The 68,780-nt window shown below is 39.1% G+C and overlaps 3 protein-coding genes across 3 annotated transcripts; 2 read left to right on the top strand and 1 right to left on the bottom strand.

Annotated features, from left to right (window-relative positions):
• Positions 1 to 1,144: 1,144 nt before the first annotated feature.
• On the top strand, positions 1,145 to 5,484 carry LOC108667278 (the record flags this gene model as incomplete). Its single annotated transcript, XM_018154285.2, is given in 6 exon segments — positions 1,145 to 1,318; positions 2,105 to 2,275; positions 2,798 to 3,131; positions 3,565 to 3,807; positions 4,722 to 4,910; positions 5,206 to 5,484. Coding segments are annotated over 6 exon segments (1,254 nt in total), but the record flags the coding sequence as incomplete, so codon positions are not given.
• A 2,400-nt stretch (positions 5,485 to 7,884) lies between these two features.
• On the bottom strand, positions 7,885 to 11,887 carry LOC108667279 (target of EGR1 protein 1). The gene is made up of 6 exons (XM_018154286.2): positions 11,590 to 11,887; positions 10,906 to 11,041; positions 10,491 to 10,648; positions 9,740 to 10,098; positions 9,256 to 9,421; positions 7,885 to 8,986 (listed from the first exon to the last, which is right to left on the bottom strand). Exons 1-6 carry the CDS (start codon positions 11,695 to 11,697, stop codon positions 8,045 to 8,047), a joined length of 1,869 nt encoding a protein of 622 aa, XP_018009775.1. The 5' UTR covers positions 11,698 to 11,887; the 3' UTR covers positions 7,885 to 8,044.
• Positions 11,888 to 17,604: 5,717 nt separating this feature from the next.
• LOC108667277 lies at positions 17,605 to 63,784 on the top strand. The gene is made up of 32 exons (XM_018154284.2): positions 17,605 to 17,635; positions 23,650 to 23,956; positions 24,206 to 24,413; positions 24,708 to 24,821; positions 25,437 to 25,630; positions 25,876 to 26,040; positions 26,386 to 26,643; positions 26,883 to 27,060; positions 27,557 to 27,769; positions 27,999 to 28,096; positions 28,504 to 28,641; positions 29,037 to 29,156; positions 29,534 to 29,574; positions 29,853 to 29,967; positions 30,314 to 30,598; positions 31,896 to 32,036; positions 32,573 to 32,719; positions 33,814 to 34,026; positions 34,283 to 34,460; positions 35,460 to 35,560; positions 39,423 to 39,593; positions 44,767 to 45,080; positions 45,380 to 45,454; positions 45,749 to 45,885; positions 46,272 to 46,435; positions 46,767 to 51,132; positions 51,384 to 51,550; positions 51,847 to 52,051; positions 57,490 to 57,611; positions 57,822 to 57,984; positions 58,302 to 58,389; positions 59,293 to 63,784. Exons 2-32 carry the CDS (start codon positions 23,651 to 23,653, stop codon positions 59,375 to 59,377), a joined length of 9,270 nt encoding a protein of 3,089 aa, XP_018009773.1. The 5' UTR covers positions 17,605 to 17,635; position 23,650; the 3' UTR covers positions 59,378 to 63,784.
• Positions 63,785 to 68,780: the final 4,996 nt, after the last annotated feature.

Here is a 68,780-nt window from a genome sequence, read left to right as displayed (position 1 = left end):
GTGTGTGAGTCATGACTTGAGTGTGTGAGTCATGACTTGAGTGTGAGTCATGACTTGAGTGTGAGTCATGACTTGTGAGTGTGAGTCATGACTTGAGTGTGTGAGTCATGACTTGAGTGTGAGTCATGACTTGAGTGTGAGTCATGACTTGAGTGTGAGTCATGACTTGACTTGTTTGTTCATATCTTGGTTTTGATGATCAGACTTTCTCGTATATTACCCCACAATTATGTTATGAATATCGAATTTATTCAACTCTGTATTCAGGTCGTGTTGCTCGGACTGGCGCTGGTGGAAGGTATGGACGCAATGGCCAAACTCATCAGCGAGCTGTCAGAAGACGGGCTGTGTGTGAGTCATGACTTGAGTGTGTGAGTCATGACTTGAGTGTGAGTCATGACTTTAGTGTTAGTCATAACTCATGTATGAGTTATATAAAGTATTATAACCCTCAAGTCGAACGACGATGAAAACAACGTTGATAAAGAGTTGCTATATCGCTGCAACAAAATGAACGTCATTTTACCGTCAGATGCCCTGATGGAATCTACATTCCGTCAAGGATTAAGGACTCTTCCCTTTCATCGAACATGGAGTCACTGTAGAGTGAAGAAAAAATAATGAAGAATGAGGCCTTTTTTCTTTGTCTTGCATTAATTGGATTCGCTCACTCACACTCAGACGAATGAAGAAGTCATATTGTTCAAATAGTGGCTCATTTTATTAACCACAACAGGAGCAAAGAGCAGACGTAGCATTAATACTCGCTTTTCACGGGCCTAACTGGGTCAGGATGACCCACACACGGGCAGAAAGTGTATCACTATCTGGACTCGTTTCTCTGAGTGCAGTTGTCAATGTGTTCATATCTGCAGCGTCGAGAATTCAGAGGAACGCGGTTATTTCAGCTTTCTCGCAACGTTTTGCACTGACCAATAACTTTTGACTTCTCTTGCAATGTTTTGCACTGACCAATAAATTTTCGACGTATTTTTGAGCTCGCTTCATTGTTTTTCATCGATGTTTGTTCTTTATCTCGGTTTTGTTGATCAGACTACCTTGTATATTACCCCACAATTATGTCATGAATATCGAATTATTCAACTATTTATTCAGGTAGTGTTGCTCGGGCTGGCGCTGGTAGAAGGTATGGACGCAATGGCCAAACTCATCAGCGAGCTGTCAGAAGACGGGCTGTTGCCGTCAGTGCTGGCAGTCGAGTGCCGGTTTTTCTCATGCCAGCACCGGTGCTGCCCTGGTCACCGGCGTGCTGACAGCGCTGCCAGCACTGCTGATGCAGCTCAGTACCCTCCTACAGGTTCTGACCGTTCTTACTTGCATTCTCACCCTTCTGCAGGTTCTAGAAAAACTCCAGTCTGGGTTTCTGCTTGCACTTCGTTCTTACCTTCGTCTAAATTTTGCCCCGGAAACTGTATGTTGCTTCATCGAATAACCGCATGTAATTCTAGTAATTCAAGTGACGGTATGAACTTAATTTCAGTTCATCACTGAATTTGATCTTACATGTCTTTGGAAATTAGTTCATACAAGATAAAATACTGTCTTCAACGAGGATTTCATGTTATGGATTGGAGCAGAGAGGTGCGGGTTCGATCCCAGCTCTGTGCGCCAGTTTCTGGTCAGAATCGGCAAGGAGGACAACAGAATCGGCAACAAAAATTCTGCACAGCATAATTGTCGCAGTGAATTGCGCGTTCGAGACCGCGAAAAGCTGTGAATACTCTGCGATGTTAAGAATTGGTGACAGGCCTACGGCCTAATGAACGCTGAAACCGCGATATTATTTATTATTATTATATCACTCATCATTATACTTGACACTTACAATGATTGTATATATCAGGCTATTTTGTTCAATATTCCTGGTTTCTATTTGGGGTTCAAGCGACCATCACATACTTATCGCCTTTGCACTTGGTTATTTTTCCGTGTTCTTCAACTCTTGCAGTTTTTTATTGATATATTTTTATTTTTTTCGTGAATTCTTTGGTTCTAGCTTTCCAAATGCATTACCAATCTTAAATTTATACAGATTTCCACTCACATTTCCCTTTAAAGTGTTTTTTTTAATGTCAACGATCAGGCCGGAAGCTGCGGTATCCTGGTTGTAGACGTGGTGGTAGTATTTGCAACCATGTACCGGCGCCATCGCTGCTGCTATGCTCCGCTCTTCTCAACCACACCAACACCAAGAACTCCTACCGCCCCACACACCTACTCCGTGCCGCACTCCTACAACATCGCCTCCTTCAGGGTGAGACTTGGTCGCACTACCAGCAAGAATGTGTATATGTTAATATCAATACCTAAGATCGAGATTTCTCGTTTTTCTAAGTTAAGATATGAGCTTTCTGTGTCAGAGTTTACAATCTATGTAAGTTTAATTGAGGCTTTATATGAAAACTTCCTGTCTGACGATTTGTTCTATTATTAAAGTGATAGAGAACCCGAGATATTTAGAAACATCAGTTAGTTTTTAATTGGCAAGCTGGTATGAATACAATTACAATTTACAATTTTACAATGTGTTTACAATTTTAGTTGGATACTTATTCAATATTTTTATTTTTACGTAGTGTTTACCGTTTTAGCTCTTCAAGTATTTGGTCACACAAACAGACTATTTCATTACATTATTTCGTTTGCATTAACACGTATTATCTGTCTTACATTATTCTCATACTTTGTTTTTACTGACGGTTTATGACCGTCGATCCTATTGATCGCATAAAGAGGACACTACCATAAATAACCCTTGTGTTGCCTCCTCCATCAGGAAGGTCTGCAGAACATCGCGGTGTCGATAACCCAGAGTGGCGGCACCGCTGAAGACAGCGACGGGACGCCTCTTCTGGAAATCGGAGGTGGGCCTTTTGACAGCCCCCGCCACGACCCCAGCAGCGCAGGCCACAGCCTCGAGTCGACGTCGTGTTCAGGCTACGGCTCAGACTCTGACAACAGCGACGTGGACGCCGCGGTTGCCTGGTACAGGGAGAGGCTGCGGGTCACCACGCGCGGCACGGCTATAAAGCCGCCGCCCACACCTCACTCTGCCAGACGCGCGCTGGCGCTGTGCGTGGCGGTTGTGCTGTGCTTTGCTCTTGTCGTCGGTGAGTGTGGGAGAGAATCATTGTAATTAACAAGCTGATGTGCATCCAGAATATATTATGACGAGCGGGTATCAAAATTGAGAATGTACAATTGCAAGCACTTGGATGTTTTGAATCTAGGATTTGCGATGACGAATGATTAACGAGGAAAACCTTGTACAATTTTAGTATATGACGGCCCTCGTTGAAAAGTATGAAAAGTAAAGGATGGAAGCTATGGTGCTATTGAAACTCTTTCTATCTCTATCCTTATATATTCCACTGTACTATTTTCACACTATTTTATGATTTTAATCATTTAACTGTGTTTTAAAATTGTTAGCTAATAAGTTGACGAACTAATGCCCTTACGAATTTGCGAATCTGGATCATTCCAAAAATGTATTTTGTTTGCCATTTGCTATAATTTACTAAAGGACGCCGTCTTTCCCAGGCCTGCTGTTGTACGCCCCCATGTCAACGACGGTCATCACTTGTGTGGCGCTAACAACGCTCATGTCTTTCTTGTTGCTGTTCATCTTGTCGCGGTTGCCGGTGCTCGTGTCGCCCACAGGCGTGGCTTTCTGTCTGCCAGGCGCCCCATGGGTGCCAGCATCTGTGCTCCTGTTGGCGTTATTGTTGTTGCTGCAGCTTGTGCCGCAAGTTGCACCTTATTTAGCTTCTTACTTCGGTGCAGGTGAGAATTTTGGGTTTTCGCTTCTATTTGCGATAGCAATATGAACATCTGATTTTTATATTGACTCTAATAATACACAAATTTCTGCCTAACCTTCGCACCAGACTTCATTTTACTGGCCAGAAATTTGCTGTTTTGGCACTTCTCATTTATTATTTCCAACAGCATATCCAACAAACAAGATGTAGCAACTTGTCTGCCTAGTTCAAAATATCAAAAGCGCACGATTTGTTCTCAAATAAGACTAGGTTTCTTAAGATGTGTTTCGCAAAATTGTTTCAAATGGCTCTCGGAAATATATGGAGAAATGTATGTTCAGACTTGAAATGCCTAGCACTGTATCGAAACCGGTGGAAGTCTAGTTACTATTTCAAACTATTACGTTATTATTCTAGTTACTATTTCAAACTATTTCAGTAGATCTAAAAACAGACCTGTTTTTAGATCTCCTGTGGACAAGTGACGAAAAGTTAAAAAATCGGCGCCACACATCAAGCCTACTCCTCAGCGCCGACATCACTATTTAATGCTATGATGCTATCCAACAAACAAGATGTAGCAACTTGTCTGCCTAGTTCACAATATCAAAAGCGCACGATTTGTTTTCAAATAAGACTAGGTTTCTTAAGATGTGTTTCGCAAAACTGTTTCAAAATGGCTCTCGGAAATATATGGAGAAATATATGTTCAGACTTGAAATGCCTAGCACCGTATCGAAACCGGTGGAAGTCTAGTTACTATTTCAAACTATTACTTTACTATTCTAGTTACTATTTCAGTAGATCTGAAAACAGACCTTTTTTTAGATCTCCTGTGGACAAGTGACGAAAAGTTAAAAAATCGGCGCCACACATCAGGCCTACTCCTCAGCGCCGACATCACTATTTAATGCTATGATGCAATCCTTGCTGCAGCGTTAGCGTGGTACGCCGTGTTTGGTTGGTGGTCGAGTGTCCTGAACAAGACAGCCGCGTCGCCAGGGCCTAGCAGTAACCTGCCTGCTACCGTGCCCTCGGTCAGCAGCATTACTGCTACTGCTACTGGCGTCAGCGAAACATCAGTTCCTGTGTCAGCTCCTGATGTGCTGCTTGCTACAACACCAGGTTAATAATATCCCCACTTGATGTAATTAATTTTTTATATAGTGTTTTTTTCCGGTAGCTATTGCTAGAGAAATCGTGCTTATACACTTCTAGCTTGAATCTATGGTGGTAAGAGAATTGTCTCCTAAAATTATTTTGTCTCGTCAAATCGCTTCGAGCATTTGGCTAGACTTTCTTTCGCCTCTTGACGTTGCAACAAAAATTTAACTTTCTAACGAGCTGAAACCGTGAGAATTGTTGTTAAACGTCTTAGAAAACGTGAATAGCATGCAATAATTCCCATTATTTTGGATAGAACTATCAGCACTTGAAGCGGCCACACCTGAAAGCTGTCCGCAGAACTCCTCAGTCCCCCCAGCGACTCTACCTCAACAGCTCGCTCACAGCTCCCCCAGCCACGGACCACTCAGCTCCTGCAATAATCTGGCCGCGTGTTGAGGGCACACGTCACAAGATTTCCCAGAGTTTCCAACTATTCTCGGTGTTGGTTGATGCCTACGAAACTTTTCTATGGACTGCAAGACTTAATAATAGCGGTTTCAGCGTTTAGTAGGCCGTAGGCCTGTCGCCGATTCTGAACATCGCTGAACATTCACAGCATATTGCCGTCTCGAACTCGCAACTTCGTGCTACAATTCTGTTGTGCTTAACCGCTCGGCCTCCTTGCCGATTCTGACCAGAAACTGGCGCACAGAGCTGGGATCGAACCCGCGCCTCTGTGCGCCAAGCTGGTACTCTGAACTGTAAACACTGGGCCTGTACTGTAACTCGCCAATTCACAAGGCTTCCTTTACTCAACAATCGGTTCATGAGGTTTGTTCATGGTGGTTGGAGTTTTCTTCATGGCGAGATCTTCAGCATTAAATGATGCCTGATGAGGATTTTATATTCCTATAGGTACTTCATTCATGTAAATTGTGAGATGTTTGAGAGTCCTAGAATTGTCTTCAAAACCATGTTTACACGATTTAAAAACCCTTTGAGTGTTAATCGATTTCACTGGAGTAATTAACCATCAACTCGTGTAGATAATCACATCACTTGTTAATCAGCCGCGGTTTACGACGTCTCATCTCTTACCAGGTTTTGTTTCGTGTGTAAATTTGTACATAGATGGCAAAGTTTGCCGGTCTGATTAAGACGAACCAATTTTATTCAATTGATCTACTTTTACTAGTAAATTGTTGCTTGGAAAAATCTATGCTAGATGGTGAGAGTGAAAAGTCTACTGAAGTGGTAAATAATGGTGGCCTCTACCAAACTTCTGCATTCCTCGCCACTGCTCGTTGTTGGTTGATGTGTAGAGATTCTCAAGTTTAAGGAGCCGTTATTTAGTCAGATTATACAGTTTTAATCATCGGATTACAGGTATCGCAAGTTCGAAACTGTACTGGTGAAGTATTGCTTTTGGTATGCATGCATTCACTATACTCACTCTCTGAACTGAGAAAGTCTCTTCCACCGTTGAATAACCTCTCGGCGTGGAATTTTTCCACATTTCACTTACCGAAACGTTTTCCACGTTCTAAAATCTGTTCATAATGTAGATGTCGTGATTCCAAGTTGATTCAAAACCAGCCACGTGTTATCTCTTTGACATCGAATGTTTCCATCATTTGACAGTAAAGAACTTTCTCACCATATGATTTCCATGCACTTCATTTCTCCGTATAATTCATTTGTCAACGGGAATTAGAAAGATCACTGAAATGATATTTAAAATTAGGTTAAGTATTGAACGTACATTCCGTTGGTAGCCAAAGAATATTCATTAAGTAGTAGAAGTTCCTATTGGTCCGTACAGTTCTTAATGTTAAGCAATTTTCTAATTTATATACAGTATAATTCCAATCATTCTTGGCAATTTATTTACTCCTTCCGTCTGATGTAATCTAATGCGTTTCTCATGTAACATAAGGATACAGATTTTGGTCATATTTTTTCTTGGTCTTGTTGATTCAAAATTGAATTCATTAAACAATTGTTCTAGCATATTTCTCATTGTAACTAAGAATCGTTATCCGATAAAAACCATAAAAATTGTGTTACCATTCACATTCATTTTAAAATTCCCGTATTAAACGCTGCAAACTTGAAAACGAGTCTCACTTCTTGCACGTGAGGTTTTTAGTTATAATTGAACATTGAACCGCTCATGCACGCACAGAACACGAAATGCTGAATTCAATCAGCATCAAGTATATACAAATCGTCTTAACCCTCTACCGCCTGACATAAGTAACAGGAGCAATATTGTCACAAGCCTACCCAAAAAGCAGATGTTGCTGGTGAGCGCAAAAGGACTTGCACCGATGGTTGCCGCCACACAACTTAACACGTTGACTACGATTGCTTCATCTTGTACTATCATTTCATTTTTTGTACTGTTTTTGAACAGGGTTGCCAGACGGTCATTTTTTCCGGACAAATTCCGTGATTTAGTTTTTCTCAATTGAGTTGGCCAGCTAAAATTTATGATGGGGGTACTTCCTAATTAAATTTTAAATACTGCAAAAAGAAAATGAATGGAATTTTTATAGTGGAACCTACAAATAAACCAGTATATATTGGGTTATCGGCCTTTTTTGTTCTCGGATTTGGCCGATTTAGGCAACCTGAATTATGCACCACTTCGTCCTGGAGAAATACATTTCGTGGTACGCATATGTACCACTTCGGAGTCAACGTGTTAAAAATATTCTCCGTTGCGTACAAACGTCCTCAGGGTGCTGCTGCACTCAATTCTTTACATATTTACGTTGAAAGTTATGTTCCCGAAGAGTGACATTCGGCGGTAGAGGGTTAAACACTTGAGCAGTATTTCTGACTCCATGAAGAACGGAGTGAACTCAACATTGTGTAGAAGTAGATGAAAAACGATAAATAAACACCCCATAAAAATACACATTAATGAAGGCCAGAAAAAAGTTCCGTTTTAGAAATGCTATATATGGGATCAAGAATAAAAACTTGCATTTCAGACAGCGAATATCTTGACGATATAATTCGTTCAATAGAGACATACTTGAAACTATCACGCAAGTACACAGCTTTTAGCAACAAAAACTTCGGAGACACAAAGATATTTATTACCGAGCCTAATAATAACGAAATTTGAAGACAAGGCTTCACCCTCATCTCAGAGACTGAATTTTTTCTATGTGTGACTTAGAATGCTTAGCAAAAGGCGATTTCCTCACGAGAAAAGGAAAACTTTTACCCATAAGATAAATTTTATTCACCTCCGAGCACAAGCCCAGAGATTCTGGAGAAAAGTCCAATTGAGCTGCTTCAACGTCGCTATTAATGGATGAAGGGTTGTGAGATAGCTTTAAATTATTTGCTCTGTTGATGTAAGATGCAAATACATAAGCTGTCATGAAAGCATCAATGCCTGCGCTGTGGCCTTCTGATGCTGAGCTTCTTATAGTGGTTCTCTGCTCATCGGGAATTTTGATTTCATGACCATTGTTGTCATTGAAAGACATATTATTTGAGTTACCAAAAACCAAATTAGAGCTTGGTGAACCTTTAGTAAAGCAGTTGGAAGCAGAAGATAAAATTTCTGAACTGTTTTCACCATTTACACTTGATTTTTGCGCGTCAGAATGCTTTACCTCGTCATCATCACGTCGACTTCTCTTCGTCTCATTTCCAAGGGTAGATTTCTTTTCATCTTTCACTTGTTCATCACTTGAAGTAACCTCCATAACTCGAGATTTTCCGCACAACCCATTTGATTTATCATCGTTAATCATCTTCGCGTTTTCACCCAGACAAACATCCACATTTTTGGTTTCTTTAATTTGGTCTTTCAACTTGGATTTTCCTGCACTTACGGTCAAAGAACTAGCATTCTTTTCAGTGCGTATTTTTTGGTGATGGGCGTTGTGTTTGAGTGCAGACATGAGCATAGCATTTGTTCCGGTGCTGTTAGGACCACCACTCACGTGTCGGTTGAGGTTCTTGAGTTTGCGCCTGCCTGCAGGGATGTTTTTGAAGAGCCTTTCTTTTACAATGCGCAGCAGGTCGTGACTGCGAGGACACGAATCTCCCAACTCACACCAGCCGTGAAACTAAAAAAAGTACAAGCTGTTTTCTCGAGACTCATAACATGTCCTCAACATATACCTAAAACTATTGTTAACCTAAGAATCTAATTTTAAAATATCAAGGGAGAAGCAATAGTTTAATTATTTGATGCACAAGAAAACAAATGTGCAGTGAAATGTCTGAAGCAACATGCCTGAATTGGCATCAGTTATGAGGCAAATATTTAAAGCATCAAGAGAATATTAACCGAAAGTAAATAGTTACATTGAAATGAACTTGCTAGAAGACTCACAGAAAAATTTGAACACACGGGTTTTGTTTCAGCTGTTGGATCATTGGGACATTTCTTTGGTTGAAGACTGTAATGCTGAAGTCCAGGAAGAGCAGTGAAGCCTGCTGAGAAATCTGTTGATATTGAAGGCTTGTCTTCATCAGCCGCCATTGAGTTCAGTAAATGCCTGCGTGAAAACAGTAAAATCAAATGCTAGATTTTGAATCAATGAAATTAAATTTACCACTGCTTTTAAAATAAAAATAAAATGGTTGAAAGATTTTTTCGACTAGATTTCACGGTGAATTTACAGATTTTACAGATTAGCAACAATGGTATCAATGGGTCTTCCACCAACAATGCAACATCTGCTTTGAGGCAATCATAAATATTTCAATAATTATGTAATTTTTCAACAGAAAAATCCAAATATGTATAAACAAAGTATTAATGAAAATATTTTTAATGTAATAGTGCACGTCCTAAAAAAATGCTTCACACTTACTCCTGAATGTAAACAAACTGCAGGTAGGTAGCAGTGTCTCTGTAGACATAATCCGCAATATATTTTGTATCATAAATGCCCATTGGAAACATTTCTGACAAATCTGCAGCAAACGATTCACTATTTCTTGGTAACTCTGCATAAAAATGTTGATACAAGAAGGTTAAGTCCACTAGCCCATTGTGCAGAACCAAGGGCTTCTTACACTTGATGATTGCCTTCATTAAATTTCGGACACTAGGGGACCAACTGGCAAAACTTTCTCCGTCTGAACTTGCAATGGAATTGTTATCCGAAGACTTTGAAGATATTTTTTGCTTTGGCTGCCTATTTTTTTCCTTTGACTCTGAGCCGCAAGCCTGTAAAGAAATTGGCAAATTTATTTCACCATAATGTAATCATCATGAATGAAATAGATTTGAACATAATGAAAAATATTTTGTTAAATTTATCAGAATACTAATTTAGAGATGGTGATATTATCAAATTTGGTTTCAAACTCCAAATTTCCAAACTAACAGTCATTTATAAAAATTTATAGAATACATAGTAAAGTGTAAGGATATGAAAATTTCTTGAAAATAAGAGCAAATGATCAGCAGTATTCATAATTCAAACTAAAGCCAAATAATGAACCGTTAACAATGCAAATTTTGATAAAGACCTATCAACAATGTACTAGTCACATTTATACATCATTCTGCCAAGAAAACTTGTATCTTCATATCAATACTAAAATAGCATCACCTACAGGTAGGTCATTGCCAGGTGTATAGGGAAGACTGCTCTCTATGAGCTTGTTGAAGTCAAACCCATGACCTCGTAAAAACTTGAGGGAGTCAGCTTGAACGCTGAATAACTGCTTACTCATGACCAGCAAGTCATAAGTTTCCACCAAGTACCGGGTGCCTGTAAGCACAGTAGGTATGTTGGAAATTGTGTGTGATCTGTTACTGCCTTAATATTGGATAAAAATGCAACTGAGTTTAACTGAAATGCTTCATTCACAATGAATACAAGGTTTGTTAATAATATCAAAAAAATTTGACTAACAATGAAATCAAATATTCTATTTGTATAAATTCTAAAAACATATTTTAGAAAAGTGATGTCCACAGAAACTGGAGGAACAAATGTATTTCATTCTTTATTAAAAAATTACTAACCAGCGTGAGTGCATTTGAAGCAGCAGATGCCAAGTGACAGAGGAGCAAAAGAACGAGCCAACTCGGTCATATATTTGTAGCGGATGTCCATTTCAGGGTAGAATAATTTATTCCTATCACCCAAGCCACTCATCTCCTGTAAAAAAAAATACAGATTTAGATGACAAATGCAACATGTTTTATTTATATGATGTAAATTAAAATAGAATTTCAAGTCATTTCAATTAACTTAAGTTAAAAGCTCATGAATTTTTATAAAAATATCAAGGGGAAGTCATGAACAACTGACTGATTAGTAAAAATACCTTCACATTAATTCAAGAATCCTAAAATTGGTTCTACATATAACTGCATGTCTTTCATTAAGTGACATTCAAAGCTTTTATAAAATGGGGTTATTTTGGCGCTGTTAACTTAAGAATAGGTACAATGCTTAGTGGTACTAACAGGTTAGAATAATTACATAATTGACATAAAAACTCTTGATTTCATAGTCAATACCTGAAACAATGAATTCATGCAAGTACCTAATAAATCAATTATGTGAAAAATCCCATTTGTATATACTAATTTTGTCATTGAAGTTCTTCAAGGGAACATCAAATAAAAAACAATCTGTCTTTCATCAGTGGGCCTAACAGGCCATAGTTTTTTGGCAGAGGGCTTAACACAAAATTTACTTACTATGTCCAAGGCAATGAAGGAGGCATTGTTGATTCCATTAAGAATGTGGGGCCAGAGATCAGTAATATTTCTCTCAAGTATTTGCAAAACGGGCAAATAATCTTCCATTGTTCATTTGAAGATCAATTGCCACCTGCAAGGTCAGACTGCAACAAGCCAACAGAATATGCAAATGTCGTCTTCTACGAGATAAGTTCCATTATGGAGAAAAGCCTAATAAAGCTTCATTTCACAGAAAAGGCAGAAGGTCATACAAAATGATTACCTATTTCTTTTAGGACCTGATGTACGTAGTACTCTGAGCTGGTGAAGACGGGAGTTGGAGTGGCATGAGAAATAGTTATAAATTATAAAATGACTAAGCCCACTTGAGCTTTGTTTATATTGATAAATTTTTCAATTATTCAAAGTTAGAACCTAAGGCTAAAGTGAAGTGTGAAACACCATTAAATCAACTATTATGGGTCACTAATCCAGGGTGCAGAAAGTGAGTGAATATCTAGATATCTTTGGAAACACCTTATTTTCAAATTTGGGTCTTGTTGACACATTTATCTCCAGAAAATCTTGTTGACACATTTATCTTAAAATTGGAAATAGCAACAGCATACAGCTGCCAACTTGCCAAGTTCACTTCATTTCAATTCACAGAATTAAGAATGAACTTGTTACTTTCTAAAAAAAAAAACATGGTTTGCCAGTGCCACTAGAGCTATAAACTGAGAGAACAGAACAGGGCTTATTTTTTTCTAACTCTATGCTCTTAAGTCTTAACTCTTTGTCAGTTTGTGTTGATCTTTCACATTAATTGTTGCTCCTCATGCTCTTTTCCCAACTTTAAGAACTCTGGAAAGGGCAATTCATATCACATTTTTTCATGAAATAAAGGTTCACAATACAATGATGAATGAATACCTACGTCATGACATTTTGCCTAGCCACCTATGTTCTTTCAGCCAGTTTCAGGTCAAAGAGTAAGACTAAAATAGGATCATCACTCCCTCTGACAATCAGGATTTGTGGATAAAAATTGATAAAAATGCCTATAATGGGCTATATTATTTTTTGGTCCTATTTGTCAAAATAGGCAATACCATCTTCATCCCCCTTCTCATGAAAAAATATTGACAATTCTTGAAATCTGATTTCAAATTTTGATAGTGGTCCTTTGCCTTCTTACACTCATATATATCCAACTTACGTGATCAAGAATGAAGAAATGGCTGTAATAGCACTGCAGCAATGCAGGTTTAGCGCCCACCATTGAACTGCCTTGTGGTTCAGGCAATTCAGCATTCAGGTGTGATTTAACCCTCTACCGCCCATGGTGGAATTTTAAAATATAGTGCTCAAAGGTACATGTGGGTGGAGTCATGTCATCTCCCATCTGTGAATGGGCGGAGTCATGTCATCTCCCATCTGTGATTGGTTGAGGTGTCATTCTTTCTACACTGTGATTGGTTGATGGGATCATGATATCATCCTCTCAAGACTGATTGGCTGATAGAATCATGATCTCGTGCAATCCAGGTTGTGACTGGTTATGGGATCATGATGTCATGTTATCCAGACTGCGATTGGCTAAGCAATGGCTGTTCCATTGGTACCACAACCGCCCCGTGTCACTGTCCCAGAACATAACTTTTACATTGAAATTATGCGCCAGTTATTGACTGTAGCAACCTGATGACAGTTGTTCCCTGCAGAGAACATGTTAAAGTTGTCGTACACAGCAGCAACTGTCAATGGAAGTGGTTTCATGCTCAGTGGACTGCGGATGGTTTTACATTTCAAGGGTCGGAGGTGTGACAATTATGTTCCAGTTTGCCATCTTGGATGAAAACAATGGCGAGTTATGGTGCTGCAAATTTTATAAGCTGTTCTCGTGAATCTAGGTCATGTTTGATGTATCCGGTTTCTCCTTTAACTTTAAAATAAACATTTTTGTATTACTTATTGTTTGTCACTGGGAGGGAACACCAGGCTCTCCACTGCATTGATGAACTTATTCCCTTCAAAGAGGGAAGCCAACTGAAGCAATTATATCCCAAGTAAGCCACATAAAAGGGGATATAAGATATTTGTTCTGGCTGACGCAAAAGGAATAATACAAGACTTCATCAGTTCATCGGACCCATACACGGGTAAGACCGAGCCAGTTGACGCCCCAAATATTCCTGACGTCAAACTAAGTGGTAATATTGTTCTTCACCTTGCTCAGCCTCTCAGGTAATTCTGTCACAAATGAATCACATCTTGTACTTTGACAACTGGTTCACCAGCCTTCCTCTCATGGATCACCTCGCCAGCAGAGCTTCCAGGGCAGAAAGTCCCACTCCAGGGCAGATAGCCCCATGGCCCACACAGTCCCACACCAGGCCCAGGAACCTGGGGAGTGGGGACACTAACCACTCACCTGGAGGCTGAGGACACTAACCACTCACCATCACCTGGGGACTCTAAGTCTCTAACCACTTCCTGGGGACACTAACCACTACCTGGGGGCTGGGGACACTAACCACTACCTGGGGTCTGGCTGGGGACACTAACCACTCAGTGGCACTCACCTGGGGACACTAACCAATCACCTGGGGACACTAACCACTACCTGGAGGCTGGGGACACCAAGTCACCAACCACTCACCTGGGGGCATTAACCACGAACCCGGGGGCAGTAGCCACACATGGAGGCATCTTAAAATCTTTGTATCGAATTTGGCAGTTACAAACTTACATGACGGGAGCATTTATAGGTGTTCAGGAGTTAAACTTCCCTTTAGCTGGTCGTAACTTCCGCCGGCTCAAAGCCTCGGAGCGGGACACGGACAGTACGGCATTTTCAAAGTTCGAGAAAGATAGTTCCAGAAAGATGACTGAGCAAATAGCAGCCAGCCGAAGCCGGCTACGCCGCTACTGTCACGGGAGCTCAGCACAAAGAACCTCTTGCCTCAACGGTTAGAACAGAATACGTTATACCATGTCCATGATTCCATGAACACTTATTAGAGCTGGATGTGCACTTCCACTCTTTATAAATCGCATAACATGGAAACGGAAAGCTTAAAATATTGACGTCGTTAAAAATTATAAAAAAATTCATCGATATTGTGGTGGGAAGTGAGGTGCTATAGACATTTAATTCAATGTAAAATGAGAAATCAATTCAAATTAATGGCCTTTCAAGGTACTAATTGAAGTTATCGTGACCCAAAATGAAATCAGTGCAGAAAACAGTCACCCTTTCAGAAAAATAAACAATTTTCAGATTTGTTTCAGACCCGTGTAATCAAATTTAAACTTGTAAGAAAACATATATTTTAATGGCTTATATTTTATCATTTTATTCCCGGTGCATTTCTGCGGTCGTTCTTGAGCGACGGATAAATGATCGTTATATGTGTACGATAGTATGTGGCGAATAGTTGATTGATTGGCTAATAGTTGACGAATAATTGATCGATTGCGGTGAATAATTGATCGTTTACAGAAGGCGAATAGTCGATCGTATAAATATGGCGAATCATGTGCAAGTGGCGAATGAATGATCACTCGCACGTGACGAATAATTGATCGTCTGTACATGGCGAATAACTAATCGTATGCACGTGGCGAATAACTAATAAGTGATCCATCGCATGTGGCGAATAATTGATCGTATATGTATGGCGAAAAATTAATCGTGTGCATGTGGCGAATAGATGATCGCTCACGCGTGGCGAATAAGTGATCGTTTGCCCGTGACGAGTAATTAATCGTATGTGTATGGCGAATAATTAATCGTGTGCTTGAGGCGAATAAGTGATCGGTTGCATGTGGCGAACAAGTGATCGGAAGCATGTGGCGAATAAGTGATCGTTTCCTTGTGACGAAAAAATGACCTATATGATTGATATAGCCTGCATGTGACTGATCGCTTGCATCTGGTGAATGTCGTATGTATGTCGTGTATGTGAGGCTCCGCTAATTTTGTTTATAGAGACCCAATCTACATGCGGTGGACGACGTCTGAGTTGCCCATTCTTTGGTGCGGAATTAAGATTCGAAGTCACTATCAAAATGAGGGCACCAACACATGAGGGCAAAAAGTGCTCTTAGTATAGCTCCAGTGTACCAAGATTGGCGAGGCGCGGGTTTTTTACGCTAGTAAAAGACTAAAAGAGCTTCTATGCAGCGTGAATGACCGATTTAAAGGTCGTGACCGGAGGTCAGCACACACCCAATTTCAAGGAAATTTTGCATAAGTAAGATTTTTCGGTCTATTTTCATAGAAGTTGTTTGAAATGAAGCCAGTTTTAACTTGAATTTTAAGTCAACGTCAACTCCAGTTCACCTGAAACGATACCCTATCACTATCAATCTTATACATGATATAATAGTGGTGGCCGTATGTATCCCGATGTCTCCTGAGGCGTAAATATTAGAATAAAACAGGAGTGTCGGCACTGAAGAAATAAGCCCATGGCCTGTTGCCGATCCCTGTACTTTTTGTGACTTGATTCCACAAAGGATCCGGTCTTTTGAACCCGATCTTTCCATAACTGTGTGCGTTCTTCAGGCAGAAGATTGTAGATTGGAGTTGATAAGTACTGTATGGCACATGAGAATCGATAAAAGCCGCATTCACGACGAGTGTGCACCCGCTGAGTGCAAAGGAGCAAATTGAAGTACTGCACGTCTGCAGCCTATATATTAGTATTCCTAACATGCGGTGCGAGAAGCTTGAAGGTTTGATTAGTTAATTAAGTTTTGCAAAAGTATGGAACAAATGTAATCAGAATACCATATAGTGCGCGTACTCGGTGGGTTTGAGTATTCATGTATTGCCCAAACATAAAAGGGATGCAATCAGTTTAACATTTGATGCGCGTACTATACAAGTATTGCCAAAACATTATTACTATTCAAGTATTGCCCAAACATAGAATTAGTGTACCACTTTGACTTTGTGCGTGTACTCTGTTGGTTTGGGTATTGAATTAACCCATTAATGACGAGAATTATTTACTGAATTTTTTGGGGGTTCCTTGTGAGAATATTATCATTTGTGATGGTAATAAACGAAAAATATGTTCATATATTTATTTTTCGTTGTATGTGAAAAAATATAGCTTGGTTCCATATGGAACCGCTCGGCATTAACATAACGTTTCTTCAAACAACACTTTTTCCGATAGTAAATCAAGCAAGGTTATTCATATTGGATAATACGTTTGAATCCATTTTTTTCTGCTGGTTCCAAATGGAACCGCCCGGCATTAATGGGTTAAGCATTGCACAAGCATAGAACGGATGCAATTAATATTTCCTTTGCTGCGAGTAGCTTGTGCGATTGAATATTTCATAAATGTTTTCGGCAACACATTTCACGGCACAGGAGATTATATGTTGAACTTAAAAAAAAACTTTAAAAACTCGTATTATGAGTTGATGGATGTATTGCTGCATTTCGTGACAAAAAGCGTGTTTTGCATGCAATAACGTGTCTGGACGGATAATTTTATTCGCAACAAATATTTGTATCGAAAACGTTGTATGTGCACATTTTCTAATCTCATGTTAAGCTTTGAATAGGTTTGTTTATTAATGTTTTCGATAGGAAGAAGGTTGGCAAGTCTGACTCATAAGTGGGTCTTTCCAAAGTTGAGGCAATTTCGCTAGTATTGTTCCGTCCCGTTTCTTTCATATTAAATCATTCACAGATGAATTTTATATGGCATTTACTTGTAATAAAATAAAGGGTATCGATGAATTTTTATAAACACCTGAAAATATTTGTTTTGTAACTCAAAAGGAAGGGTTTAATTTTCTCCTAGGCCTATTTTTAAACGATTTTACATTATTTTGGGAAACTTAGTGTGTTTGTTTGCTGAGTGGCAAAATCGTGGCCGTGGTGTGTCTGGGGTCACTGTTCGAAGATGTAATGTTCGTTTGTATTTTAAAGAAGCTTGCAGTTAATTCAGTTTTATTTTGAAAATAGTGTTATTTTGTATCGATAAATATAAATTATGGCCAGTTGACACGATTAAATAAATTTTTAGTATTTTGGGTGAGTAATAAATAGCTCCATTTATAATGCGGTTGCATACGGTAAAAAGTATCCTTAGTTTTTTTGCTCTTTTTAAAATTGAGTCTGGCTAGTTAGTACTTAGCCTAGTATTCAATTTTCATTCATTCTACTTCAATGTCATTGTCAAAATTTGAAACATTTTGTTATAACTGTATTGGTATTTTTGAGGGGATATGATTATAAAAAGTTTTTGCTTTCGTAATGACCAAACGGTAAAGTACTTTTACTTAAAAATGTTTATTGTTTAGGCCTACTCTGTAGTCTGTAGGTATACCTATTTAGACACTATACTGTATCTGTATATCATAGTGGCAAAGCAGAGAGTTTTTTAGACTCTCCCTCAAGTTCATTTTTGAGTCCTATAAGTAGACCAGTAAAGTATCCTGGATACCNGTCTCGAAACAACCATGCCTTACACACTTGCTATATCGCTTTGACCCGCATTCCTTGCATTCTTAACACCTACCCAAAATACATGTTCAAACAGTTCAGTATCTGTCTCTTATACACATCTAGATGTGTATAAGAGACAGATTAAGTAGTGCTCAATATTCAATAGTAAACTTCTAATTCAAAGCCGTGTCATATTCCAATACAGCTCACACAGCAATCGGAATTCGAACATGTGGATGTCGGAATTATGTATTAGTACAATTTGAAGCGCGGTCGGAATACATCTCAGTGTCTCACCAAGTGCCTAATATAGTCACACTCACACAGTGTCGGAATATAGGGATTTGGTAGGCCGTAGGTTTGCATTCTAAAGGCTTTTAAATAAATATGGCAACATTTTGTGACGTTTCATTGTTGCTGGCGCGTAGTACGGTGTTTTGCGAGTCACATAAAGCAAACAGAACTCGAGTAATGCATGCAATTATTTTTTATAGTTTTTCATTTCTCGATGCATCCTTAATGTGTCGGAATATACCGCGTTTACCCTATGATCGTATGAACGTCAAGTCAGGCAACACAGAGAAGGTCCCATGCAAGATTGTTAATTGCGCGCGTCACAGATGAGCAAGAGGGATGGATCTACAAAAGGAAATACTATTTACTCCCAAAATAATAGTTTCAAATTAAATATAAAAACATTCACGGCACCTATTCGTTACCTCAGCTTTCAAATTGAGGAGAAACTCATCGGCAGTTGGAGAAACTTCTCGAAGAAAAGGCAATGTACAACAAACAACATGACACTTCACAGTTGACTGACTAGAATTGACTCAATAGTCAATTGAGTACTCGAAAGTCAAAAATTTCGCCAGTTGGTATAAGAAATTTGTAGAGAATTTCTTCGAAAATAAATTTCTAGATTTTTGCTTTCACAAAATTTCCATATCAAGGAAAATCATAGGTTATTGATGGATAATTAAATGCATATTAATTATTAAGTATTATACATTTTCTGTCTCTTGTCCCTTGACAAAATGTATGTGTGTGCTACGCCGACGCTTGCGCGTGCTGCGCCGATGCTTGCGCGTGCTGTGCCAACGCTTGCGCGTGCAAGCAGGGATGGCCAGAAGTTGCACCAACTGTGCGCCGCAATAGCTTGAAAAAAGTCAAAATGCGTGGGAAAATTCCCTGAAAACATACATAATCCTGAGTGTGGAGAAACAGGGTTGCAGGCCGTCAGAAATCAGCTTCGGTTACGGTAGCTAGGGTAAACGCGGTATATTCCAACACCGTGGGCGTGGGTAATTCCGTCACCTCTCTAGTCTTTTCTTTATACAGGGTGAACCAGAATTAAGTAACCCTTTTAATTTGTTAATAAATAAAAAAACTTAGAACGTTATGAAGTTGAAACTTGTTTTATTTAAAAGAACATTTTTATGGTAATATTGTATCATAGTTACGTCATTATCCTGTATAGCTTGCTAAATTTGTGTTTAATTATCAAGCCTTAAATTTTCATCATGATTCGCTACAGCAAAGAAGAAAGAACAAAAATTATCGCTACAGTCAATAACGATGTCAATAACAGAAGTTCAACGTGATTACAGGATCCATTTCAAAACAAGGATCCTTCAAAAAACACATTTAAATATCTTTATCGAAAATTTGCGGATATCAAAAATTTGCACTCTCGTCAGAAACACTAATGAAGGTTATGAAAGCAACGAAGAGAAGAGCCCTATTTTGTCAAAACAATTGTGGTGGGCATTTAAAAGATATTATATTTAAAAACTAGGATACAATATTACCATAAAAATGTTCTNCAACGAAAGGAGATTGTATGTCTCAGCTGATTGCATTGGTGGTCAGTTCTGTATTTGTGGATTGAATCATAGGCAGTTTTTCATGCATATGATTTTATTTGATTGATTGATTTTTGTGAGCGATTGTACATAGTGAAGTTGTTATTCTTTGCAATTTCCATCAATAATGACATAACTACACTATTGTATTACGCTCTTGAAATAAGAATTGTAGCATTATGTTAGCATCAGTGCGTTAACATTGTGTGCATTTGGGGCGGTCCCTTCTAGCTTTCTATTGCTGGATGGATTCCAGTGGCTGTGATGTTGCACACGTTCTAGCGATAATTGGGTCCCTGTGACAGTACGTTGGACGCATTCAAGCATTGATTGGATTCTTGTGACTGTTACGTTGGACGCGTTAAAGCGTTGATTGGATTCTTGTTACTGTGATGATGCAAGCGCTGTTTTTTTCAATGAAACAGCTGTGGCATCTAGCAAAGACTCACCAGTGATGATGATGGACTGAAAGTGGAAGTGTGCTGGACGTTCCAGATTATTGGGTCCTACTTTCCGATTTGCTATGTTTACCAGTTAATATATTACCCCTCTGGAATTCCACACTGCCACTGTAAAATGTAGATGACCCAGACTGGAATCTTGGGCAATTTTTCCAAAAATTGTGGGTGAAAATAGAATCTTTACAGGTAAATTTGAAAAATCGCGGATAAAATTTTTGTCCTCCCTAAGCTTTTCTAAAATTGCAGGTGAAAATTGACTGTTCATGGGTGATTTTATGAAATCGCGTGTGAACAGCTGCTGCCTCCTGTTTCTCAACTTGGCCAAGGCCCAGACTGTAAAGCATGGCACAACATAGGTCGAGGACGCCGATTTCATGCATCAAAGATGCCGAGGTTGATGCCACTGGACGCCAGTTGCCAATTATGCTTCTCCATAAATCGCGATTTACAATCGATATGGCCAATGCGCCGTATTAATCTACATGCTACGATCGTAACTACATGTCATAGCGCATAGTTCCAATGGCGGTGAGAGCTACATTTGAGCACCCAAGCATACGTGCTCACAGCCACCTGAACTACGCGCTGTAGTGCACAGTTCCAATGGCTGTGAGAGCTACATTTGAGCACCCAAGCATACGCCCTTACAGTCACATGAACTACAGGCTATAGCGTGCAGTTCCTGGCTGTTAGAGCTACATTTGATCACCCAAGCATGCACGCTCATAGCCACCTGAACTACGCGCTATAGTGCGCAGTTCCAGCGGCTGTGAGAGCTACATTTGATCACCCAAGCATACTCGCTCATAGCCACCTGAACTACGCGCTGTAGCATGCAGTTCCGTTGTCTGTGATAGCTACATTTGAGCACCCAAGCATACGCGCTCATAGCCACCTGAACTATGCACTGTAGCGTGCAGTTCCGTTGTCTGTGATAGCTACATTTGAGCACCCAAGCATCCACCCTAACAGCCACCTGAACTACGTGCTGTAGCGCGCAGTTCCTGGCTATAAGAGCTACATTTGAGCACCTAAGCATACACGCTCATAGCCACCTGAACTACGCGCTGTAGCGCGCAGTTCTGATGGCTGTGAGAGTGTATATATATGAGCATCCAAGCATACATGCTCAGAGCCACCAGAACTACTCGATGTAGCGCGCAGTTCCGATGGTTCTAAGTGCATGTATTTGAATGCTTGCATAAAGAGAGCCTCACGGCACTGACAATGGATAACAAAGCAACTTGTGATAAATCATTTTAAATAAACAGACTACATTATTAGTCTAGTCACCTGAACCAAGCCAACCCAATTCAACCACATGCAATTCATCCCAACCAAATTCAAACAACCTAATCTAACTGAACCCAACCAAATCTAACAGAACCAACCCAATCTAACTGAACCCAACACAATGCAACCAAACCCTACCCAATGCAATCCTAACCAATTCAATCCAAACCATTACAACAAAAGCCAATTCACCCAATCCTAACCATTTCAATTCAAGCCATTACAACCCAAACCAATTTAACCCAACCCAATTGATCCCAATTCAAATCAACCCAATCCTTCCCAATGCAACCCAACCCAATTCATCCTAACCATATTTAACCCAACCCAATCTAACCAAACCCATCCCAATCTAACCAAAACCAATTCAACCCAATCCAATTCAACCAAAACCAATTCAACCCAACCCAATTCAATCCAACCAAATTCAACCCTACCTAACTCAATTCAACCAAAATTCAATTAAACTCAAGTCAATTAAACCATATTCAACCAAAACCATTTTAACTTGTTCCAACTTGATTCAACCCAATTCAACCACACCCAACTCAATTCAACCCAACCAAATTCAATCCTAATCAAATCATTCCAGCCCAATTCAAGCAAACCTAATTCAGTAAAATTAAATAGACTGAAGTAGAATGTGCAAGAATGCATTGAGATTTTATTTGATTGCACTAGATTTCATTGCACTAGACTTCATTGCACTAGATTTCATTGCAATGCATTAGAATGCACCAGAAGGCATTAAATTGAATTAGAGTACATTAGATTTCATTAGATTTCATTAGGTTACATTAGATTGCATTACATTGCATTAGGTTACATAAGATTGCATTAGAATGCTTTAGATTGCAGTAGAAAGTGTCAGTTTGAATTTGAATGCATTAGATTGTATTAGGTTATATTAGATTGAATTAGAATGCATTAGATTGAATTAGAATGCATTAGATTGCATTAGAATGCTATAGATTGCATTAGAATGCATTAGATTGCATTAGAATGCATTAGATTGCATTAGAATGCATTAGATTGCATTAGGTTACGGTACACTAGATTGCCATTAGATTGCCTTATTTGTAGTATGCACTCTTGTTGTGTCCCTGTCAGCTGTCTGTGAAGGGCATCCACTCTTAGTTGTGCTTTTCTGCTCTTTAGTTGCCACTCTGTTGGCTATCACATTTTTTTTACCGCTAAATGAAACTGCAACATGGTCATAAATTTTAGATAAAATTTGTCAATATCTAAAATTCAAATGGTCTAAAATATATTGAATGACTATTTATCTAAAACAGCAAAAGTATATATAAGCCATCAGTGTAAACATACAGCTGCTATTTCAGTTGTCCACATATAATATTTCAAAGAAGACTTGATAGCGTAAATTTCAAATTTATTGTACCTACACGTTATGGAGCCATAATTTCCTGTTAACCCAGAATGTGTGGCTTAAAGTTCACAAGACTTGAATTTTAATTTAATTTATTGAATATAAGTTGCTTGAAGTTGGTAACCAGTGCCAGTTTTTAGAAAAATTCAAAATATTAAGGTTCAGTTGAATTTGTCAAAGATTATGTATATACATATACTTATTACTATCATTAAATTTGAAAACTGAAAATATTTATTATCCTTTAAAGAAAAAATATTTTATGAAATACCATTTTTCATTATCGCTGCAGTGTATATATAGATGATAGATCTTTTCCATGAAGTTGAGATTCAAGTTCTTGTTCCTTATTACAGTAATACTTGACATAATCTTAACTCTAATTGAATTTGTGGTTGAATAATGGATAGCAATATAGGTAAATTGTTAAATCCTAGATATGATTATGTATCAATCTATGCAAGTGATTTTACCACATATGATGCTATAATAGTAGGAGTTCAATTTTAACTAACTCATCTCTTTGTATTGTAAACTTGTCATTTTGTTTCTGGAAAAATATCATCTATGGCTACATTAGAGTTTTTCTTGCAGGATGTACAAACACACTCAGCACAATGGTGGGAGTGAGACTGCAGCATCTAGTGCTGCATCACCAGAAGCTGCACTGGCAGCTGAGGTGCTTGAAAAGTTCATAGCTGCATCAACATTCAAGTCTGTGTTACATCATCACCGTCAGATCTGTGACTTGCTCAAACTCAGACCTGGCAACATCAGACAGTTTTACCCTAAGCTCAGAGCCAAACTCAAGTCATGGAAGGCTCAAACTCTCTGGGCAAAATTTGATAAGAGAGCTGCTCAAAAATGCTACAATCATGGCAAAGCTTGTGCCAATTCAAAGGTTAGTATGTTGTTTATTGAGGTACTAAAATTCTTTTAGAGCTGGTCAGTCATTATGCACATTTTATTATTATTATTTTTTTTTGTTGAATAGTTCTGGAATCATGTTTCTGCAAAGTAACTCTTGAGGACCATTTTATTTCATCTAGCTGTTTACAATGCTAGATGCCATTCTTCTATGCCCGTTTAAAATTATTCTCAGATACCGGGGGATCAAACCTCAAGAATAAACTGCCTACTTTTCATGCAGGTGCTGATCATTGGGTGTGGTCCCTGTGGACTGCGCACGGCCATTGAAGCGCAGCTTCTTGGAGCTCAGGTTGTGGTAGTCGAGAAGAGGGATCGCTTCTCTCGAAACAATGTCCTGCATCTCTGGCCTTTTGTCATCACTGATCTCAAAGCCCTTGGTGCCAAAAAATTCTATGGAAAGTTTTGTGCTGGCTCCATTGATCACATCAGTAAGTAACATTATTAGCCAATATCTAAACCTTTAAATGAATGTCACCCATGAAATGTGTTTGCTAAACTGTGTTGAGTTCAATCCTATGAGCATGAAACTTTATATTCTGTACCTTTTATTGTAATCAATTTATGATTGTTGTATTGTACCACTCGTATATTATTTATCAATTTTTGTTATAAAACGTTAAAATGAATGAAATGAAACATTACAAATTTTTTGTTAGTTGCATTATGAAAACCATCATTTCTTAGTGTAACTACAGGCATGTATTGACTGTCTTGCACATTAGGCATTCGACAACTGCAGTGTATCCTGCTGAAGGTAGCTTTGCTGCTGGGGGTCAGGGTGTTTGAGGGCCTTGGATTTGAGGAGCTAATCCCTCCTCCAGAAGATCAAACTGAAAGTGAGTAGAGTAAGATTGTTATTTTGTAAGTGAAGTAAGTTGCTTCTTGTGGGTAACACTATCACCTCTCGTGGTAATTTATTAACGCTTGAGGCAATGAAGTGGCCATAGAATTTCCCTAAGTATGATTAATGAAATAAGACAATGTTGGTAACACACCCTGTATGAGAAAAGAACTTACTTTTTGTGACATGTTAAACTGGGTGAAAACGAAAAACGTGCATGATGAACAAGTGAAGCCTGCTGCAGTAAGGAAGCCTTCGTCCATTCCCTAATGGATAATAATTCCTCTCAAGGCACATAGAATTTTCCAATCCAGCTATAAACTTGAATTTAAGAAAGAAAATTTATCAGTCATGCAAAATTTTTTTTACATGGGCTAGTTTGATTCTTTTAGTCAAATTCTCGTTATCAAATTTATAAGTCACTTAAGGTTGAAATTTGGTGACAGAAAACATGTTTGATATTTCAGACAAGAATTTAAGAATTATTTTTTCATCTATAGATTATTGAGCACAGCTTTGTGGTGCGCTATTTAGGACTCAGCCCATGCGTTCCTGATCAATGTTCACTGAATGCAATCAATGAAGCAATAAAAAATCTGTAAACATCCAGAGATAGGCTGGAGAGCGCGGTTCAGCCAGCCAGACCACAGCCTGCATCAGTATGAGATCGATGTCCTTATCGGTGCTGATGGCAAGCGCAACACATTATCAGGCTTCAACAGAACAGAGTTCAGAGGCAAGCTTGCCATCGCCGTCACTGCAAATTTCATCAACAGACGCACCGAGGGAGAGTCGTCGGTCCCGGTGACTAGTAGCTCAAGGCCTCTTATTCTTTACCTTGATTGCTGCATTCATTATTGAACTGGCTTGTTGACTTTTTATTTTTCTTTTTGTAATTTGATTACATGCTGAAAAATCATATCTTGGGTTATATATATTTTTTTAATTTAATTCTTGGTTCTGAATTATGTTGTATGTATGGTAACTCAACTAGGCCTAATGTAAATTTTGTAATTTCTGTAGTCACGTTTGTGTTCGCATTTGCTCAGGAAATCAGCGGCGTTGCATTCATCTTCAACCAGAAGTTCTTCAAGGAGCTGAAAGCTGCCACGAGAATCGATCTTGAGAACATCGTCTATTACAAGGATGAGACTCATTATTTTGTTATGACTGCCAAGAAACAGTCGCTCCTGGACAAGGGTGTCATTATTCAGGTTAGGATCTAACACTATGATTTCTACCCGAAATGGATTCACGGAATGCTGCAAAAATGTTCAGAGGCACTAAAATTCACTGAAAAATTGGTGGTAAATTTGATTGTTTTCTTTTAAATATTTCTCCAAGTTGAAGTAAAATATTTTATTTGGTTACACTGATACTTCTGCCTCAATGTTGCGATTGAAAGCTACTAATGTCCCTTTTGCATTTGCTCCCAATCAAAAACCACTCACTGACTGAATACATGTCATTTTTATTTAATTTTTTATTGGTGTTATTGTTTAAAATGACATTTGTTCTTGCAAAATCATTTCTCAAATCATCCGAACTTTCCTTTTCAGGACTTGATGGACACTCAGCAGCTACTGCACCCCAACAACGTTGACCGCGAGGCTCTGCAGGACTACGCCAGAGAAGCCGCCGATTTCTCCACCGGCTACCAGATGCCACACTTGGACTTCGCTGTTAACCATTACGGTCACCCTGACGTCGCCATGTTTGACTTCACGTCCATGTTTGCCGCTGAGAATGCTTGTCGCGCCGAGCAAGTGCGAGGGCATAGAATCCTTCTCGGGCTTGTAGGCGACAGTCTGCTTGAGGTTAGAAATCTTATTCATTGCCTTAATGATTCGCGTGTTGAATACGAATGTTCTATATCCAACTGTTTTCTTACCAACCTAGATCAAAATATTTAATTATGCGCTTATCGGCCGTAGCTAAACCTTGTATTGAGACATCACTGCTGCTATTAATGATCTAAACTAATATTGGAAAGACGCTAGAATTATTTTTCCCCCGTAAGTGAGCAGTTACTGCAGGTAGTTATTTGTGTTGTCAGCCGTTTTGGCCGACGGGAAGCGGGTGTGCGCGAGGCTTCCTCAGCGCGTTTGACGCCGCTTGGATGATGAAGTCTTGGGCGGCGCTGGGGCCCACGGGCAACCCTCTGGAGGTGCTGGCTGAGCGTGAGAGCATCTACAGACTCCTGGCCCAGACCACGCCTAGGAACCTCAGTAAAGGTACACAAAAGTGTGGATGCTTCCGCTAAGTTCACACAATTTTCAATTAAAATTTATTGGTATTGATAATAGGTATATATCTAGTTAAGGCTTCTGATGAAAACTATTTATTTTCTAAACAAAAAAGCTACCTGCCGGGGTGACTTCGGCCGCCGGGGTGACTTCGGCCGCGTTTTTGATTTTGTTTGGCAAACAAAAGCGGGGTCATAAACGATGGCCAAAGTCACTCCGGCGTTTATGACCTCGTTTACGACCCTGGCGTTTAAAACCCCGTTTTTGTTTGCAAAACAAAATCAAAAAACGCGGCCGAAGTCACCCCAGTTGACGGCATCTATAGTCATGTATGTCACCGTACTCGCTACAGAGTTGGATTTCCATCAGTTGATAATAGGTGCAGTCCTTGAATTGTATTAAATTTTGACGGAAAAGGTACAAACTGGACAACTAAAGTGTTGAAAAATTATTAATGGTTTGGGCAAATTCATGCCTCGTGCAGATCAGAGCGCTTACATGCTGGAGCCGTGGTCACGATATCCTACAATCAACACTCGCGCTGTATTGCCCTTCCAAGTTCGTCATCTGTTCTCTACTGATGACCCAGACAGCTTGGCTATTTACGTCACAAGCAACACGTCCACTGTTGCCCCACACCTCAACCTCAAACACGATACCAAAGATGATGACCTGCCCAGAAAACGCAAACGAAGAGGTTAGTACTGCACGATGGTTAGTAGTCTTGTCCTGAACTTGATTTGTTTCGTTCTGTGCATAATTTGTTATACAACCTGGGAATTCTTTGTTACTCAATTCTTAAAAGCTGAATGAGAATATTTTTCGTCATAATTATGACGAAAATTAGCATTAATGCTAATTTTTTAATCTAAACTATTTATCTCCCATGTACGAATCAGCATGATTAATGTGTTACTTTTTACCAGACTCGCTCGTCGATCCGGACGCATTACTAAAATGGTGCCAGAGACAAGTGTCGCATCTCCCTGAGTTGGCCATAGAAGACATGACCACAGCCTTCCAGGTGACCATAGCTCGATGCCAATTTTTTTTGTGTTGAGATATTCAAGATCTTTTTAGAGCTCAGCTGTCAAATGACTCAGATTTGAATGATTAACTCAGATTTTTTTCTTGATTGAACTGGTCCGTTTAAACTGGAAGGTTATATAGAAAACCTATGAATAAAATGGGAACTTTTGTATTGAACAATAGGGAAATGCATGGTCTATAGTATTTATAAGTGGTCACAATCGATATCATAAAAGAATGAATTCGCATTGTTTAACATTTCATTCTTGCTATAAATTGAACTGAAAACAAATGATACCTTATCGAACCAGCTGATTTTGCTCATACTTTTACTACCTTTCAAGCCAGATTGGTTTCGCTCCTACTTTTGCTTCAGCATTCAAAAGTTGTGCATTATTTCAGGACGGCTTAGCTCTGTGCGGTATTTTGCACCGCTACCGCCCAGAGCTCATCCCATTTGCCGAGCTGTCGCCCCAGAGCAGAGCACTCAACAACCAGCTGGCTTTTGACGTCCTCCTCTCAGAGTTTGGTGTCTCTCCGGTCAGTGCAGTTTGTGAAACCTTATGAATGAACTTATTCATTATCGTTATTATTCATTCAGTAGCTTATTATCTCATTCATTGGGCCTCATTTAAGTCGTGTACACCTGGGTAACGAGCTTTAAATATTCATTGGGAGTCATTTACCGACTTGAAGTTCATCCTTGAACAAGCTTCCAACTCTATTAAACGGCAGTGCACTATTTGTACTGTAACGGCATTTGACGTTTAAATCTAGAAGAATTTTGTTGATTCAGTAATGGAATTAATCATTATTATATTCAAACTATGGAATTGATTTCACTGTTTATTGGTTATTTAAAAGTCGAATAAATGCTTTATTTAAATCGAAACACAGCCCTGCAGCTTACCCTGACAGCCACTCTCTGCGTACAGATAATGACGGGTGTGGAGATGGCAGAAGCAGAGGTGCCCGACAGAATCTGCATGATCTCCTACCTGTCGCAGGTCTACCACGCCCTACGTGGCGAGCTCCCGCACATCCCTTACGATAACGTTAGTCTTTCTTGCTGTTTTATAAAATATTTATTACCTTATATTTTTTGTGTAGACCTTGCGTATCTTATCATTTCATTGTTTATTGATTTCTTGTAGTACTGGCCATTTGGAGCTGATAATTCAACTCATTAATTGTTACTTGATTTATTCTGGACCTTTTGTGACTCTTAATTCGTCACATTAATTGATTTACATAACTTTTTGCTGACTTTTTGTGGCTCCTTCATTAGCGTTATCATTTTTTGTACATCATTTTGATTTGCCATGTCGTTGCGCTACACGTTAATTTGTTTTCAGATTTCATTTTAGTTAATTATTTTCTTCCTCTGATTTATAATGGGCCTGATGAAATGCCTAATTGTTTTTCTCTGCAGGACACGTGCGATCCCATTGATGAGCAGCCAATATCTTTACCGTGAGTATTTTGCGTTTATATTAAAAAAATTTGGGTTGTTTCATTTTTTTGGATGAATTGTGACAAATGCTCAATTGTAAATCTTTATTACTTTAGCATTCGATATGATAGCATTCTTTAAAGATTTATTTGCGAAGGTCAGAAAGAGCTAGTTTTCACAAATTACTTCTAAAATTGTGAATAAATATTTGCTTTCACGTAAGTAAAGTTGACTGTCTCGAATTTTACACATGAATAATCGTGCAATTCCCTATCTTCAATGAAGCTCTTTATGTCAGGTCGCGAGAGAGAGGCCTCCCGTGCCGCGTGCTGGGTGATGATTTACCCTTTGCGACCTCCACTCTGGACAAGAAGAGCAAGAAATACCGCACTGATAGAATACTCACCGAGGAGGTAAGATCTACAAAAGTAAAATAAGACAATAACATGGAAAGCTCTATAGGAGTGATGAGTTTGAATTCGGTTTCAATCCTGATCGCATTGTTGGCGCCTGGTGATGAGTGCTGGTCCATGAGCGGAGTATGGTTAGCTATCGTTGTATGAACCAGCGCGTAACATCTTGATTATTGGTGTCATTTAAATTGTTATCATTGGTCTGCTCAAATAGAAATGTTTGTGAAAAGTTCAAGGCTTGAACTTGGTCATGAAAATGAGTTATATTCTAAGGGCTACGGAAAATAGATGTGCATTATTTGCATATATTTGATGTTGAACGGATTGAGTTCACTCTCGAAAAAAGGAAGCTGCTGCTGCCAAACGTCGACGCGAAGAAATATCAAACAACCGCACCGACCGCCTGACCCGACAACGCCAGCAGCGTGAACTGGACTCTGTGCGTTTCGTGCGGTCAATGCGCATGTTGCAGTACAGCGGTCTGACCAGACCGGCTGTGTGCGCGTCTGGCGACCCTGTAGAGGCCTCATACAGACCTCAAGAAGACGCAGGTCTTGCTGAGTATAGGAAGAACGCTGTCCTCTCCATGCGCCAGAAAGCCAAGGACCTCGAAAAGAAAATTTACTTTAGCGTGAGATGCGTGATGCGTCGTGTGCTGTTTTGGTGTTTAATTGAAACCTCTTACCCTGAGTGTTGTGACTGACTCGGCAATCGTTTCCTATTTTTGATTAGATTTTCCTGTTTAATTATATTAACATTTGTGTATAGTTGCTACTCCATTTTATAAATTAAGTTATCTTAAACGACAGTATCTGTTCCAAATTTGTTGAAATTTTATGACCTAGACACGTTTCAAGATGCGGTCTCAAGATTAGTTATTATTTTTTTTAAACAAGTTAATTCTTAGTTGAAACAAATTGTGTACAGCAAATTCATATCTTTCTTGCCATCAAAATTTATCATAGTTTCTCTATTATGTTATAGTCATTTTTTGGAAAGTTTACTTCGATTTGAAGCGTAATAAAATTTGATTCTTTGATAAACAAAATTTTTTCCCTGAAGACCACTGACGTGCTTACTAGATGCTTTAATCAATTCGAGTGTCTGCTTCAGCTTGTTAACCAAAGACTTCTGTCAGGAATAACGGAAAAAGTTTGAGTGAGATGCTTCCCGTTTTGTGTAGGAATTACGCGTTAATTATTAAATATTAAAATTTATTTATATGCCTCACCACTTTGAAGCTCTCGAATGCCTTCTCGGTGCCAAATCCTGTGTTAAATATTTGATGAAATGCCGGTTTTCTCAATGCAAACCCAGAGTTTTGAAGTAATGTCGCAATTAACCCAATATATATTTATCAAATTCACGATAATGCTTACTGATTACTGATTGTTTCTTCGTTGTCGTCATGATATCATTTGTGTAATTTAATTTTAAAGCCATTTCTATTTGAAATTTTTCCTGATTTATTTTTTCACTTACTACTAACTTTGAGGTGTTTATTTACTCGGTTTATTGTAAATTTTCTATTGTGTTTGCGTTATTTTAGAAATTTGGATGTGATCGCTATGATGTTGTATGGTAACTGACATGGCTAGGAAATTACATGTATGTTTTTCTGTAATTTTATGTCGCTTCTTTTTACGATGTTGAGTGTAGAAGGTTAGAAATAATGTTAAAAAATGTGCGATGCTGGATTTTGTCCCACATTCAGTTCGTATTTTCTTAAAATCATTCAATTGACCTAAAATCATCTTACAAACAACTTGAATCTTTCACTGGATGTCACAGTCTCAATCTTATTACCATTTGTTTTCTCAGGTTTTCAGTATACCCCTGCTTCTATTTCTGCACTAACCTTTTTTGATCAATTCATATGAATGTTGTCGAGAATTATAAAGTATTCATGAAGAATTCGTTCACCTCAGGGCCTAGCCGAGCCTCCGTCCGCCGTCCGCAGATGCGGTGCCGTTGATCGTGAAGACTTCGACGACCGCGTCAAATATCTCGAGGCTAAATTCAAGGGCGAGCCTCACCTCTCGCACTACCGCTCCGACAAGAAACCCAAGGTACTTTTATCATTAGTCTTGTATGTAGAAACCCAAGGTATTTTATCATTAGTCTGCTTAATACGCAGCTTCAAGCTGAGTCTAGAAGATGAGAAAATTTCAAGAAGTTAGTAACAGCTATGGTTATTCTACCTGGCGTAATCATTCTCACCTCTCACGCTACCGCTCCGACAAGAAACCCAAGGTATTTTATCATTAATCCCGAGATACTTATAACATTGGTTTGCATACATCGCAAGTCCACACAGAATTTAGAAGCCAAAAAAATTTCAACGAATACGGTGAGTTTTCTTGGCGTTTTCTTTGCTATTAGATTCTTGAGAAAACGAAGAAGATGTTGGCTGTTAACACGCAATACGGATTTCGTGGGCGCGCTCTCGCTGTGACAGAAAATAACATTAATATAACATGAATTTTTATTGATATAAGTGGCTGCACTGAATATCAAGAATCGCCGTCAAGAGTAATAAGAGGTAAGATATCATGAACTGAATATCTGCCAAGGTTACTGATAATTTTTTTTTTTTTTGCTACAGGACATGGTGCGAGCGATAGGCCGTCTGGAGAAGACCGACTGGAACCTGGCAGCCATCGAGCGCAAGATAGAAGACAACCCTCGACCCGTTGTGAGCGGCGAGGCCGAGAAAGTTCCCAAATGGAATCGTGAAGCTTACGATGAAAAGGTGAGATTTGTGATATTTGTCTTTCCTGGGAGGTCTTACGTAGCCTGTCATACTCCGTAATAAGACGTATTGAATTTCACATTCCTAGCTAGCAGCGGGATTCTTTACCGCTGTATGCGATTCGAGTCTCAGTTTGTTTGCTTTTAGTGACTGCTTGATTGCTAGTGACTTCAAGTCTGCATTTTTCGTGCCGTCATGAGGGTAGCTATCGTTTCTAGTAAGCGGTCATTTGTACGAGTGTGTACTTTTCTGTAGCTGTTCACCCGTACATTGTACGTTTTTCGTGTCCCTGAGACGCCAAAGATGCCCTGTTCTTGTCAGCTTCAACGAGCTAGTCTTTTGAGGTAACATACGCATAAGGTGAACGATAATCAGATGCCGCGATCCATCGTGGCCTGGGACTGCTATGTCCCAAACAAATACTAAGGATACTAAGGAGACCTCTCTCCGATAAAGGCTGATGAACGATTTTACATTTATAGTATTTGTGATGGTCGAGACCTTACAGCTTGTTGGTGATGGCTGAATTGTGATATGCAAAGCAAGATAGCTTCAGTGCAGATTCGAACGTGGATATTGTACAAATCATGTTCTAATCAGCTTGATTCGGCCTATCACTTGCAGTAGCTTTGAACTACATTTAAGATGAAGGAACTCGACCGATGTCGATTGTTAATCTTTTAGAGGTAGTAAGATTCTTGTATCGCATGTCGATTATTCGCGGCATAGTACATTTGGGTCATTTTATGAATGATAGCATTAGTATATACTTATTTCCGCCGAAGTACATAGATATACCTACGTACTTTACATGTAAAGTTATTTGACTTGATTGTAGGACCGATATTCCACACATATCCACTCTATTTATTGAAGCATGAAATAGAATCCTATCAGATGTCACTGTAACCCTATTCCGTAAATAAATTTATGTGAGGCACTTTTTTATACTAACAAAATTTATAGTATTTATCACGTCTACGATGAACAGTTACATTTTACATATATACTGTAGCCATTACTAGTATATTATTAACTGTTATACGTACATATATTTTTCTATAATGGAGTTATTACCGCCATTATTGTCTCAGATGAACACAATGGAGCGCCGACTGCGTGCTAATGGCGAGAAGGAAGAGACCATCGCCAAGTATAAGGACGTCGACGCTTACCTCAAGCGGCTCGAGAAGAAACTCAGGGAGGGCTCCACGCTCGACGTGGGGCTCAAGGGCCATAATAAAGTCTCCAATCTCGCCTCCCAACTCTCGTCCAAACTTACGCACGCAAATGAAAAGTCCCTGCAGGTTAGTGTCTCGGTAAAAAATAATTCAGGATGTATATTATTCTCATTTTGGTTTGTAATTTGAATTCAGAGATGAAAATTTTACATGTTTTGTCCAACACGTACAAAGAATTGAGAGCATCGCGCGTTCTTTCATCGAAGAACGCGCTGGAATATATCTTATACAGTGCACATTTATTCTATTTGGAGGTAGTTACTTGTGCTGCGGGTGGAAGTCGTCATATTATCAAGTTATTAATTGTTGATTCTTGATGCAGCAGCAGGTGCAGCAGAGCAGCAAAGCACCAATGGTAGTCCAGCTGCCCACCACGTCCTCGGACATCTGCTACTTCTGCAGCACCAGAGTCTACCTCGTCGAGAAACTCAGCGCGGAGGGCAAATTCTTCCACCGTCACTGCTTTAGGTGTCACTACTGTAATGTGCTGCTCAGATTAGGTGAGTGTTTTAACAGTTCCTTATTGCTCTTGTTTTTGGTAAATGAGTGGGTGGTATCTTCTGGTCATAACACTTTACAACCCAATCAGAGTTGGCGAAGTAATTTTGTTTCGTCACCTCGCCAGCTTCTCAATTCAGGCACAAACCTGCGTGGCGTCTTGTCCGCACTTTAAATCCGTTGACACCTCGACCCTCGTTCTTCATTGTGCTCTATACGACTATACTCCCATTAAATAATAGTTCTCATTATGACCTGCAAAAAATACTTTCAAATCTCAGCACCTAAAAATAGCTAATATTGTTCGAATGCAGATTATTCAATGTGTGTTTGTTTCTTTATCATATCACTCGTATTGAATGAACGCTGTATTTCCACTTGTATTGAACGCTGTAGTTCCACTTGTGAATGTCAATGAAGTCGAGAGGCTGCTCACATCCCACGTTTAGTTGTTAGCTATGAATGTCTGTATGCTCTCTGTCTTGTACTTATTACAGGCAAGAAAAAGTGACCAATTTTTAAGATTGAAAATTGTTATTTTTGTCTGCCCATTAATTTTGATGAAATCAAGTTGAAGGAACGAACTATCGTGTATTTTTTTGCATTATCTTCGATTATTTCCTTGATTAGGCAAAGTTTTTATCCTCTTAAGTTATGCTTATAAACTGGTCTCTGTTCGTGCACTTTGCTCATAAATCTTGTGTGGTTAGACGTTACAAAGGCACTGTTTCTTCCAGATTTGCGGTCAAGTTGCTGTGTCTCAAAAGAACGTTTTATTAATTTCAGTTCGAGATGGATCGTTTTCGAGAAGTTGTACATTTTTTAGCCTCATATTAGAACTCATCGATGTAAATTATTTATTTGCTATTTTCTGCCAGGACTCATCGATTTGAATTATTTATTTGCTATTTTCTGCCAGAACTCATCGATTTGAATTATTTATTTGATATTTTCTGCCATTTCAACATGAATATTGATATAATAAGGTAATATCTTGGCAGGAAATTACATCTACGACCGAGAGGGGCGCTATGGCGGCCAGTTCTTCTGCATCCCGCACTTCGGACTCACAGTGCCACGTAAAACAAATGCTGGGAGCACCGTGAGTATTGCTTATCTCTATAACTTAGGTCTCCGCCATGTGAACTAAAAAATTTTAGCAAAACAGTTTATTGATTTTGCAGATGTTGATAAGTTCAACGATTAATTATCAACTATTTTAGGGACCATGGCTTAGTATCTGGTACCGAAGTTTCTTGTGATATTGAGTGGAAATAATTAATATTTACGTTGTGTTAGATAGCGTGACTATTCCAGGTGCAACTAGATCTTATTTGAAATGCACTGATTCACAGTTTGCCGCTCATTAAGCTTCTCTTTGGGCGCCGTTCCTGACCCTGTGGCAATTAGAGCTCATTGTTTAATGACGTACAACTTGCGAGAGGCTGTCTCTTCCCTCTATTTGTAAGAAGACGAAGCTCCGCCATGATGTATTTCAATTAAAAAACTTTCAATGTACGAGTCCTATCAGAGGATTTACTCTCTTTTCCTTACTTTGCTGATTATTTTATTCTGAGATCTGATTAACGGCCGAGTCAAACTTGGAGAAATAAACTTAAAAACGAATCTAACTTCCGTGTGATGATAGTTACATGTTTATATTTTGTTGTTTTTTTCTCTATTATTGTTGACAAGGGATGTAAAACCAGTTTACTGCAAATTTGATTCTTGGAACGATCCGGTGTTCCTTTTAAAGCGGAATGCAAACAGAACTCCAAACTCGTATCGATAATTTGATATCAAATGATTGTAATTTCAAACTATGATGAGCTGTCTGCATCAAACTATGGTATATACCACCATACCAAACTGTGGTATGTACCGACGTTACAACAACGAGCATTGCCACACGGTCAGGACATTCGCAACTGCACCTTATCTCACCAAGGGATTCTACCTGCTTTCTGTTTACTGAATTTAAATTCCTTATAGACTGCCGTCAAGTTATGAAGGCCAGAGTTCGCCTGAGAAATGGAGAGCTGGATAGTTTAGAATTGCCTCTGCATAATCCTTATTTGTTGTGATCAATACCTAGAAGACACTAATGAAAATATTTCAGTTCAAAGCCTATATATTTATTTGGAATTTATCATGTATAATACGTCTATCCAGTTTTGAATTTTATGGCTGTGATTTTGTAGAGCATATTTTTGTTTCTCGTATTCACGATCCGCTTTCATCACCGAGAAAATTTTTGCTAAAATTCTTAGAAGCCTGACTCGATTGAACGCATCGAACACGCTAGGATGACTTATACGAGACTTTTCAGACCATCATAGCACTTGACCTTCAACAGCACCTGACTTAATCAATTCCAATAACTGATCAGCTGCGAACTCTCCATCTCAATAGATGTCGATAGCATCCCAGGGAGTATTGGCTAGAAATGATTACCGCCTTTTATAATACCTGTAGACTGATTCCTGGAGCACCTCTCGTTTCTTCCTGCATGGCACACACCTGGTCCCGCATGATTTACTTCTCAATCTTTTTACTTCTTTACTTCTCATTTATAACGATTGCTTGAAAACAACCAAACATGCCTATCAGCTTCTCCCTTAAGGCCATGCTGCGCTGTTAGTTTTTCTCTCTCTGAAGTAACAATTTGCACTTCTCATAGTTCTGGTCTTCTGACTTTTTTATCACTCGTTTGAATAACAATGTTTTCGTGTATAAATCGTTACTGCGTTGCTTTATAGCTTTACAAAAGCGCCGTGTTTTTCTTTTTCTTGACGTGACTTAGTTTAAAATTTTTCGAGCTTTGCAATCTTCATCCTATATGCTCTTATTTACGTCGTCATTTCTCATTGATCTCATTAATTCTGCACCTTTTCCGGAGGAAAAAAATGGCTTTTTGGTCTTTAGATTTGGGAGTTAACCCTCTTGGAGCTTTTGATTTCAATGCATTGTGCATGGTTAGTTTGGTATTAATATTTATATATAACTAACTCTGTTGTCGCTATTTACTTGATGGTTTGCTGTAAAGATGGTTCCGTTTCGAGAAAATAAGACGAGTGAGAGACGATTATTTCTACGTCACTAAGCTTTTTAGCTTTTTTAGCTATGCATAATTTTTTATTGTTATCACTCCAGCGGTTACATACTTATTAATTCTGTAGCAAATTAGTGATTGCATTTTGTTAGCCAAGTCGTGATTCTGAGGCGGGTACTGGATGCAGCGTATAGCATGACGGATCTTATTTGTGTATTGTGGCATGATTGTGGGCCTGTAGCAGGCATGAAGTATTGTGCACGTTCTTAATCGAGAACTTTGGAAAACCTATTTTGTACATTAACTGCTGTCCTGCGGGCAATAATTCTATCAATGGTAAGTCCACTTTACCGCGTAGCTTCTAGTCAACTGCGCTTCTCTCCGCTATAGTCCAGGGCCTATACTTTCAAAAAAAGTTAAGAGATCGTAAGTTCATCAGCCAATCATTGACGGCCTTTCGAGCCAAATCCACCAATCAGAGACAAGAAAATAGAGCGCAAGTACTTACGTTAACTTTTTTTAGGTTTTGAAAGTATGGCCCCAGTTGAGCCTGGGAAGCTTACGTTCAACGATACGCGAGGTCTGCGACGTTAAAATTTGATTATCATATTTCACTCCTAATGCACAGTATTGACCCTAGAAATGTAAAGAGCTGATCGTCGAGAATGACTTTCCATTTTTGATTTTAATTTTTCAACAATGACTGGATCATAATACGATTAATGTCCGTTACGATAATAAGGTGAGTTTTGCGAGGTATGGTGCAATGGTCGAGGTGTTCGTATTTCGTGGGCGTTGGTGTGTGGGATATGGTCGGGCATATTGCCTCGTTATGGGGCATGCTGGCTGCGGGAACCTCGTGATTGTTTTCTTCTAACAATTAAAAAGGAAAAAAACAATAAAATTTATGCATATCTGAGATCTTCGATTGACCGGGATGCCTTTGAAGAAGAGTAAAATCTAAGTGGCGTAAGTTTTCTCACGTCCATCTGATTTCACTCAACGGAACACTTAGAAACGATACAAGAGTTTATGTTGGTCTGCGTTCTCTCGGGTGAAACTGTGTGCAAGAAGCTGTGTTTATTGGGGTTACATAGGACGGGGCGCTCTGTCATTTTTAAGGTTGGTTTGTCACCGCCCAAAAACATAATCTTCGGTTTGAGCTCATGGACTTGATCTCGCTTTTCTATATAATGCTTCACAAGCTCTTCAAAATTTGCTTACATTAATAATTCTACTCAAAGAAGCTCTTCAAACGCTTTATGTATGGCTGGAAACGACCAATTCACGTTTTAAACGATATAATTGAACCTTGACACAAGTTTCGTTTCACTTGAAATTCATACTTTTTGCTTGCTAATTAATATCCCCTTGTAAAATCATCCTGTACAAATGAATTAAAAATTGATGTGTGCCATGCGGGAACGTGAGGTGTAGGCAAAGTCAATATTTTGCTTTCTCCTCTTTTCTTTTGATCTTTCACTTCATAAGGCAGGCACAACACTGTCCATTTTGAACTGGTCGGTTTTTTGGTAAGCTAAGATTTTGAAGGGATCATTTGCCGCAAAAGAATCGGTCATTTTAACATTTATTTTGCATACTTCAATGTATCAAACACAATGTCCCATAACGTAACTAACCAGGAAAGCTTGCCACTCCCGTTATTCTGAAGAACTCGTGCGTTGCGTGCGAAACGTAGTATTGTCTCGAGCGCGGCTCGAACTGTGGCTATATTTTTTTTCAACCTCTGAGGTTGAAGAGAAAGCTTTTTTCCTGGAAGATGCAGACTGTGAAAGGAGGACGAATTTCTTTAGAGTCTCGTACAAATTTCCTTTTGCCATAAAAAGGGAGTCATGGAATCCAAAAATATGGAAGCAGCACGTTGGGTATTAAAGATAATGCCATGCTGTAGGAGAGTGCTGATGATGGGAAGAAGTACGGTGCTGCCGTGCTGAAGGTTCTGTGTGCTGACGGTGCAATGGGTGTATGGAGCACCGTGCTGTTGTGGTGGCTCGCACTCGTTCTTCTGCTCTCGCTCACCGAGTGGTCGATAGACGCGTGGCCTTCCTGTCTACATCTTCTGTAGGTAAGGCTGGGTCAGCAAACGCGTAACATAATACGCTGGTTCTTCTTTATAGACGCATGGCCTTCCTGTCTACAGCTTCTGTAGGTAAGGCTGGGTCAACCAACGCGTAACATAATACGCTGGTTCTTCTTTATAGACGCATGGCCTTCCTGTCTACAGCTTCCGTAGGTAAGACTGGGTCAGCAAACGCGGCATGTGAGACGGAGTAGCACTGCATATGTACGACGATGGTGAGACTAACTCGCGTAACCCGACACTGGGAGGGTTTTCATTCGTTATCATCGTTATACGGTTATTGAAAGTCCTTCAACCATGTCAAGTTACCCTTGATACCCTTAAGTGATAGTTAAGGGTATTCAAACGAGTTACTCAGTCTAACCAACAAATAGAACAATTTAAGGTATGCCAAGAAAAGTATGGTTAATTCTAGCGAACTTTTGTCCACCACATGACGGTGTTAAAATAAAACCTGGCACAATGTTCCCTTAAATGGATAGACGAAGTAAAACTACACTTTTAATTACTCGCTGAAAACGTTACCCCAAGCTGAGTGTTTAAGAAACCTCCGTTGAGCAGTCGAGTATTTGAAGTTGAAACTTACTCCGATGATGGTTGAACAAGTGCAAGCAACGCTCGTGTAAACGTTCTGCTAAAATTTTGCACTGTAAATCTGCACTGTATTTAGAGCAACACACACGTGACTAACCAAATCTAATAAGCTCTTCCTTTATTAGTTCTAATCTAAATTCTAAAATCTAAATAAATAATTAATCTAAAGCATGAAAATTAGAAATGTAATTTTAGTGAATTTAGTGTTTACTCGTGCAGATTTTCTCGGTTGCACAGTTGTTAACATAAACAGTAATGTTAATGCTGTGAATGCCAAGTTTCCTTCTGATTGAAATATCAAGCTTGCTTAGCATGTATACCGGTTGCACCTCAATGCAATGCACTGTTATTCATATTGATATTTACCGTTAGTTACGTTGTATAATACCTCGATATTTTTCGTTTCTGAGTTTTACGTTTTAGAAAAATCTAGGTGTTGTTCTAGTCGATGATTTTTTAAGTACTTATACGTATTATATTTTTTACCTACTTATGAAAATATGCATTTCTTCATTTGTTAATCTTGCAATGATTTCAGATTTCGCTCGTCTGTATGATCGGTTTAAGCTGAATTTTGATTGAGAACTGTAGTTTTTTTACTGCCATCACTAGTTGTGAGAGAGACTCGTTATTATCTTCCGACCTCTCCTTGGCTCTCTGTCTTCCTTTTCTCATTACCATTACGTGTATATATTCTATTAGTCCCATGTCTCCTTGAGTTTCCTCGCATACTAAAACATACCAAATGAAAATGACTTCTTTTCTTATTTTTGGCTTAACTTAATCTTTCAAATTTCTTCGTACAACATGTGTTCTTTATGAGACGGGAGTTTAAGAGTGATCCATGGCCAAGGAAGGTTTGAAGTTATTAACATGCATGCTTAATTTTTTCGCAATCGAACTTTTCATAATGCCTGGTTCACACTACACGTCAGTACTACAGACATGGAGAAGCTACTGGTCCTTGTATTATCGGATGTCCAGTAACTGACTGAACACGAGCTTTCTTATACGAAAGATCCAGTATTTTCGTCATTCTGTAGTGCTGATGAGTAGTGTTGGTGAGGCTACAAATGTGTGAACGGGTGCATGGGTGACCAGGTAACCGGGTGTCTTTGGGGAGGTTCATCCCGTGAGTGCTGCATCACCCGACCACGCTCTTCTGGGTGGGCTTCCACGGGTGACGTCTCTTTGAGATCAGCCACTTCGACCCACAGCTGTCGCTCAACTAGGAATAACCTCTACCGCTTCTCAGTCATTGCCAGCGATGACATTGCTGTTACCGACAAGCCCCTAAAACTTGACCGTGGACTGACTTTATCATGCGAACGTGATGATAGAATTTTCTGGCAATTGGAGGCCGGGTACTTGTTTTCGTGTGTACCTCGTATTGATCTAAGGAGGACTAAACAGAAGGCTTCTTCAGCTCGGCATAAGGGGATTGTTTCAGGTCCCCACAAAACTCCCGATTCTGTAACGTGTCGTGNTACTCGTAGGACTTACTCTGTGTCTAAGCTGTGTCTCCCAAGATCTTCATCTTCTCAAATCAATAATCAAGAAGAACGGCTTATCCGTACGTCGTCGTGTAGAGTAATAACTGATCAAGTTCCTAACCAGAAAAACTTAACTGATGATATAATAAATTCTACCTCGCCAAAACTGAACGTAAACCGATCTGATGGTCGCAGTTTCCGAGCTCTTGTGCGCGCTGCAAAGCCCTCCAAAATTCCTCTTCCCCTGCGCATTAAACCTGGGCGAGTTCCTGGCGTATCATCGCCCAGCGCGTGCATAGTTGGGAACTGTATTTCTGCTAATCATAATCCGGTGTCTGAAGTTAAGCAAAAATCCACTGATCAAAATAATGCGAGTAATAATACAAGTGTCGTAAGACGTAAAGACGATGTCACTACGCTCAATTCGAATAGGCTTTGTCTCAATATTAGAACATCCGCAGTTCGTTACTCAGGAACCATCGCCAATACGCTTAGCAATGCCACCTCGAATAATTGTGTATACGCACGTGAAGTAAACAATAACGCTCTCTCAAAAAAATGTCTAGTGATTTCCCAGACTACTTCTCTAGTTTGTAAAATTCCCAGTCCGAGGAGCTTGTTCTGCAGAAGTCGAACCTCAGGCTCTCTAATGGATGACAAGAAAAAGACTATAAAGACTCAACAGTGCGGTTTCTTTGGCTTCAAAGAAAAGATAAGTCTCAGACTACAAAAAACTCCCAATCACTTTAGTCAACTCTCATCACCCAGAACTCCCTCGGTCGTGTATAATAGTCATCGGGCATCTGCTAAAATCGAATTCCACAAAAGTCAACGCGCTCCTTTGTCATCGTCAGGTTGGCATCTCTTTCATAAAGACTTGAACTCCGCTCTGAGCGTCCCTCACGGCGACGTCTCGGATGCCTAGTCCTTTTACTCTTAAGTGCTCCTTGAATGAATTTCAAGTTATTTAGAGCTCAACTATCAATGGAAAATGTTGAAATCAGGTGTTCACGATTCAAAAAATCCTTTTCATAATTTGAACTTCATAGTTCCTTCATAAAATCGATAGGGGCTGTTAAAATATCAACTCTTTGTGGGTAATCTACGTGTGTCTTTCACTTGTGAGTTGTCATTGATTTTAATCTCTTAATTTTGACTGATATTATAGAGGCAGTGCTAAGTTAGTCTAATTAGAATAATATTCAGTCAAGTATTTTGACATGTCAATTTAACAAACTCGTGGAAGTTTCAATAAGAAGTCACACGTTTTTAGCGTGCCAATGCTATTTGGAGTGAATTGTGGAGTGTTTCGATTCATTCCGAATGTTTCACTCCATTTGGAGTGTTTATTTTCACGAATACTCGTAATTGCATTTTGATTTATGTTCTTCATATTCGACTTGTGTTCTGTGTGGGATTTTTGACGGATTCGGAAAGTAATATGCTCGCTCTAGACATCGTGGTTTTTATACTTTTTGTTGCTCTATATATGCATTAGACTTTCGTTGTTCAGTTTTTGTGTTCATTAATTATTTTGTATATCATTGTCAGTAATTAATGGTAATGAGCTAATGTTAAAATAAATATATTAAATACTATTCATTCTTCTCCTCTGGCGTGAATCTAAGACATTTTTGTTCTAAATTAAAACCTTCAGTAATGAACGGGGGATTTTATTGAGGTCTGTCAGCTTGTTATTTACCATTAGTCACAAATTCGACTTATATAACAGAGAAATAGCATTAATGGAGTAAGCAACGATTTGATTCGAAAAATCGTCCTCAGAAATTAGAATATTTAGCTAGCAAAACATTTCTTCCGAATGCATTTTTAATATACGTTAATGTTGGCATCAAATTAAGTATCAAGTGTAAATTTTTCCACGTTATCCTGATGGTTGATGAATGCCTCATGGGTCAAAATCAGCAAAAATCACGTCTGGAATAATATAAAGAATTCTAATAATATATTTTTTTGTTTTATCCTCCGTCAGTATTGACTTTTGCCAGCAAAATTATTTGCCGTGTGCATGATTCGAACGATATTTTGAAATTACTGGGTTGCATGTTGGAACCTCTGGTCATATTCTTTTATCATTAATTAGATAACGGATGTAATTATTATAAAACCCAGGTATCCTTTTAACCTTTAACTTCCGTTTTTAATTTCCTAATTCCTTCAAGTTTCTTTCAAATTTTCACGTACTTTAATCTCTGCATGCAATTTTTTTTTCGACTTGTCATTCTGATTCTCTTCCATACTCGTAAATAGACTTGGATGTAATTGCTAAATGATTGTACCTTGATAAACTTGATTCAAGCATGCAGTGGTGCATCATAAGCCTTGTACCCCTCCATCGTAATCTTCACATCATTCATTTGATTGCTGTTCCCTCTTTGCAGACCAGTTTATTCACTAATCGATTGCTTTAGATAACCGACAGCCTACTTATCTGGTGTAGAATTAATCGACATGACGTACAATCAAACCACATGATGCACAACTACTTGACCTTCTGATGACTGAACTATACTTGGTTACTGACTCACTCACCAGTATACGAACACAATAATGATTTTTTTTTTATTAACGACTCGGCCGTTTATTGTTGCGTGAAAACTTCAATCTTGAATGATCAGGTAATAAATTTCGTATTATTTTGGCCTTCATGTGTCATTTTTTTGTTGCGATCAGGTGTTGAAATTCGAAATTCAGGTCAATAATGTGTGCTTATCTGTAGTGAAAGATTAATCGTCATTGGATTGTTTAAAACTCCAGTCAGCCAGTGACATTAAGTCCATTTTTGCTGTCATGAAATGAGGTTAGTTAAAAATTACGCCTTATGCTCGACCGTTACTTCCCACTTGCACGCTCAAACTTTCGACTGCAGACGAGTTAAGTTCTCTACCAATACCATGTGTTATACCCGAGCACTGCTACTCGAAAAAACTATGTTACACGCGTATTTCTTGGTAACCTTTCATCGAGCACTGTTAGTGTACGTTTCGATAGCTATTCCTATTACGATAGCCATGCACTGTATGGGTGGCACTGCTGTATAACAACAGGCGGGGACATCAAGAATTGCATTGCAAGGCCGTGCAGCAGTGACGGCAGCAAGGGACAGCGACGCTGCGTCTGGCAGTCGGTCACTGCCTGCGGTTGCCGCGACGCTGCCGAGCAAAGTGACCGATGCGGTGCGAGCTGACATGGAGGACCGAGGCACCACGCCCGAGCGAGTCGAGTTCGAGAACTCGCTCGTTGAGCAGGGCAGCGATGAGGAAGATTATCTTTCTGAGGAGGAATGGACCGATCGAAACTTCGGGGCGTCAGCCAACGAACTTGATGACTCGAGCAACGATAGCGACGAGTACTGCGATAGGTTCGTTTACATCTGTTCATAGTTTCCTTTATTGATGACTTACTTTATTGCTAGAAACGGTGAATTTTAGTTTTAATCTGCGGCCCCTTGCTCGAAAAATTTTAAATGCAACATTTTATAGTAATGGTGAACGCTCCAGAGTAATACAACATTCATATATTTAGAAAATTACTATTATGATCTTTGTCTAATTCGATATATTCCCTTAAGAATATTCTTATATCTTTAAAATATTTAGCTACAAAATTTACTGACGATTGATGTTTAGAACTAAATATTTCCTTTGATTCTTGCTGCAGCGAAAGTGGGGATAACGATGAGGAAGAAGGGGAGAAAGAGCTGCGACTGAATCAGACTCCACACCTCCCCAAAACGTGGGTGTTTTATTTCATTGTTTCATTTTATACTTAATATCTAAAATTAATATTTAAGAATTGTCCTATCATTGGATCATTAATTGAAGTCGTAATATGTCATCTAAAGCGTAATTTTTTTTGTTGAAACAAAATCGAACGCCCATGATTTTTTTCGGTGCATGTAAACTTTGTAACTATGCGCTTCTTTTAACCTTTATATCAAAACACCTGTTTATCTTTAAAAATATTTTACTGAAATATAATTTGTAATCGATATTTTACTAAAATGCCAATAATTACTACGGTTATCAGCGACAAGAACGATACATCTCCTCGCTGGAAAGCAGGACGCTACGAGCATCCGTACAGGAGCTGCAAGGGCGACGACCAGCTCGACTCTGACTCTGAGAGCGACTCGGATGAGTACAGCGGCGAGTACGGTGCTGAGGGTCAGTAGAATTGTTCTCTTCTTTGATCAAGCTAAGAATGAGTTTAGAACGTGAGTTAGTTTTTCGTCAGTTATAACGAAGATAAGAGTAAAGACAGGGACGTTATAACGTCAGTTATAACGAAAATAAGAGTAAAGTGGAGTAATATAGACGAGTTCTAAAGCTGATCTTCAGAATTTACGAAGTCTACATATCCATTGACAGTCATATTCTTTCACTGCTATTAACTCGTCTGTGCTTTAGTTTACCTATACCACCGAACCCTGTACAGTGGTTTTTCCTTTAAATTTGCAGCCTTTAAATTCTCTGAAAGTAATTCAATGAAGTTGATGTTAACTAACGAAATCCAAAAATTATTTCACGACTTTTGCGACGATTTTTTGCAGGCGACGAGAGCCACACGGCTACAGAAGGCGAGGGTGACAATGATGCCGACGACGATGACGATGGTGAAGAGCTGCGGCTGCAACGAGAGCGTCGTAAGCAAGAGATACGACACATGGCACCTCCCAAACGCGCTGATACTTCCGATACTGCGTCTGATACCGAGGTGAGGTGAACGCTGGTGCTGGGGTGTGGAGGTTATCGGTTCTGAGGTGAGAGGTTCCTGGTTCTATGATGAGGAGTTTGTGGTTCTAGACTCTAGAGTGAGGGGTGTGTAATGCTCGTGTGAGGGATCTCTGTTGCCGAGATGAGCGACATTTTGTTGCTATACTTCTCAGTGACCGCTTTTGCTATGCTATACTTTAGACTATGTCAGAACTCTTACAAATTAATACATCATATTAATGCGTTTTGCGTTGTAGATTGCACTGGTATCTCATCTTTCGAGTTTCCTTCAAACTACTATAACCAGCAGTTGATTCGTATCTGTCTTTCAGATCGCGAGTGACGACTCTGTTGAAAGTGACACCCAAATAGACACTGACTCTGAGTTCGGTGAAGATGAACAACACAAGTCACGCGGTAGACCTCACCACATCCCCACCATAATAATTGGAGAAGATGATGCGGGTGCTGTTGCGGTAAAGGATTCATCGTCTCCGGCAAAACAAAAACCCACTTTGAAGTCTCAAGAGCGCGTCATTGCAGCAGAAGACAATGGAGCTGAGAAATGCTCAAGCTTAACAAGTCTCTCGGACCTGACTGCGACTGTGGTTCCTTCAGTGAATCCCATGCAGCAGTTGCGGGCCAGGCTTGGACTGCACAGGACAGAGTCCAACGAAGCACTCACCTCCGAACGAAATTTGCTACTGCGACGCAAGTATCTCTTGGGGCAAGGTAGCAGTCTGCCTAAGAAGTCGGTGTCCACTGCTGATTTAGGAAACAGATTCAAGAGCTTCATGGAGAAGATATCCGAAACCCAGAAGATGTTGAATCCTGCTCCTGAGCCGAGTCCTGCAATGCAAGCCTATATTAACTCGGCCTATGTTAAACGTAATGCCCTATCTCCCTCAACCCTTTTACCAGCAACAAATAGCTCACCGACGAACGATAAATCAATCTTTAATCATGCAAAATTGGAGGAGACAGAAATTTCAGCTCAGAGCTTGAAAGAAGATTTGCGTACCAGCCTTACTGACAGTCGCACTGATAGAAGAAACGAATATGATAATGAAAAGAATGTTGAGTTGGAATTTGGGAAGGTCAACGAAGCTGGTATTGACGAGACGGCTGTTGATACCACTAATGATGCTCTTATTATTCGTGAGAGTGAAGACTATGAGCTATCACCTGCAGTTTGCGCTGATCTGAGTGCAGTCTTGTCATGTTCTGAAGACGTAGTAGAAACCGTCAATGAAGGACTCGTTCGACGAGAGTTGCCTGACGATGTAGCGGCTGATGACAGCGCGGTAAGCACCAAATCTCTTCCCAGCGACGTCGATGATCTGTTCGAACAGTTAGCCCGCGATGCTGAAGACGAGCCTGCTAGCTTTTTGAGTCTGACTGCCGCGTTAGAAGGAGACAATAATTCCAATATTTTAAGATTTCAACCAGAGAACGTGTGTGATACAGAATCAGTCACAAATTTGCCTCGGGAACTCCACTTCGAAAATTCCTCTGAACTTTTGGACGATACGAGGGACAATATAGTGGATGATAACACACCAGTTAGTGAGAAATTATGTTCATCTAATGAAGAAAAACTCCGACTTTCCTCAGAAGACGACTCTCATGTAATAAATAAACCAGAGACCTTGCATGAGATGACAATAGCTCCATTGCTGTTAGCCCCTGGACTGCCACGCGTCGCTTCGATGGAAAGTCTAGGAGAGACGGACTCAACTGCTTCTGCAAATTTGCGTTTCTTTGCTGACGGTCTTCCTGCTACTCCTAAAATGCCACCTCCTGTACTGGATGCCAATTCGACATCTTCAGCAGATGCTCGTCCTAATATGTTTACCGAAATTGATGCAATAGATTTCATGGATTTGAACGGCGAGGAAGTAAGTGAAGCCGAAATACTCGAGACGACTTGCCTGCCTTCACAGAAACTGGAGCAAAGTGCCGCATCTGTCAGCATTGCAGAGGAAGAAAATAACGTTGCACATGAAAATTCCGAGTCGAGAGAGCATCCTTGTAGCCATTCAACGAGCAATAATATTTCCAACAAGAAAATATGTAATCTTACAATTGAGTCTGTTTCTGATTCTTCTGCTAGTGAGAATGAGGACTTGCGTGTAACAAAGGAGGAATCCTTGGAAAAATCACCATCTTTAACGTCTTTGTCTCGACGTGCGCTTGATGATCAAACTCTATCAAGTAGACCCACTAAAATTACTTCTCCGGTTTCTAGTGCTGGCATTTCCCCCAATGAACATATTTCAGCTTCAGAGAAAGCAGCTCAAGCGTCGGATCTGGGCAGCAATAAATTGAAATCTCTTGAAACTCCAGAGCCTGCCTCTCCTTCTGAAGAGGAGAAATTTATTTCGGATGTCGTTCCTCCGTCAGATCGTATGTTAGATTTATCGACAAGATCAGCAAGCTCTTGTAGCTCGCCCTACGATGAAGCTCTCGTGTACTCGTCAACTTCGAGCAACAGTGACGCAGTAAAAGCGAGCAGTCCTGCTAAACCATCACCAAATTCTGCAAATGCGTCAAAACTTGATCTAAGGCTCAGCAGTAGCAGCAGTAGCAAAGAAGCTTCCCTCTCTTCGCCTGACTTGGTGAAAAATATAACTTATAACTCGAATCTTGCCTCTTCTAACAATAGTAATTTAGTGTCGCCTGATCGAACTAAGTTGGCTGTATTTTCTAGTAGTAATTCCGAACAGAGGAAAATCATAAGTAATGGCGGAAGCACTTCTACAACTCCTACTAAACGCTATGAAGGATATATTCCGCGTTTTAAAGGACATTTCACTCCTTTTTCTTTTGCCCGTGATACTCTTGATATTAGAAAGGATAATAGACTATCTTCGTCTTTATCGTCTACTGATGACAAAAGTCTACCAACTCGAACATCCGAGTCTAGCGTTCCGGTCTCTCAGAATCAAATTCAAGAGCCGGCTATCTCGGTTTTACAAACGAACCTAGAAACACCGTCAATTGCTAAAACAACTACTGTAATTGAAAATGGTCTTGCTCTACAAAAGCGTGACAAGAATGCCCTGAATGCCAAGAAGAAAGACGGGGATGTGGTGCAGCAGCTTGTTTTGTCACGCATCTCCAGGAAAACTCCCGACAAAACTAACAGGCGCAACTCGCGCACGACTTTTTCTCCATTAAGTTCTAAAGAAGATCTGTTAGACGAAAGTAAAAGTTCTCCTGCTTCCATTAGCACTGTTGGTGAGGGATTGTGTAAGAGCAGCTCTAATGTAGCCGGGCTTCTGAATTCCAACAGTGGTAACGCATCCGATGAGTTCAATAAATCTACAGTTAGCTTAAGAGGAAGTGTCTTGCTAGAGTCATGTCAGAAGAGTACTCCTAAATTATCTCAGTATTCCCCCAGGGATTCAAGGCTTGGAGTTAGAAGTCGCGCCAACACCGTTGGGTCTTTTTCAAGAGAACATAAGGCTGTGTCTATGAGTAACTTGCCTGCCACTCCTCTTACTCACCCCCATCAGTTTGAAAATGTAACCAATTTTTCGCCATCGCCTTTCTGCGTTACCCCAGTATCCAGTGACGATCAAGTTTCCGCTACTGGTACGTCCATCACTTCATCGCCAGCAACCATCATTTCGCCGGCCATTTCCGCTACTCCTGTTAGTGCGACCATCTTAGGGCTGGATCTGGAACGAAGCCAGGCTCGAGGAAAAGCAAGAGATTTAGCTAAAACTAGATCAGATCTTGACCTAGTCTCGAGCCCGCTTAACATACATGCCACTGTGATGTCTCGGCTGCCTGATGCCGAGCTGACTTCTGCGCAGGATGCAAACGTCTCACCTTTGCGGTCTTCACAGAGAAGAACTTCAAGTAAGAGTGTTGTGCCCCAAGAAGGTTCTGAGGAGCTGGCTGTTCTAAGTGACCGCGCCAAGGAAGAGAGAGTTCGCAAGCTACTCGCCGAGCAACGAGCTCGCGATGCCGCTGCTAAGCACAACAGAGAAGGTCGTGACGAAAAAGTCATGGAGAAACTCAAAGAGTTTAGGGTTAAAAAAGATAAAAAAGCTCAAGTCAACAATGATTCAGAAGAATTTCTTTCTACTGCTGCTCTGCAGAAGAACGGGGTCGAGTTTGAACGCCAGCAATCTAAACGACCGTCTATGCTAGACTTGGAGTCCTTGCAAGTTTTTGTGCGGCCTCAGATTGGTGTCGCGTCAGTTGTCCATATAGACAACGGCCTCGGGCCTGAAATGCCTAGAAGCACCGACTCGCGCACTGAAGCCCCTCCGTCTTCGTTACCACCGAGCGCTCAAGTGCAGCACGGACAATATGGGGAACCCAGGCCTTCAGTGCCTTATGGGCACCGCTTCATGTCGGAGTCACCTGCTTCTACAGTATTAACACCGCCTCTTTCCACTTCTACCCCCTTAGCTACGCCACTTTCAACCTCTACCCCACTAGCTACGCCACTTTCAACCTCTTCTCCCCTAGCTACGCCTCTTTCAACCTCTACCCCCGTTGCGAGTTCTTCTCTAGTTTCAGTTCCTGCAGCTACTTGCACTCCTTCCAGCCCTCCTCTGCTCACGCCCTCCCAGATCTCGGCCTCTAAAGCCGCCGCCAGTCAGCACATCAAGCCGTCTTCGGAGCGAAAATCTAAGTCTAAGGACAGGGAGCGGCGACGGAGCCTTATTCAAGTTTTTGCTGGTGAGAAACGCTTGATATCGTTAAAATATCAATAAATTCTCATTTTTTAGTTTATTTTAAAAGGGTTTTAGAACTTTTCAGGGTTTTCAACTTTGTTTCAATGATGCATTCAGTCATTGCACAAGGCTAGAATAATTTTTTTTCTTGATCCGATATTAGTTTTTGTTGATATAATTTTTTTTATTTATAAGTGAGAATGTGGGGATATGTTATATGCCTGAGTTCATTACATGACAATGTTTTTTTTTCAGGAATGTTCAAGTCAAGTACCAACGGCAGCCCGGATGACCGACGTGCCTCTGGAGGGGAGTCGTCCTCGAGCGTGTCGCCACCTTCCCTCACGGTGCCCAAGAGTCCCGCCACTGCCGTCAGGGATAAACTTGCCAAGCTCAGACTGCCAAAGTCTAAAGAGGCTAAGGTGAAGACAGGAATTGAGCGTCAAATGTGACTATAATTGAGGCATGCTTCCAAACATGCGTTTGAGTCATAAAGTAGTCTCGTAGTAAAAGTGGTAGCTTCTCCTAATTTCTGGATAACATCTTTCAAGCTCATTATAATTTAATAATGATGAATACTTCAGTGCGATATTGCCTGCTCCGAAGCTCACGCTACCCTCCTGAATTAATAACATATATTTGCACACTAAATCAATTTTTTTTTGTCACTGTTGTGTTTGAATTTTTATCACAACCTGACAATTTACCTTACTCCCAGGCTGCGAAGAAGAGGTCCAATAGCAGCGAGATTCTGGACGAGTCCGTGGATCCCCCTGATGCTCGCCTAGCGTTCTCCCTGCCTACGTCTCCCGCCCACCACGCCTCCAGTCCGCCATCAGGACCTGCCACCAGCAGCAGCGGTGGCGTCAGACATGGACACCTGCAGCCTTCCTTCGCGCTCTCTACACCGCCGCATGCTTCAGGTGACTTCTGAAATTCTGAAAGAAACGAATTCTTGGTTAAAACATTCAAAATTCGTGTTTTGCGCTTCAGATTTTCAGGCAATTTGTTGTTATGATAGATTCTTTTCTGTGGAATTTTCTTTCCCACTAAGCTACGCAAGTAAAGTCCTTAATTAGTATGTATTCGATTCTAACGAAATTACCCATTTGTTATTGAAGAAATTATAGTGTAACATTGTTTAATCATTTATAGTGAATCATTCAGTTATTTTAATTCGTTTCTGTCACGTCATGTTCCGTGTTTAAAATAGGTCAATCAGGAATTTAAAAGTAAAGAAAATAGCCAAAAAGTTCACCATTTCTTATAAGCGAAAACGTTTCGGAGTCCCAGCTCCATCGTCAGTTCAAAACCTAGAACACAGGTACAAACAATTAGTAGCCTAAAATTCATATTCAAACAATTCACCTAAACTTGAGGACATTAGAACTAAAATCGAAGATAACAGAAATAAAAATGAGATAACATGTAGAGAGGGTACTATCTATTTACAATTTGACGATAGGAATCGTGTTTATTGTTCTTTTCCTTACTTTGGCCCCGCATCTGAGATGATGGCAAAGGAGTTGAAAGATCTATTCTCTAAATATCTCCCGAATGTAAATCTTAATGTATTGCTAGTGAACAATTTTAAAATTAGCTCGTTTTTCAAGTACAAAGATCCTCTCCCTGTTCTTATGCGATCATCCCTAGTTTATCAATATAGTTGTGCGCAGTGTTAATTACGAGGGGCATCCGGAAAGTAGTACCCGTTTGGGAATTGAGTAGTACCCGTTTGGGAATTGAACAAAAGGATGTAAATATTAACAAATTTGAACATGTTCATTGAAAAGAACATGTATTGCACTACTTCTCTACATAATCTCCGGATAAATTTAAGCATTTGTCGTATCGTGTCACGAGTTTTTGTATACCAGTGTCATATTCCTCCGCCGCCAGTGTATTGAGATGCGCAGTCTCGTGTTCTTTCAGTTCTTTGTCATTTTGAAACTTTGTCCCTGCCACGAAGTCCTTGTGCGTGTCCCTGATCGTGAGTTTCGTAAACAGATGAAAATTTGAAGAAGCCAAGTCCAGACTGTAGGGCGGATAGTCGAAAATTTCCCACTTGAATTTTTGGAGAAGTTGTTGTGTTATCTGAGCCGTATGCGGCCTGGCATTATCGTGCAGGAGAATGACGCCAGTAGACAACAGACCTCGCCGTCGATTTTGAATTGCCCGCCGTAATTTTTTTTAATGTTGCACGATATGCATTGGCATTGATTGTGTCTTGACGAGTCATGAAATCGATGAGCAGTACACCTTGCCGATCCCAGAAACACTGGCGGCGCAGGCTTATGACACTGGTGTACAAAAACTCGTGACACGATACGACAAATGCTTAAATATGTCCGGAGATAATGTGGAGAAGTAGTGTAATGCATGTTCTTTTCAATGAACATGTTAAAATTTGTTGAAATTTACTTCCTTTTGTTCAATTCCCAAACGGGTACTACTCAATTCCCTAACGGGTACTACTTTCCGGATGCCCCTCGTATGTGTGGACTATACGTAACACTTCGGCAATTCATACTTAGTTCTTGGCCTAGAATTATTGATGCGTTCACTAAAGTTAATAATATTATTCCCTTTTTATTATGGGATGGTGATGGATTTGTTTAATGTTTTATTCTACTACAGTAAGCACTTTGCCAAAAACAATGCGAGATAGTTTAATAATATTAAACCTGCTGCCTATTATACGGAATTTGTCGTGTCGTATCCGGAGCTAGGTTTTGCTGTTTCGTCAAAACGAAAAATTCTAACAGGATTTTTTTAAGTTTCCGTTGAGTAAGATATTGCTACAAACAATAAATGTTGACATCTTTTTACTGTAAGCCGCGCTCTTGTATCACTTTTTCGCATTCAGTTAAGTGCTTGGAATTTGTTCTTGATTAGAAGTACGACTTAAGTTCTCTGTTATACATTTATTTGCATGTCACTTAGATCCTTATCCGCATGCACAAGATTGACCTGAAGATCACACCGCCCATCGTGACTATCTATTCTCGTGAATAACTTATATATGAAAACCCAAATCTATTTCTAGTTTTCTATCCCTGTGCACCTAATTCTATTTTATGTTGCTATATATACGTGGGCACCACTTTTGTTATTCCTATACCTGAGCAGTAAATTTTATTTGTAAAGCAATAGTATCTTCTTTTTTTTTCTGGTGTGGTTTTAGGAATTATGGTGTTGTTCTTGAGGGTTTTTTATTTTAAGTTTGTTTTTGTAGATATTCTGTTGGTTTGAGTGAGGTTCGACTTTTATATAGTTCACTGCACGTTGTTTATCTTACCAGACTCCTTTGAGACAAGACTCGATATAATTTTGCTAAAGGGAACTAAGGTGGGTGATGGTATACCAAGCTAATATTGTTTTAATAAACCAGAAAATATTTATTGGCTTTATAATTTGCTGCTTTATCTTTGTATTTACTATTGAATTAGTATCTTATATCTTTTTATGGCACCCAATGGTTGCTTTCAGCTTTAAGTGTGCACAATTGTTTTATATGTGTCTGTTCTATATTGGTTTGTATTGTGGCTCTCTCTGTTCCTTTCGTCAGATTTTGAATGTGCTTCGTGTTATGTTTTTTGTTATATCACTACTGCTCAAATCTGTGTGCTTTCAAGGGAAGTTTCCGTTTTCCCAATGCTTTTGCTTGTTAAACACACTTACATTGCTTGCTTGGCCACTCCGTCTAAACTCTTAAACTCTATCTTTATTATTTTGTTTAATTTTGTTTGGGCAGTAGAGCAATGGAGTTAGTCGGAGATCGAAGTTTACCAAGGAGAAGTTTACCTGTAGGAGTCGTCAAAACGTTGACGGCTAACTTTGAAAACTATGCCATCGGGGCAAGCAGCGACCACATTTCAAAGCCACACTGGAGACGTCAATCATTTCTTGACGATTCTTCATGTAACTCAGCCAACGATACTGCGGTTCGCAAACAATCCAGACGAGCGTGTGGACGTACATTACAGAGAAGTGCCAGTCTGTACTCGCCAGTGGCTTCTCATTGTGTAGTACGTAGTATACAAAGAGATCCAGCGCCATCGTTTGAATCGTGTGCCACCGCTCCTAGGTCGGAGATTCAGGCATTGTTCATGACTCATCAACATATGAAGACGTCTTCGGCATCTACTTTTTTTACTGCTACAGCCTCTTCGTCTGGCTGCACTAATGCTCCTGTATTGATTCCAAGAAGTTGCGCTCACGAAGTCCCTCGCTTGATGGCAACTAGACCTGCGAATGATGTTTGTGATGGGAAAACGTCTTCTGGTGCTGGAATTTCTCATTTACCAGTTGATGATATCACGGCGGTTGATATTAGTACCGAAATGCCCGGCGAGTCGAATTTCTCTGCCGAAAATAAAAGGCCTGAATTTTCACGCTATGACTGTGATGTCAATTATTATGATCTCCGGAACCGCATCTCAAACTCTACAGCGCTGGCGGTGCTCCGCAGGGAAAGTGCTGAAGAACCGGACATTTTTGACGAGAAATCTGTAAATGATGTTGTTTCAAGTCAAGCTCATCGCCATTGCGATGCAGTTTCCAAAAAGCCAATAGTCAAAAGTGGTCGCTTAAAAGGTCAAAGCCAATCACCGTGGTCTTGTTTGTACTCATGTTTAGGAGGTGGACCAGATTCGTGGATGGTATAGGAAATGACATGGCTTTGTTTCGGGAATCATGATACTAGATTATTAAGTTTCATCACACAGGGACATGACTGTTTTGTGCTTTGCATGAAAATAAAATCTCTCAATATGAGCATTTGTGTTGTTACTTTTTTGCACTAATTTAAGTTATCGTTGGTGATAGAATAAAAGAATGTTCTTGAAGTCTATTGGCTGACGTTCCCTCTATTCTTAAATGTTGTGGCTTCGCCGATCAATTAGTTGGATTGAACGGCCGTGTCTCTTCAATAACATAGGTTCGGAAAAGACATAAAAGGTGAGATAATTTTTTGTGATATTAATATAATTATCTCATAAAATACAGTTACTATCTCTATTTGTTTCTTCACAACATTTATTAATAATAGATAGGATGCGAATTTATACTGACGAGGATATGTTCTACTTCTTACTGATGAATTTGTTTGATCTAACACTCAAGTGTCAATGATTTGTTTTGACACTTCGTTTTTAAAATCTCGCTGGATTTAAGTTGGACTCCTGTAGCGATCTATTTTGAACTTAAATTATTGGTTTTAGTGTTTTTTGAAGAAAGCTTTGCTCTTTCTTAATCAATTTAATTTTAGCTCGATTGACTTGAAGGAAATGATGATCCTCACGATGTCTGCTTCTCATAAATACATTGTCTATGGAAGACGTTGAGCTTGATTGCTGGTGTTAAGTTAAATTTAATAACGTGAATTCCGTTTTATCAATAATATTAACTTGACGTGATATTTATTACTCGGGTTTCTACTATGCTTTTCAGTTTCTTTTATTTCACGGAATTTATTTAAGTTTTATTGAGGCTTACTTATTGTGTGCGAGCGAATAGATACTTGATAATCCCTTCTTGTGACTCAGAACAATGCTAAATCCTTGCGAGTTTCATGTATTTCCTATATTTCATTTATATCTGACGAACTGGAAAAAATCCGAAACGTGCGAACTTGCTGAAGACTCAACAATTAATAATGATAATAATCCGTAACGAAAGTGACTGAAATCCGTAACAATAGATTTCTGACTAGTCTTACTAAGAACTTCTATGACTGCCTCTGATAAGATGACGATCGTTATGAACAAGTTCTACGCTATCATTCAAGAAGCTCGGTCAATATACTGTTCTCGTGACCGACAAGCAGATGATCGTGTTCAGCACGACCAATATACTGTTCCTAGAAGCACTAAGCAGATAATCGTAATCAACACGATAAAAATACCATTCCCAGAGCTATCGTGATGTGGACTCGCATTAGCACTCCGCTGTCAAATAATTCTTGACAGATAATTTGCTTTGGCTAGCTATTCCCCAGGGTGAGTATTGGAATATAATGATAGCTTCTTTTTTTATAAATTTTCATTGTGCAAGAAGATTGATTTTATTATATTCATTTCACCCTAGCAAGCCGCTAGCTAGCTCACGCCATTCTATTCTTCTGGAGTTGTTCCAGATTATGCTTCAACTGCCTTCATTGATTTTCATTCAGCCTCATCATTAGGCGTCCATAAAGTTTACTCTCAACAATTTTATTATGTAACATCCTACATTTTGCCCGAATGTTTATCAAGGGTAAAGTTACTTAAAAAGCAATCTAAATTCCATATCGCGTTATGGAAACAACTAGCAATAATGGGAAATTACTAATATTGATTTATGAAGAAGAATAATACGTGACGATGTATGTGCAGGGTGCGGCAGGCACAGGAGATACAGCGGCAGCTGCGGGAATGCGAGGCCCGCACCAGAGAGCTTGAGCACCGAGGAGCTGTGGTGGAACGCAGCCTCAGGGGCGAGACTGTGCGTACCAAGCAGACATTTTAACATGCTTACGTTTAATATCACTTTTTTATACCTGGTATGGATTTATACCATATGGTATATAAATTCCAGAAGTTTTGATAATTTCATATTGATATTAGTTACATAATTTGTTTATAGTGGCAGTGGCTGTTAAAAAACAATATGAATAGTGTCAAGAAAGGCTATATGTGAAGGTTTTGTTTGAAGGGCGGTGAGGTGGGGGACGAGTCAGAGCTCATGAGCGAGTGGTTCAGTCTAGTGCACGAGAAGACAGGTCTGGCGCGCTGGGAACAAGAGCTTAGCATACGCGCCCGACAACTCGAACTGGAGGACAGAGATGCCAGGCTGCAGCAGCGAACTGCTGTGCCTGGTGAGACGTAGCAAATAATGCTGATAAACTGCTAGTTTAAAATATAAGTCTTCATGAATTTTCGTATATTGTTTGTGGAAGGAGGCAGTGGACAGTTTGCTCTATAATTTTTCTGTTATGTCGTACTCATTACAAATGAAGCTGTGTTTTTCAACTGATCATATAGTTTTATTTAAAACTCTTTCTGAATTCTTTTACTTGGAAATGAAGATTGTATATATTGAGCCAGGGAATAACTTATAAGTAATTTATAATTGGTTATTTATGATAACGTTTCGAGGATCGTAACACATTAATGAAGTGTTATACACGTGCAGGTTTCGACCCGAAGCTGTTGGAGGAGCTGACTTCAGTTCGGGAGCAGAGGGACCATCTGAGAGCCATGCTTGAGCAGGACCGACTTAGGTAAGCAATTCGCTCACAGCTTAGGTGCAGCAAATTTCAAATTTACCTTTGCCTTCTTCTCTTGATCAGTTAAAGCTGAGCATTTCTATCTCCGTAAAAAATAAGTATCCTGATGTTGTGAAACCCAAGTCATGTGTGTTGTTCGTGATTAAAACCGCGCGCGAGGTCAAGTGGTATCACGGAATTTTAGTGTATATTTACTTCAAGTAAATTGACCTCTTTCAAGGCTTTTCCTCTCTCGTCTATCTGTGGTCAGGAGCTCTTAGTAATTGTGCGTTACTTGAGGCGTTTGTTCTAGAGAGCTCACACGACTGCGGTTTTCGGTATTGTGGGATTCGTATGTTATTCTGGCAAGATTATTGCACTTCCCTGAGCCGACTTCCTCCTCTAGCTATTTGTGGACGACCCTGTCCATGTCCGCGCTCAAGCCACGTCTACAAATTATCTTCCCATTCAGGAAATTGAAAGCGTTATTAGTGGATTCAGTCTGTGCGCTCAATGCTTTAATTACAAGCATGTAACGCTTGACCAGATTACAAGTCTGAAACACTTAAGAATAATGACTCTGCGTAAATGAGAGTTGGACCTATTGCGCGAAGTAGATATCGATTTTCTTAAGCGCTAGAAAACCTACTACTAGGACCTAAGTTTCGTGCAAACGACCTCTTGTGTCTTCCTTTCCATTATAATTCGCTTGCTCCTTCGTTTTTTCAATTCTCAGAGATTCCATCTTGATTATTAGTTAAATTCAGCGGCATGGGCGTTGAGACCTTCCTCTTCTTTTGAGGGACGAATGAATGTTTTAATTTGTGAGTTGCGGTGCCAGCTTCATGCCTGTTGCCATAATAAACCATCTTACTATATAACTGATTAATTTAATGAATTATTCAAATTTTTGTGCAGATACATCGAAGAGGACCGTGACATTGAAACTGTGATGATAAGGAAAGGACTCCAGGTACCAGTAAGACGAGAAACCGGCGTATGATGTCGCTGAGGAACGTTGCCCCGCCACTTATTCTTAGATCCAGAGTTACCAGTACGTCTTTTTTCATTTTAGCAACTCTTAATTGATCTACAAGGAAGAAGGAATTTGCAAAGGCTCCCAATTTAAATTTCATTCTAGGCGAAATATTTCAACTAACTGTGTCTATTTTGCATGCCCGCCTTGCGGAAGATTTTCTTAAAGCTAATCCAGCTCGTCTCACAGTGATCTTTTAACACCTCACATTATCTAGTACTATTTATTTCGAAAAATTGTACTCCTGTTCTATTGCGAGTGTTTAATTTTGCATATAACTGTACTGAACTTGAATATCCTGTAACCCTGGCCCAGTTTTTAGAACAGTTCAACCTAGAAATGATTGAGACATCTCTCGCACTCTTACTCTAAACTTTACAGGGTCGATTTCAATACTTCCACCTATTTATATGAAACCGCTTCTAATTGTTCGAGTTTATTCGTCGGAAAAACTCGCTCTATTTTCCTACACGACTTGTGTACGTTGCAACTAAATCAAGTGTTTTAAATAGCAATTCATTGTTTTTCATTCTTGCTACGGTGTGGTGTAATGAAAACGCATATAACTCATATTTAACCAATTTGCAATATACTCCGAATGTGCTTGTAATGATGGTGATTACGCTGGGACGTTCTATTCCAAAGAAGTGTCGCCGCTTTATTGTGATATCTTTTAAGTACATTATACTGATCAACGGTTGCCTTTACTTAGCGATGCATGCCGCTGATAAATGATCGTGGCCGCTTAACTTAAAATCTGAGCGCGTTTTTCCTTACCCCTGCAACGCCAGTTAGTAGTTCGTAGTTGCTATAGCAAAATGCGAGTAGGGCATCTTAGTGAAGCAGGCAATCTTACGAGACATTTTTCTTCCAATTCTAGGCCCAGGTTTAATTTTGAATGGAATATCAGTCGACGAGATTGTTTTACTTTTGAAGCTTTAAGTGTGTTTTGATGTTTGGCGCCGTATAGAGGCATTATCTTGCACGATTTGTGTATCGTTAGTCGTTTGATGTTTGGTAGCACTTGTTAAGTTAAGAGATCTTCTCATTATCGACTTCTATTTTTGTCACAAGCTTTGTCTCAACACTCTTCTTTGTACTTTACTTGATCACTAATTATTGTATGTTGTTTTATAAATATTCGTATTAACCTTGTACTGTTGTCTACACATATAACATTGTCGCGATTTTTTCTATCACTTCATCGTATTTTGCGTTTTTGATTAGCCTCAATTATATTTATTCACGTCTTGTCCAACCATCTGTCAAATATTCAAGTCGCAACTCTTTGAATCCAGTTGGTAAACGATACGATGCAATATATATATTCGTAGAATATAAGGATAGATGGGTTTCATTATGCTCAAAGGGCGCCGTGTATTTTTGAAGAGCCGTCTTGATTGTATTATTCATATTAGTATTACTCATACGACGACTAGATAGAGCTTTTTATGCAGTATAGGTAGTTAACTTACCAGTTAAGTTTGCGTGTATTTCTTTTGTATGTAAAATAACAATCGTTATTCACTTTACCTTTTATGATTTTGCTCTGCAATCAAACCCTGTTCGTTTTTCTGCATTATGTGTGTAACTCGTGAAACTACTTACTGGGGTAAAGAGAAACCTTATACTTTATCTGACACTTGAATTGATCTCTTACCAACTCAATCCAAATCGTAATTTACCCTAAACACTACTGTCTTCATCCTGTTATACTCTTTTAAATTTTAATCAAAACTTAGCATTCAAAACTAAGGAAACTAAGGAAACATATTTCACAAAGTCTAAAAAAAGTACTGTGAACTTCTGGTCAAACGTTGAAGTGAAGTGTAATGAATTTACAATGAAAATGTTTCGCTGCGAAGGGAGCACTTTATCTTTATTAAATCCTGTATTCTTTTGTAATTTCTACAAATGATTATAACTTTCTGGTGTTATATACCTACTTATTTTACACTATTGCTCATATTTTTCATGTTTGTCTAATTTATTATGTGGCGTTTTTCTTGGGGTTGTGCAGTTGCATGATGTGTGTAATTTAATGAAAATTGCGATTATTTATCCTAAAAGTTCATATTTAATTAATTAACAAGCGTTAGTGGAATTTTTCTCTTAGTAGAAACTGTGTTCATCTTTCTATGCATGATAAAGTGCAGTCGTGATTGTAGATGAATTAAGATAAGAGTGCGAAGTGCAAAGCGCGTGCAGAGCCTATGATCCGTTGTACTGATGATTGGCAGAGATTAGGTCGAGAAATTCATTGAGTGAAATTATTGAGGCACAAGCCTATATTTATTTTTATTTCCTGTTTTTTTCTGTCATTTTATCATCGTACTATTTATTTTGTTGACAGATTTGCCGCTCGCAAATTTTAAAGTCACGACATCCCATTTGTGATGTACAATTTTAACTTGAAAAATGATTCCAAAATCTGAACAGACTTACGATCTGACATTTATAATACGATCATTTTGCGTCATTTTAAATGTCTGAAATTTTGCATGCAGCATTAATGGGTTCGATGCTATGCTATAGTCCCTTAAAGTTCTTCACAAGCTAGAGGCCTGTCACTTTTTAGATAACACCGCATTAAATTGTTCGTGCAATGATATAAATGATTAAATGTTGTTTCCACTACCAAAGTGAATGAAATGTGATGAGGCACAGTTTATGTTTGCTGTCTTGGGCTATAGCGGTGACACTTAGGCCTAGTTACGCGCTATCGCTGCGTCTCTCGTGAGCAGATTATAGTCTGTCCCACGGTAGCAGACTTTCATCTGCAGCTTTTTCATACATTGTAACATAAACACAATTGTTTCTGATTTTCATTGAACTCGTGCATGATAGTTAATTTTGCACTTGAATAATCGACCTATGAAATGTTTGAATGGTCATCTAGAATCATGTACTACAATTACGTTGAAACCTCTACGTCACAAAAGTTCTGTGTAAAACTATTTTGATAGTGACCAAATTAGGCTCATAGCAATTTTGTGTATCATTCTTTAATTAATAATGATGGAACGAACTTCAAGAAGTGCATTAATAGAGTGATGATACTTTAAGCTAATCGCCTTCTTATGTGTAATGTAAATATGCGCTGATCAAATTAGCGTTATCGAATTAGTTGACGGTGATTCGAAGCAGATAAATGAGCAATTTGTTAGAGTAGAGCCCTTGAACAATGAGTACCATGTTCCATTCCTTGTACTGCTGTTCCAGTCAGCAGAACGGTAGATGCATACAGGGTGTTGATACATGATTGTCGAATTAAGCAAAAATAATTCCAGCGACTAAGGAGTAAAGTTCTGAAGTAGGCACAAATTTATAGGACTGGACTTTTGACTCGTAATCGTGGAGGCAGCTTAAGTCAAGTGTCTCATTTGTTTCCGTGAAATTGGATGTCCTAGCATTGAAGTCTAATTGTCACTAGGATATGGTTTCGCACGATATGGTATCGCGCGTCGGCTAACTTCTTTATTATGTACCGCATTACTCTTTTGAAACTTGTATACGTGTGCCGGAATTCAAATAGGCTGACTGAATGAGCTCCTCCGGTTAATTTATTTTATGGTCATACCAAATGAGAGAATTTAGTTTTATTTACGAGGAACACACTACTGAATTCTTGTTCGACGACGTGTGGTGTAGGTAGCTAAATTTGATGCTTCACCCAGACTACATTTACGTTTAATATTGACCGAACTTTTCTTTGTTCGTATTTCTAAATCTATATAACTTATGTTGTTTTAGTTTGAAACTAGACCTTTGTGTGCTTGATTTCTTAGTCATTTGCTTTACACTTTTCCTTCTCTAGTTTTTTTTTTTCATATACATTCTGGTTCTGTACGGAGACAGTTATGCTTGTTTCTAACTTTTGTTTTTATGGATTCCATTCTATTTATCTCGTCAATCTTAAGTTTAATGCCACTGTTAGAAGTGGGGCTCGCCTATTTTTTTTTTTCTCGACAAATTTAGGTTTCAGTTTATTATTAAGAGATATACAGAAGTGTGTGTTCCATTTACTGTCTATTATATTACTTTGTATGGTGTTTGGAGCTACTTACATTTGAGTTTTTTTTTACAGTGAATACTTTCTTTTCCACAAATTTGATTATTTGTTCGTTCACCTTTACACTGAATCATTTGGTTCAATCTTATCCAAAGTATCTTTGATCGGTGCCCGTTATATAAGCTTGATCGATTTTTTTGTCCGTAAATCCGTCTACAATTTGAATTTCATCACGTGCGCTAGAAGCATAAACTGGTGTGTTAGACGTTATTATTCATATTATAGATTCAAAAAAATATTCTTGCATAGCGCTCTTTACTCCGTAATTCTGGTGCTCATATTAAAACCAGCTATACTGTAAACTTGGTTTCATTTTTCATCTCGCGAGCGTCAAGTCGCAACACGGATCAACCGCTCTCCTGTCACAATGAATGGCAAGATCACGGAATATTTGGTCACACCGAAATGGATGGGAATGTGTTGACACGCACGTGAGAATTTATTACAAAAACTATTTTTGGTTATTACATCATAAATTTATGTTGAGAAAGCGTAGGTCCTCTTTTAAGAAAGAACTGGAAATGGCCCAGAAAATTGAGCATTGACACCGTCGAGATTTTTGTTGCTTCTTTCAATGTTTGAATTGTCAGCTGTAATTCGTTTTCTACTATTAATAAATCAATATATGGGAGCACAATTTTAATATACATATGAAGATGATGGTGAATGTTCAGAATTTAAATTCGATTCCAGTTTAATAATATACGTTTAAAAATTACTTTTTAAAGACAACACTTCTATAGAATCCAGTGTCTTCAATGTTACAGATGTACAATGAATTTCTCATTTTTTTTTCGAATATTACAAAAATTAATTTTTCAATTTTTCAATATATAAAATTTTGTTTCAAAATTATTTATTCTGTCAATAGATTCATGTATTGCCTCCGACTTCGCACACGTGTGTAAATTTTCCGATCAATTGGACAGGTAAAAGTGTGTCAAATATCAATTATAGGATTTGTAGCTGACAAAATTATTTTTTTAATATTGAAAAAAAATTGTATTCCTAAAATTATTTTGTCACTTGATTCGTGCATTGTCTTCAACTTTACGCAAGTGTGCAAAATTTCAGATCGATGGGATAAGTAGAAGTGTATTAAATTTCGATTACAAGATTTGTAGCAGACAGACAAACAAACAAACAAGAAGTGTTCTTTATTCTTTATTCACGCAGGAGCATACAAAAAAATTCATGACAAGAAAATAGCAAAAATTTGGAGAAAAAAATACAAAATGCTTCCATGTGAATGCCCATATAAGCAAAAAAGCTTCACAGGCGACATTAGCGGAATTACAATCGAAGAACAATAACAGGGTGGGGCAGGGTGGCCCAGTGGTTAAAGTTCAGAGTACCAGGATTGGCGCAGAGAGGCGTGGGTTCGATCCCAGCTCTGTGCGCCAGTTTCTGGTCAGAATCGGCGAGGAGGCCAATTGGATAAGACGAAAGGGAACAGAAAAAAAACTAAATTGAAAACGTCCTGATAAAAACTAACCTTTAGTAAAACTGATATAAGAATAACTATCATGGCGACTGAAAATGATATTCAACAAGGCAGTAACAACCCTACCTGAAAAAAATTAAATACAACTAAGACGAAAAGGCGAAACAATGTTGAATTACACCAAATTATTTTTCAAAAATATATTTGATAGAAGGCAATTACCAAAATCTTACAAAACTAATCGGAGTCAAATTAATAACGAGTAAGAATAAAATCGCAGAATTTAGTCTTCAAACTGAATTTAGAACAATTTTAAAATCATCAGGTAATTCATTAAAATATTTCACACAATTAAAAACTGTCCCGTTTCTTTCAATTTCTAACCGAACCGGGGGTAAGTTAAAATGCATGCCCCTGGTGTCATGGGAATGTAGGGGAACAAGATAGGCGAATGCAGAATTAAAAAGACATTCATCGTGGAAGAGTGCCCTATTCATGAATTTTAATTAAAAGCTGAAATTTGTACATATCGTCAAGTTTTAAAATTTTTCGACTGCCTATATAATACAGTAGTACGAGTCAAATGGATATTGTTTTCATCATACCTAACCCGAAATATAGTACGCAACGATTTATTTATTAATGTGATGACCCGTTTTTTAGTTAAAGTTAAAGAGAAATGTTGTAATAACTGGCATTGAACGCGATCGTGTCCATTTGCAGATGTGAATCAATAAACATAAGCTTAATTGACGTATTTTCTGGTGAAAATTTAATTTTTCTAATGTTTTTACGTCGACTTAATCACATCTTATTGAAAAAATTGACATTTGAGGCAAACCTGTTGTTATTAATCCAGAAAATGATCGCGTTTCTGACACAAAAATATACCGTTGTGTGTTTCGTATAGCTACCGTAAATCGGTTAACTTTTCCATGGACAGGAGCCAATTATTTTGAAAGCTCTCACCAAAACACATCTGTCATCAATTAGTTCTGACTGAACAAATTCGTAACGTTTATAAAAGAAATGAAGTTTGCTGACGCCTTAACAACGTTTAAACAGTTTACAGTGTATATTTGTCAATGTCGCGGTGAAAAAAAGTTTAGTATCGATTCATCGAGTATATAGATTATTTGTTACTAAGATGAGCTTTGAAGAATACAAAAACTGTTTGTTTCGCAATGGTGCATCAAAGAACTTTGATGGCCTAGGATCCGCACTTGCCATTGTATACATCAACGCACGTTCATGTATCATTTCTAATAAATAATAATTATATTATCTAAATTCTAAGGGGACGATAGAGCTACTATTGAGTACCGCACCGGGTCTTCTATGATGGAAAGATCAGCCTCAATCATGTTTGGTTGTGGCAGTTGGCTCGGCTTCTACTTAGAAATCCTGGTAAAGCTGAGACGCAGCACGCGTTTAAAGTTTCAGTTCGATAAATTTATTCGGGATCTTGAAGTAGCACCTCAAAAGTAGCACTTTAAATGGCTGCTCTTGTATCTAGAGCTCACGTCATCAGTTATGGTTCAATCATTGTTGATCCTCATCTTCGGAGTTTCACAATTGGACGATTATAAATAGCTGCGGTGGATAGATTAGCAGCATACCGTATCGTAAAGAAACTTTTGTAGCGATAGCTTCCTGTGGTACTCTCTCACCTTCTTTAAACTATGAAGTCACCTGAGTAAACGATGTTATGAGTTCGTATCCACTTGAAACAGTTGAAACCTATGCAATAGGTTTTGCATTCCTTAGGCAATTTGTAGGTCCTATTTTGGTCAAAATCGTATTAATGAAGTTTTGCACTGATGATGGAGCTGGACTCCGAAACGTTTTCGCTTATAAGAAATGGTGAACTTTTTGGCTATTTTCTTTACTTTAAAATTCCTGGTAAATTTGCGACTTAAGCAGCCAAGTGATTTTAATACTTACATAGGTCAATCATTAGCAGGTCTACAGTGTAAACGCGTTCAGTTGAAGGAAGATTAAGTTTTTTTTAATCTTTTCGAGCAAAATATTTTCTTCATCAAATATTACGGTTATAATGTTAAGATGGCATATCCTTAATTAGTTATAATGCCGTTAATTTATCATATGTAACCAGCATTGATCTATGTTCATTACACGCTATACAAGATTCAATTTCATACCGTGTTTTCTTGTCATATGATTTACATTTCTTAGTCTAATATAACTAATATATTTGAAAGAATATTGTGCTATAGTACTATAGACTTCGGCTATGAATGAAAAGTTACGATGATTCTCACAATATTGCGGATAATATCGACGATTTAGGCTATCTTCAAAAATCTTCAAAAAGTTTTGATAATTTTCACAATATTACTGACAATTTCAACGAGTTTGGTTATCTTCAATAATTCTGAATGGATGTGCTATGCTGACGCAGAGTCGCGTTCTCCGAGCATGACGCGAGTGAGCGACCTCTCCTCGACGTTCATCGAAGGTACCGCCTTATAAAAACATGCAATTTGCTGCTTCCATAAATGGCCTGCTAAACTAATTGCTTTTAACCTATTTAACCAAGCGGTACCTACAGGACATAAAAAGGCATCCATTAACTACGCCGGCGCTTCTGAATTACACGGTTTGGTGCATTCCAAACTAAAATGTGACTGCTAGCTTCCCGCGTTAATTTCTCTGCACGTTTCTGTTTCTCTTGCATCGATGCAAATTCCATGCATTTGTTTCCTGGTATTTATTTAAAGTGAAATTTTTGTGCCTAATTATAGTTTTAAAATTTCAACCTAAATATTAAATGCTCAATATTTGAATGACAATTTTGGGTATTTTTAGCGCATTTTCTCATTTATGGAAAAAATGCACTATTGTGCTCGCCATGTCCGTCCGTCTGTCCGTCTGTCTTGTCTGTCTGTCTGTCTGTCTGTCTGTCCGTCCGTCAGTCCGTGACCTCAAGTTTTCGTCAACGAGAAAATGCGCTCTCTATCACTCACTGCAGTGAATACTGAGTTATATTTTTTATTTTGTATTTTTTTGGGGGGTTGCGGAGTGTCTACAAACATTTTCTATTTGAAATGTTTTTTTTTTTGCCTTGCGCTTAAACTTATGAAGCATATTTCTTATATTACTTAACCCGTGATATTCATCTTCCTCGTATTTCATTGTCTGGTGTTTGTGTGCAGAGGAAAGCCTGACTGACGACGATAGCCGAGGAGCAGCAGCAGGCATCTCTTGTTCCGGACGAGCTTCCTTCGTGCGATCACAGCCTCTTGTTCAGCCTGCCGGCGTGTCGAGGGAAGCTGAAGTAAAACGGTAAGCTGTCGCACATAAAATCTTCATTTGTCGTCTGATCGATTCTTCTTCTGATTCTGTGTTCTTGTTACGTAGTTTTTACTGTTGTTTACTCTGTACTGTTTTTACGTAGTTTACATATCTTTCCTAGTGCAATCTTCGTCGCATTTTGTATTGTGTATGAGCAGCCTTGTCTTCGACTGCATATTTGGCTTGGATTTTCAGTATTTTTCAGCTGTATCCTTTTGCAGGTCACTTGCGTATGTACATTATAATGTATGACTTGTAATTAGAATAGAGTTCTTTAGCGACATTGTTACGCTTTTCCGTATGTTGATCAGTTTTACAAAACGATTTAATGTGCGTATTTGACAGAAAATTGGCAACTGAAAAAGCGTCTTCGACGCAAAAAATTGTGGTTGGAATGTAGGAACATTAATTTTTTTGCCAGTCGAGTCATACCTGAATCTTCTTGTAGAACAAGACTAAAGATAACCACTACATTTCTCGACTAATTTGATTCATAATTACGAGGGGCATCCGGAAAGTAGTACCCGTTTGGGAATTGA

Source organism: Hyalella azteca, unplaced genomic scaffold (genome assembly GCF_000764305.2).
Source record: "Hyalella azteca isolate HAZT.00-mixed unplaced genomic scaffold, Hazt_2.0.2 contig13767, whole genome shotgun sequence".
Taxonomy (NCBI): Eukaryota; Metazoa; Arthropoda; class Malacostraca; order Amphipoda; family Hyalellidae; genus Hyalella; species Hyalella azteca.
This window is presented reverse-complemented; position numbering and strand designations above follow the sequence as displayed.

Bases quoted from the DNA above. Each gene is read 5' to 3' on its own strand.
- LOC108667279 (XM_018154286.2), bottom strand. From the start codon at position 11,697: ATGGAAGATTATTTGCCCGTTTTGCAAATACTTGAGAGAAATATTACT. The intron at 11,042-11,589 runs GTAAGTAAATTT...TTTTTTTTACAG, and splicing joins CCTTCATTGCCTTGGACATA to GAGATGAGTGGCTTGGGTGA. The intron at 8,987-9,255 runs GTGAGTCTTCTA...TACTTTTTTTAG, and splicing joins CCGTGTGTTCAAATTTTTCT to TTTCACGGCTGGTGTGAGTT.
- LOC108667277 (XM_018154284.2), top strand. From the start codon at position 23,651: ATGTACAAACACACTCAGCACAATGGTGGGAGTGAGACTGCAGCATCT. The intron at 45,455-45,748 runs GTGGGTGTTTTA...TACGGTTATCAG, and splicing joins ACTCCACACCTCCCCAAAAC to CGACAAGAACGATACATCTC. The intron at 57,612-57,821 runs GTGCGTACCAAG...TTTTGTTTGAAG, and splicing joins GCAGCCTCAGGGGCGAGACT to GGCGGTGAGGTGGGGGACGA.